This window comes from Budorcas taxicolor, chromosome 7 (genome assembly GCF_023091745.1).
Source record: "Budorcas taxicolor isolate Tak-1 chromosome 7, Takin1.1, whole genome shotgun sequence".
Lineage (NCBI taxonomy): Eukaryota > Metazoa > Chordata > Mammalia > Artiodactyla > Bovidae > Budorcas > Budorcas taxicolor.
Window position 1 is genome coordinate 41,348,304 of NC_068916.1, and position 72,089 is coordinate 41,420,392.

The window sequence follows — 72,089 nt, forward strand, 5'->3', positions numbered from 1 at the left end:
CAGTATAACCAGTCAGCCAGTCTCCAAATGCCCCAAGGTAATTCTGGGCTTTATTCTTGGTTGGTCCTTGACGTTTTTAGATAAGGTCAGATATGCATTAGAAGAGAAACAGGCCCCAAATGGAGCCATTTGTGCTAAGAGCCATGTTAGCAAAGTAAGACTTAATATCCAATTTAATTGCAGTCACAACTTCTTCTAGGAATACAGTATTAACAGCTCATTTTGGAATTTTCTCATCAGCACCGATGAGGTAATCCACCATGTAACCCTCTTCCATCCCCAGGAGATCCTTTACCTAAGCCTGAAGTCACCCACTCTTTCTCTTCTGCCTATGTAGGCCTTCCATTTTGCACAGCTCCTCAGAACTCTTCTCTGCTTGTTAGATGGAATGTTGCCTGGTTCATGAATTATTTGATAAACCCAATTAGGTCTTTCAAATTTGCTCAGCTGACTTTTTGTTATTTATTGGGTTGGCCAAAGATTCATTTTTTTATTCCCATAAAATGGCCCTAGTAGTGCTTTGTTGTCTTTAACTTCATTTGAATTGTTATGTTAGATTGTACTCTGGCAACTATTAGCATGCATTAAAAAAAAAAAAAACATCAAAATTGATGAATTTTTGTGTAGCTATTTTAATATTGAAGACAGAAGAAAAAAACATTTTCAGCATATTATGCTTTATTATTTTAAGAAAGGTAAGAATGCAACTGAAATGAAAGAAAAGATCTGTGCAGTGTATGAAGAAGGTGCTATGACTGATTGAATGTGTCAAAAGTGATTTGTGAAGTTTTGTGCTGGAGGTTTCTGGCTAGACAATGCTCCCTGATCAGTTAGATAAGTTGAAGTTGATAGCAATCAAACCGAGACATTAACTGAGAACATTTAACGCTGTACCATGAGGGAGATAGCCGACATACTCAAAATACACAGATGTATAGAACAGACTTTTGGACTCTGTGGGAGAGGGAGAGGGTGGGATGATCTGGGAGAATGGCATTGAAGCATGTATACTATCATGTAAGAAATGTATCCCCAGTCTAGGTTCGATACAGGATACAGGATGCTTGGGGCTGGTGCACTGGGATGACCCAGAGAGATGATATGGGGAGAGAGGATGGGGGGGGGGGTTGTTCAGGATTGGGAACTCATGTACACCCATGGCGGATTCATGTCAATGTATGGCAAAACCCATACAATATTGTAAAGTAAAATAATAAATAAATAAATAAATAAATAAAAATAAATAAATAAAAATTTATATGTATAGAAAAAATATATACAAATCAAGCATTGACTATCATTTGTATCAGCTTGATTATGTTAATCACTTTGATGTTTGGGTTCCATATAAATTAAGTGAAAAAATCTCATTGACCATATTTCTACACACAATTCTCCAATGAAATGTAAGGAAATTGTTTCATTTTAAAAACAAATTGTGACAGGCAATAAAAAGTGGATACTGTACAATAATGTGCAATGGGAGACACTGTGGGAAAAGCAAAATAAATTGCCACCAACCACACCACAGGCCAGTCTTCATACAAAGAAGGTGATGTTATATACGTGGTGAAACTGGAAAGGAGTCCTCTATTATGAGCTCCTTCTGAAAAACCAAACAATTAATTCTGACAAGTACTGCTCCCAGTTAGATCAACTGAAAGCAACACTCAACAAAAAAGTGTCCAAAATCAGTAAACAGAAAATGAATAATCTTCCATCAGGATACTGTAAGTCCACATTTTTTTGTTTGTTTGTTTTGTTTTGTTTTGATGACTAGGCAAAAACTGTTACAGCTTGGCCAAGAAATTCTGATTCATCTGCTGTATTCACCAAACGTTGCATCTTCAGATGTGCATTTAGTCTTTACAAAATTCTCTTAATGGAAAAAAATTCAATTCCTCAAAAGAATGTAAATAATACCTGGAATAGGTATCTTTTCTTTGCTCAAAAAGGCAAAAAGTTTTGGAAAGATGAAATTATGACGTTGTCTTTAAAATGGCAGAAGGTAGTGGAACAAAATGGTAAATACATTGTTCAATAAAGTTATTGGTGAAAATGAGAAGAAAAATGTGTCTTTCATTTGTACTTAAAGAAAATGAAGGAACTTTTTAGCCAATGAAATAATATGTGCAACCTCAGCTGATCGTGCACTTTTCTTGCACTGCCATTTCTAATATTCTACACAGCTCACTCTTGCCCAAACGTCATTGTGGAAGAGTGTTCCACTGCTTGTCAGGCATTGAACTCAAATCCTTGAATCGTTTTCCCTGAAATAAAGGGCATCAAACTTGTAACTAATTTATTTTTGTCATTTGATTCTCTTTAAGGAATGCCCTTTATATTAAGGTAGCTTGAAAAAGTCATCTCCTTAATTTTCCAGCACATTTTGCTTCACATTTATTTTTCCACGTGTTGAAAAATTGAGGTTAAAATTTTGTCAACATGTGACATAGGACAGAATAGGATAAACTGGCTTCTCTAGTGGGTGAATGGTTTCTGTTCCAATCATTTCCTGTTGACTGCAACTCTTTTTTCAGGTACTCCTTTTTTATTCTCTTATTAATGGTGCTTCTTTTTTAAACAGCTCTTATGTTTTTGTCTACCTATTTTTTATTTTCTATCTCTATTTTGATTCTTGTCCAATCAACTCTTCTTTTAGACCACAGCCAGGACTCCCTCTGCTATTAATGTCACAATTACCATGCATACTTTAAAAAATAACTTTCAGTAAAATCATGACTCATAAATATAAGTGAACTCATGTTAAAGGTTTTTTTTTTCTTTTTCTTTTACTCATAGGATCTGAGGTGTTCAGGCAGATGCTATAAAGAGCTTAATGGAAATTGAAGCCAGTAAAACTTTACTAAGTTAAGAAATGTTGACTTGAAGTGAGAAAACAGCAAAACTGTTCTGTCCACTGGGTAGAAGGCAGTCAATTAAATGTCTACTAGACACGGCATGACATGCATATCTATTAATTGCCTACAACTTACAAAAAGTACAAATAGCTCAAATTCAATGAAAGGGGGCTAGAATCTGATAGCCAGACATGTGTGCCAGAGATAATAGTTTTCTTCAGAAACACAACTTTTTTTTCTATATTGCGAAAAACAATTAGGGTTTTCCAAGTGACAGAGTGCTGGAGAATCCACCTGTCAATGTAAGAGATGTGGGTTTGATCCCTGGGTCACGAAGATCCTCTGGAGTAGAAAATGGCAACCCACTCCAGTATTCTTGCTTGGAAAATTTCATGAACAGAGAAGCCTGGTAGTCTACAGTCCATGGGGACACAAAGAGTTGAACACACTGAGCAACTGAACACAAAAGCAATTAGCACTTTTGGGGTCTTTGATATGTGGCTGCCACTATAAAGGTTTTACCTGCATTTACTCATCAAATCCTCATTCAAGATGGTGAAATGGGTAGTGTCACATCTATATTACAAGAGAGAAAGTTAGAGCTCCTCGATCTTAATATCCAGTTCCTGGGAGAGGAAGAATGCAGTAGTTTAGCCACTGTGCTATATCACTTGTATGAAATCCTGAGTGGACTATTGGGGTTCAGGAAATGTTACTCCAAACCATGGTACTTTAGCATGTTGAATAGTTTAAACAGAAGGAGTTTGAGAGAATGATATAAGCTAAAAGACTCTGACCTTTCCCTCACTCATGTCCCCTGAAATACGTCATAAAGTTCCCATGTGAGAGGTGCCCCCCCCCCAAACCTGGAGTAATGAGACATTCTTATCTCTAAAGACAAAGGGATACTAAGAAGAATTCTAGCAAACAGGCTAGGCTGTTTCCCAGAGTTTACTACACTTACCTCATACTCCTTAAATTATCACATTCGTCCATGGCAGTCCACTCTTCATCAAACCTAGCATAAAAATATTCAGAGCCAAGTCTTTTTTTGGGGGGGAGTCTCATTTCCTTGTGAAGTTCCATGTCACATAAAACTTATATTAAATAAATTCATGTGTTTTTCTTTTGTTAATTTATCCTTTAATTTTCAGACCTAGCCACTTTAATTTATCCTTGTCACTTTAATTTTCAGACCTAAGAGGACCCAGGAAAACTTTTCCCTGTTCTACAAGTTGGAGTCCTCATATTAATAAGTCCTACAGACACTGCAATTTAAAGTACAGTACTTTTCCACCTGAGAAACTAATCGCTTTTATTTTGCTTTTTTTTAACCACAATAAAGTTTCTTTTTCTGTTAAAATAAAAATTCAACTGAAAAATTTAAAAGAAACTTATTGACTTTATTCAAGGATATTCATGAATAAAGCAGCTTCCTATCTAGCAGATAGAAAGGAGCTTTGAAGAGCCATGCAAGGCAAGATATTTTATAGCCATGTGGCGAGTTAGTACTCCACAATGAGTCTCACCTATTAGACCTATCCACAATTTTCATCTTCACGGTAGATGTTGCAAAGGGAACCAAAACTACATCATTCATCTACTGATTCATCATCAATTAAATATGGTGAGCACCTATTATGTGCTAGCTAATTTTTCAGGAACTAGAGTTATAGCAGCAGATATGACTACAAAGATTCTTACAATTGAATAAAATTGAACACACAGACACATAGATATACAATATAAATAGTGAAAGTGAAAGGTGCTCAGTCATGTCCAACTCTGTTCCATGGCCTATATGGTCCATGGAATTCTTCAGGCCAGAAAACTGGAGTGGGTAGCCTTTCCCTTCTCCAGGGGATCTTCCAAACCCAGGGATCAAACTCAGGTCTCTCGCATTGCAGGCGGATTCTTTACAATATAAAAAGTAAAATAATTAAAGATATGACAACTGCTAGGTGGAAGAACAGGTGTTATATCTGAGTCAAGTGTCTGTGTGTGGGTTACAAACTCTGGATTTTAATTTGAACATTTTGAGTTGAAGTCCCTTTTGGAGACTCCCTTTCCAAAAAAAGAGTCTGAAATTCTATGTAGAGCCTATATCAGGTATTTATTTTGAAATTTCTGAAAATAATTATGGTCAAAACCATGAAGAAGACAGATATATTTCAGGAAATGATAAATGTTGAAGTGATCAATTGAGGCAAAGGACTTTATGAGTGGCAAAAAGAGAGAGAGAGAGAGAGAGAAGAGATGATTGAAAAGGAGGGATAGAACTAGCTGAGGTGAATGAGGAAAATTGCCAAAAGGGAGGAGCACATATCAGTGAGATCAGAGAGTCATTAAAGGAAACTGCAAATGTCCCATGTGATGTGACAATCCCAGGGATGTTAGAAATCTCTTTGAAAGCAGTTTTAGGGAAGCATTAGGATTTCTAGTGAGCTGAACATTTAGTACAGGACAAGATAAAACTTAATCCTCATTTTTATGGTGCTTGTCTAAGAAAGGAAGACTACAAAAATAGTCCAGAGTTAGAGATGGGGAAGGAATGACCTCTGCCCTCAATAGACATTTTTCTTGAAAAAAGTTAGTTGAGAGTGTTAAAGATAAGTCCTCTGAAAGCATGATTAGAAAAGGAAAGATATCAAGTCAACAGCAAGTGTGGATTTTTTAAAAAGTTTTGATACACTTGACCTAATTTGCATTTAAAGTCAAATAAAAAATTTAAAAATTAAATCACAAGAAACTGCTAGAAGTTATTATCCCTAATAAAAACAAAATTCTTCCTCATCAGAGAGAAAATTGGTGCATGCAAACTCTACAAATATCGGATCTTGTTGTTTCATCATCTCCAGAGCCTGGCAGCCATTCCTCATGAAATATTTTTGAATAAATGAATGACGTAATAGCTCAATAAGGGAATGTTGTGTAACTGACACTAGAGTATGTAATTACTGATGCAATGGATGTGACAAAAAAGAAATCATTCAAGATGAAGAAGTGTGTGTGTGCTCAGTCGTGTCAACTCTTTGAGACTCCATGGACTGTAGCCTGGCAGGCTCCTCTGTCCATGGAATTTTCCAGGCAAAAATACTGGAATGGGTTGCTTTTCCTCCTCCAGGGGATCATCTGAAATCAGGGATGGAACCTGCAACTCCTGCATTGGCAGGCAGGTTCTTTACCAGTTAGTTACCTGGGATGCAATAGATGTAAGAGACAAGAAATCACTCAAGATGAAGAAGGAAGAAAGACAATTTTCAAAGAAGACAGGGGACAAAGCAGAGAGCACACATGGGGAAAGCAGTCTTCTGTTAAATGAGGAACAATTATTGCTCTGCAGTTACAGATAGAGGGAGCAAAGGAGCACTTAGTTACAAGTAATAACAGAAGTTATCTAGGAGATAACTTACTTGTCCCAATATTTTATTAAGTGCTTGACTTATATTATTTTATCAAAAATCATAAGAAATTGGTGCAGCACTCATAGCTGATAGTAAACAGTAACTTTACCTGTTAGAATCTACTCCGACCCGATGGTGAATGCTTGTTTGTTCTTTGTTCTCATCCACTGCAACATTTACTGTAGCAGAACAATGACAACCACAAAAGCCACAAATAACCTTTCACCTCCTGTATACCTTGAACTACCCTATTAAACTTTAATTTCAAGAAAGTGTTGAGAATAGGAAAAAGCACTTATCATTATGTGTACACTGTCAAGCTCTTCGTATACCACTTGTTTCTGTTTATTACACTGTTATCACAGACCATGTGATCATTGCTATGACAAGCAAGACACAGGGACGATTGTGCATTCACTCTCAGAATCAGGATTATCCTCTATTCTAATTGAAAAATTCCTTGGGATACACCTGGGAAAATTAGGTCCCTATTAACAGTTGATTAATTTCAATTGTATTCTAAATAATTGACCTGGGAACTAAAGTAACTAGAAACTGCCAATCAAAAATAATAAGAATGATGATATCCATTTAATTAGTAAACTTTAAAAAAAAATCTACTTAGTTAAGAGGATAACCATAGGGTGAAGAATATTTCATTTCTTCTTGGAAGCAGCAGAATATTTAGGGAATGCATACACACTGGAAAAAAGCCAGAACAGAGATTCATTTATGAGTCTTCTTTATTGTATTTTATAACCTTGAAGAGAGCCAAAGCCAATTGTTTCTAAACTTTACTTTCTCCATCTGTGGAAAGTTGACATCTATCAAGCAGGATGGCTCTTTCAAAGCAGGATTAAGAGACGGAAAATAATTACCTGAACATCAAAGAAGATCTTGACAATGTGGTGGTTGTGGCAGATTCTACATGATTCCCTGTGATGTTCCTTCTCTATGCCCTCACCTTCATGTGTTCCTTTCCCCCACAGTGCAGGTGGGAACTAACACTTCCTTCAAATCAGCAGAATATGGCAAATATAGTGGGATGTCAGTCCTTTGATTAAGTGATGTTGTATAATAAATGTGAAGTTTTTTGCAGGTGTCATTAAGCTTTCAAGTTTATTGATTTTGGATTAATTTTAAAAAGATTATCTTGAGTGGCTCTGAATAAATCACACAATGGTCCAAAAGTGAGAGACTGAATTTTCAATGAGATCCAAGTGTTTAACTTCTGCTGGCCTCAAAGAAGAAAGCTGCCATTAGTTCCACAACCCAAAGTGAAAGAATTCTGCCAACAACTGCATGAGCTTGGAAGTGGAATCCTCCCCAGTCAAGCCTCTAGATGAAAACACAAACCAGCTAACACCTTGCTTTCAGTCTTGTGAATCCCAGTGTAAAGGACTCAGATATGCTATATACAGGTTGATGACCCACTAAAACTGAGATAATAAATTTGTGTTTAGTTTTAACTTACTAACTCTGTGGTAATGTGTTGCACAAAGATGGAGAACTAATATGACCACTTTGCCAGAACCAATTACTTTTGGACAAAGGACACAGTCACCCTGAAGTGATGTTACAAGAAGGGAGCCAAAGTAATAAATACTCTTAGCTTCTTAAGCTCTTCTCTTTTTTCCATGAATTGTGATGTCCCATTGAACAAACTCAATCGGAATCCAGAAGACAAAGTCTTTGCTCTATCCATAGCGGGTGAAGCATGAAACTAAAAGAGATTCAAAACAGTCTAGCTTTTTTGACTATCAGCCTCCACTCTTTTCCTTTGCCTGGATAAAAAGCACAAGCCCCCGACAAAAATTTCAAAGCACACACAGCATCATCAGCTGTTTCTGTGGACAGAATGAATTGTCTGGTCATATTCCCCCCTGAGGTCTCAAACATTAGCTAACACTTGTAGAAAACAAAAACAAAAACAAAAGCTACTATATAGAAAGCATAAACAAGCTGCTCTACTCCATTTCTTTAGCTGGTGGTGAGGCCAAAGTTACAACTTAGGCTTTTATCTCCTAACTCCCTTTCACGGTCCCTATAGGCTCAGCCAGCACCTCAGTGGTGATGTGGCTCTATGCCTTCATAAATGCAGGATCTATGTTTTTATGCCCTTGCCTTGTTTTATTGCTGATGTTTGTCACTGTCCAGAGTCAGTGATCATGGGTTTTTTAGAGATGCTCCAGCTGCCTTATGCTCCTTTTGCTGTTGCTGCTGCTAAGTTGCTTCAGTCGTGTCCGACGCTGTGTGGCTCCATAGACAGTAGCCCACCAGGCTCCCCTGTCCCCGAGATTCTCCAGGCAAGGACACTGAAGTGGGTTGCTGTTTCCTTCTCCAATGCATGAAAGTGAAAAGTGAAAGTGAAGTCACTCAGTCGTGTCCAACTCTTTGCGACCCCAGGGACTGTAGCCTACCAGGCTCCTCTGTCCATGGGATTTTCCAGGCAAGAGTAAAGGAGTGGGGTGCCATTTCCTTCTCCAATGCTCCTTTTAATTGAGTCTAATTACTCCACCCAGTTCAGTGATCTGCTTTCTTGCTTTTGGGGCAATGGCATGAAGAGCTAAATAACCAGAATAAATTCTCAGCTTTCACTTGAACAGAAACTTAGGAGTTTTCTTGAATGAAATCATTTCTCTAAGGACACCAGGTCCTCTATACCCTCTAAGCCCAATAATATGGTTCCAAGCCCAAAAATGCTTCCAAGAAATAATTAAGTGTAACAGTGAGTAGAGTCACCTACAATTCCTCCTTGTATCTGTACAATTTAGCTAAGGGAAGGTCAACACCATGCATTGGCTATTGTTTTAAAGAGTGTTGCACATTAGGCAGATGGGACCCAAACTTTGCAGTGTGCTTTCTCAAAGCTGGTGCCGTAATTAACCTTCAGGAGAACATTACATTTCTCTATCAAGCCAACCCCTTCTAGGTATGACTGGTGCAACCCAAGAATTTGAGCCTGTTGTTACATTTTCTTGACAATAAAATGTGCCCATTGATGGGAGGCAATGTTAAAAATACAATTCTTTTGGGTAGAACACCATGCGAACTTCCTCAAGTTCTGTATCTCAGTCGTATCTGACTCTTCATAATCCCATACGCTGTAGCCTCGTAGGCTCTTCTTTTCACGGAATTCTCCAAGCAAGAATACTGGAGTAGGTAGGTATTCCCTTCTCCAGAGGATCTTCCTGACCCAGGGATCAAACCTATGTCTCCTGCATTGTAGGCAGATTCTTTACCATCTGACCTACCAGGGAAGGCCAGATCACCATGTAGGGCTACAGAAAATCAAGCAGGCAGAAATCACCCTAGCAAGTGATGACAAATATGCATGTGGATTTTGCAACTATACTTGAAAAGATAAATCACTACACTATATGATGGAGTCCAGAGCAGTCTACTCTTCATAGGCTATGTTCGTCAGGGAATGTTGCTAATCAGCAGCTCTGTAATGACTTCCAATGTTACCAGATGGGACGTGCAGCAGTTGTAGCATAAAGGGTAAAGATGAAACTGTAGACCAAGCGTAGGTGGTGGATCATATGGTTAAGCACATGACTGTCCCCTTCACTGACACCTTGGCCACTTTGTACCTGGGCCCATGGAGCAAACAGTGCATTGGCTGTGGGTCAAACAGACTGTATGACATCCACAACAATTATATAGATTTGTTACTATTATAATTCCCCATATACATAAAACAAAATAGAAGAATATGTTTTTTAAGTCGCTTCCGATGTCTAGAAAGGAGCAGAATTTGATGTTTAAACCCAAAACCTTTAAAAGATACTTTGTCAATTTCCTTTTTATTCTGGAAATGTATATGAGAAGTTATAACTGAAGGAGATTCTCAGATTCCCTAGGAATGGAAGAATATAAAGATTCAAGGCCAGGAAGAGTATCATGGAGACAGGCTTATATACTTATTAGACACTGCAGACTGTGCATCCAAAGACTTCTGACTATAGTTAGCTAATCTTGACATGGTGGGAATTAAATCTTTTGGCCACCTAAGGAGTCCTTATATGATCTTTCAAGCTAACAATAATCTGGATAAGCAAAGGCCTGACTTGAGCCAGCTAAAGGAAAAACACAATCTTCCACTCATTTTTGGATTGTCATCAGTTCCTAGATAAAAAGTATTAGACTAGCAGTGAAACAAGGTGCACTTGATAAATTCTTATTCCTTAGTTCCCCAATGTTTTACTGAAATTCCTGCTCATGAATATATCCAAGGAGACTTCTAAGGTAGTATATGTTACCTGATGAAACACAGGCAATAGGCTGTTTATGAGCATTAGGTAGCAAACAACTTGAATCTGGCATACAAAAGACAATATGTTATGGTCCACTTGTTATTTTCCCAGCTCAGAGGAAATAACTCAAACACACAGACTTAGAAACGAGTGAAATGTTCACATAAACATGTGAACACAGGTGTTCCTCGCCCATGCCATGCCATGCTAAGTCACTTCAGTCGTGTCTGACTCTGTGTGGCCCTATGGACTCCAGGCCACCAGGCTCCTCTGTCCTTGGGATTCTCTCAGGCAAAAAGTACTGGAGTGGCTTGCCATGCCCTTCTCCAGGGGATCTTCCTGACCCAGGGATCGAATCTGTGTCTCTTAAGTCTCCATCATTAGCAGGCAGTTTCTTTACCACTAGAGGTCCTGGCCCATAGAAAAGCTTATTATTGTCACAAAGCTAAGCAATACTGCCATCCAGAGGAAGCAGAAAAGATTAGAGCTTTTTCCCATAGTTCAAAATGTATGTGTGTTGAGGTAAGGAAAAGGGAATGGGAAGATAAATGTAATATCATTCATTCATTCATTCTTTATCTCCAACAGAGATCAGTTTTTAAAAGTTACAGTGTACTATCAAGAATATAAGTAAATTGTTGTCCCTGTTACAGCACCAGTCTCATATTTAGGAGCCTTACTGGAATAAATAAATAAATCTTGAAACACTGACTTAATCAAGGAAATAGTGCATCTCTCAGGAAGCAGTAGTATAAACTCTTAGACATATATGCAGTACCCAGAAAAGCCAAGAAAATCTTCAGAAATATAGGCAAGAAAGGAGACTCACAGCTTGCATGTGAGAAACTCACCCAAGAGACAGAATTTGCTCAGTTGTCTGATTGCTTCTCTTCAAGGAACTAGAATATGCAGTAAGTTCAAACATCTTTAGATTTCCAAGAGGCATCTTTTCTAAAACTTCTGAATTGGCTTAAGCTCTATTCTCCCATATACTATCATCATTTGATGACTCTTTCTCACATAGTATGTGTTTTTCCAGAGATATTTATACCAATATCTAGATTTATTGTAGTCAAAGTACTGTAAACCTAATGTCCTAAGACCAAAAGGAGTTTTACAGAATTACTCAATACATGTCAGAGTCTAGGGAGATGAAGTAATTTTTTGGAAAGATGATATTGCAACAAAAGTTATGCTATTTGAATAATTAACTACATTTATATGTTCATAAATACACTTCTTAAAGGTAATTTAGTATTTTAACTTTGCAAGAATTTTTATTTTTTTATGGAAGTATGATTTATTTATAATGCTATGTAATTTTCTGTTATACAACAAAGTGAGCCCGCCATGTTATTTAATTGCTAAGTCGTGTCTGACTCTTTGCGACCCCGTGGACTGTAGCCTGCCATGCTCCTCTGTCCATGGGATTTCCCAGGCAAGAATATTGAAGTGGGTTGCCAGTTCATTCTCCAGAACCAGCTATATGTATACATATATCCACTCCCTCTTGAACCTCCTTCCCACGTGCCCATCCCACTCCTCTAGGTCATCACAGAGCACCAAGCTGAGCTCCCTGCGCTATACAGCAGGTTCCCTTCGCTATCCATTTAACATATGGTAATGTATATATGTCAGTGCTACTCTCCCAATTCATCCCACCCTCCCCTTTCTCCACCGTGCCTACAAGTTCTCTGTGTCTGCATCTCTATTCCTGCCCTGGAAATAGGTTGATCTGTACCATTTTTCTAAATTATATATATATATATATGCTGCTGCTGCTGCTAAGTCGCTTCAATCGTGTCCGACTCTGTGCGACCCCATAGATGGCAGCCCACCAGGCTCCCCCATATATATATATATATATATATATATATATATATATATATATACACATTAATATATGATATTTGCTTTTTCTGTTTCTGACTTACTTCACGCTGTATGTCAGACTCTAGGGCTTGAATGGTATAACTGGGATGAAGAAAGAGACTTTATTGTTCAGTTGCTAAGTCATGTCCGACTCTTTTGCAACCCCAGGGACTGGGGAACCCTCATCTGTTCCTGGAATTTTCCAGGCAAAAATACTGGAGTAGTTTGCCATTCCCTTCTCCAGGGAATCGTCTTGATCCAGGGATCAAACCCAGGTCTCTTGCATTGACAGATGGGTTCTTTACCTCTGAGCCACCATGGAAGGAAGAGAAGCTAGAGGTAAAATAAGTAAAATATCCACTTTTTTATGCTAAGGTAAGAGTTTAACTAATAAATTGTTTATTTGAACAATTTTAACTTTACTGGTGAAAGATATTTGGTTGCATTGACAAAGTTCTAAAATAGTTAAAAAAGTAAAAGATTAGAATTAGATAACCTTGGAAGATGTGGTATAAATTGTATATACCTTTTCCTTAAAGTATATTTTTTCCTACCAAAGATTGTATTTCATTTTAAAATACTCTTAGAAAATTCAGTATCTTATAAGATAGTTTAAAAATAAAACAAATATCTTGAAAGATAAATGCATATCTGAGTCTATTTACTTAAAAGGTAAAAGAAGACACCAATGAATAAATTCACTTACCTTTTTACAAAGGAGATAAAAGTCAGATATTTTAAAATGTCATGACAAGGGAATTCTGTGGTTATGCTAAACTTAGGAAACTAGTATTCTGGATAAGTTGAAATGTGTGATGAGGTGTATACATATATTGTGAAATCAAGTCTTATTGATTTGACTGTTTAATAGTTTTATATTTAGTGGGGAATGCCCAACCAGATTACAGGCAGTCTATCGTCCTTTACCTGTTTGATATGGTTACAATCAGTTAGTTAAAACACAGTATTCAGATTTTGTATGTCCTAGTCAACTAGCATTTAAATTAAAAAAATGTTTTATTTATAAGACTGATCTTATAAATTTATATATAAATGGCACCCCACTCCAGTACTCTCGCCTGGAAAATCCCATGGACGGAGAGCCTGGTGGGCTGCAGTTCATGTGGTCGCTGAGGGTTGGACACGACTGAGCGACTTCACTTTCACTTTTCACTTTCATGCACTGGAGAAGGAAATGGCAACCCACTCCAGTGTTCTTGCCTGGAAAATCCCAGGGATAGGGGAGCCTGGTGGGCTGCCCTCCGTGGGGTCGCACAGAGTCGGACACGACTGAAGTGACTTAGCAGCTTAGCAGCAGTTTATATATATATATATATATATATATATATATATATATATATATATAATGCAAACTCAACTCAACAGGAGAACTAAAGTTGAATTAAAGCAATCTTAATTACATTGGCAAAAAATCTCTTTTGACATAACTTAAGTGGCGCTAGTGATAAAGAACCTGCCTGCCAATGAAGGTGATGTAAGAGACTTGGGTTTTATCCCTGGGTCAGGAAGATCCCCTGGAAGAGGAAATGGAAGCCCACTCCAGTATTCTTGCCTGGAGAATCCCATGGACAGAGAAGCCTGGCAGGCTACAGTCCAAAGGGTCTCACAGAGTCAGACACAACTGAAGCAACTTAGCACACATGCAATCATGAGGAAGATAAGGGTCATCATCACATTAAATAAAGAAAATGAGTATACTAAGACAGGAGTTTCCAACCCCCAGGCTGTGGACCAGTATTGTCTAGCGTAGCAGCAGGTGAGCAGTGGGCCAGTGAAGGATACTTCATCTGCAGCTTTCCATCACTCCCCATGGCTCACATTACTGCCTGAACCATCCCCTTCACTCCCTCCTCGTCCCCATCCATGGAAAAATTGTCTTCACAAAACCAGTTCTTGGTGCCAAAAAGGTTGGAGGACCACTGTACTGGGACATGGGATTTTAAGGGCTACCTTAGAATCTGGAGTACTGAACTCAATCAGAAACTCTGTAGCCCATAACATGTTTCTGTTTGCTGTTTTTTATTACTGACCTTCAGTCCCAATGTGGTCCCCAAAGTTGACCTTGTTACTTTAAGATATTTATTTATATGATGACATAAAATTTGGTTAACTTTAACTGATTTCATTTTCATTATTTTAATTTTGGAGAATTCATATAAAGATTCAGATTTAGATGATTGACAGTATTTTGTGGGAATTCAAAGCTTAAAGCTTTGAACCAGAGGTTATGTCAATTGCATCCACAGACAGATGGTCAAACTGACAACAGAAGTGTATGTAATCATTCTCCTACTGAGTTGTAGAGCAATTTAGTCCCATTTGTTTCATTATTCTGGCAGTCATTTTAATACTCCTTGGAGAAGTGGTTGGAATATCCTCTATGTAGAAGCTGACCAGTTCAAAAGAGAGCCAAAGACCATAGTAGTTTAGATTTCTCACAGAAAAACATTATCTTCATTTGCTACATATATTCACTGATTTTTTAAAATACTTTGCCTCTTCTTAGAACTTCCATTGAGTGACACTCATTTGTATGAACAAAGATGGATCATGAGGTATACGAGGAGATTCCTTTTCATGAAAAATATGAAGAGAACAAATGAAATGATGAAACAGAAGAAATATAAACAGATCAGGAAGAAGAATTACCCTTACAGGAATTGCTTTCAAGAATATAAAAGAAGATATAAACTGCAACAAATATAAGATCTACAGAAATATTCCTTGACAAAGCTAAAATAATTCTTTCTGCTTAAAAATATGATAAACAGTTTTAGATAATCAATAGAAATGTTAGATGACCAAAATGAGGAAATGGTGAAATAAAAACACAAAAGAATAAAAATAAGACATAAAAGAGAAAAAACAGAAAATTAGTATAGCAGACCCAACACTGAGTAATAGCGCTTCTACAGCTAGAGAACAGAGGAAATGGAAGAAAGATTATCAATGGACTAAATCAAGAACGTTTCTTAAGTTGTGATTTCTGAAAGTCATGTAAGTTCACATTAAAATATTTCCTGAGACTTCTTAGGTCAGTGGATGACAATATTGTGCTATTTGGTATGCTCAAGATAAATAATAGAGTCACAAGCTTTTACAGAGGTAAAAAAAGTACCAGAAAGTAGAATAGTTTTCAACTTCTTAATAATGAACTGAAGTAGAATTGAGAATTTCCTGAATGTAATATTATAGCTAACCATATCCTTCATGTAAAAAGCTAAAACAAAGATTAGCCTCTCAAAAATTTGAATGCTCCAGAAAACTGTTTAAAGCACAATATTTCTCTAAAAACAAAGAGCGAACAATGAAGGAAAAAGATATGGGTCACAAAAGACTGCAGATGCAATACAACATGTGAAGATGGGCATTTGAGGTGACAGTTGTCAGTATTGTACCAGAAGGAGAAGGTGATCAGTTCAGAATCTCCAACCAGACACAGACGTCTCTAGGTTGCTCTGCAAGAAGCCTGGGAAACCATGAACTCTGACTGAGACTTGAACCCATGAGGCCAAAGCCCAAAGCCCACGGTCTTCCAACTGAGCTCACACATCTGGTTTCAGGACTTAAGGTTTGTGTTGTCTCATCATGGAAAGAATTCAGTGAGAGACAAAAGTGATAGGTAGGAAGTGGATTTGTTTAGAGATAAACACTCCACAGACAGACTGAGCCATCTCAGAAGGTGAGAGCAGCCTCAAAATATGGTTTTGTTTGTTTTTATGAGCTGGGTAATTTTATAGGCTAATGAGTGGGACTCCAACTATTTTAGGGAAGGGCCAGAAGTTTACAGGAATTGAGCAACTAACCATTTTTGATCTTTGATGATCGGCCTCAGAATTGTCATGGTGTGTATGGATGAGTGTGTATTGATGGTGTGTATGGATTTAGCTTGCTGATGTGTTACAATGAGTGTAAACTGAGACTCAAGGTCTAGTGGAAGTCATCTCTTCTACCATCTTGGACCTATTAGGTTCTAATCAGTTTATGTTGTGTCAATGTAGGATGTTCATCCTACAGCTAAAGAGAAGTGCTACACGTGAACCTGCATGGGGAGAGTGAATTAAGATCATGTATTCTGAGACAAAGCATGGAGAGCAAGTTTAGAATTAAACATATGCAGAGTCTTTTGGGCAGAGAGTCTCCTGGGCAGAAGAATTTTCAGCACTGGGACTCATTAAATTGCTTCTGTATCTATCAGGCAACTACCATATTTCCTGTGTGCTTCACAGCTCCTAATAAAGCTTATGTTTTGTACCAAGAGACGAAATGAAGGAAAGATATCTTTTACTTTCTTGAAAGCAAAAGACTAACAAATGGAACATTTTAAGTGATTTATTTGGTTAATGTTGCTCAAAAAACTCTTTGTATGATGATTTCATTTTCACGAAATTATTTGGATGATTGATGCACTGTTACCAGACTGATATCATGTTAACAAATTCCTTTAACCTCCTATTTTCCACAAACTCTATAAGAGAACCAGGAATATATTTGCACAAAAAAGTTACTGCATAACAGGTAGATCATTAGTTCAAATTTACCCAGTGAACTTTTGGAGCTAAAGTATTAATACATATGTGCTGACACTCCCTTTTCAAAAACAGAAAAGATTAAAACCAACAAGTCATATGCTTTACCACAGTCTATGAACACAGACTGCTATGTCATTCCCCATAAACTGCTCTATGGAAGAGTTTCAGGTTTCATTTGAACCCTAATCCTACTGTGGTAAGAAAGTAGAGAAATGAGACAATACTGTGCTGTATCTTCTTATAGGCAGATGCTTGTGTCTTGCTTGACTAGGATAGTAAAACATTTCTTGGAAAAAAGAGGAAAATTAAATGACTCATTATCTTTTATAAAATTATGGGTTAATTTTGTATTTTTAGCTAGAAGTATGTTATAAGGACATTTCCTATAAAAAAAGAAGGGAAAAAATAAAATTAAAAAACTTTAGTTTTGCTCATTTTCTGTTTCAGAGTGAGAAAAAAAAAAAAATCTAGTTATACCAAAGCACAACAGACTTCCCCTGTGACTTCTGCCTCTGAACCTTCCAATTTACACACTAATGGTTCATGGGGCTTTGAAATGCCCCAGAGCATAACGATCCCTATTGTTCTAGATCCTCTCAGCACTGTCATCCAGGCTTCTCTCCAGAGAGACTGCCCTTGCCTTGTCATCTCCATAAAAACCCCCTCTTCAGGGCAATTGAGGTCCTTTGGTGTTAATTAGGAAAGGACCAAGTTTAAGAGAGATTCTCCATTTTCCTCTCTCACGTGGATTACCCCTTTGTTTATGACATTGGAGGGAGTCACCCACAGCCCACCAGCTTCAGGCTGGACCTTCTCCGGGCACAAAAGGAAGAGGACAAAGGACAGACAGAAATTACAGAGCAGAGTGTTTTGCTGGAATTAGACTATCTGTCTCTTTTACGTTTGTACTCAGACAACATTAGTTTCTTTGACTCTACACTTGGCAACATGCCACTAAAGTAATGAGTAAGAGTTTTCATATCTTATTTCCTCTGACCTTCTTTCATTTCTTAGTTTGTTCATTGAATTGCTAAGTAGTAATTTTTTTTTTTTTTTTTTTTTTTGTCTTCCAGAGAATGTATATATACAAAGGGCTAAAGAAGAATCAGCTCTATTCTTAGGGGCTTCGCTGGTGGCTCAGAGGTTAAATGATGCTAGGGCACATTGGAGATGAACACATGCCACATATTAGCAAATTCAAAGTTAAATGGACCACAAAACTATACAAAATCAAATGCTTAAAATATATTAGAGTTATCTAATAGATATCCCACAGAAAATAAATTTTGAATAAAATAACAGGCACTTATATATAAGGGCATACAAAATAAAATAGATAAAATATATTCATATCCTTGACCCAAAAAGTAAAGAAGATTATGAACTGCAGTAAGTTATTCAAATAAAATGTCCTGAAGGGGAAAAAAAAAAAACAAAAAAACAAAAAAACAAAAAAACACCAGTCTGAACTAAATGAAGTAAATATATATGTAGAGATATAGAGAGAAAATAGAAAGACATGGCAAGCGAGAAGAAATTAGAGGGGGGGAAAAAAAAGACCAAGAAGCAGATAATAACATAGTAGAAAACCATTCCATCATCCAATTTAAGCCCAAAACAAGATGATTTAATCAGCTGTAGTAGGATAGGCGTATATAGAAAAGTCAAAAGTTGAGGTGCTAAAGATTTAAAACTGAATATGAATGAATGTCCACTCAAAATTTTATTTGTTATGATAGCAGGCAGTAGGAACCCACTTTTGCACTGCCACTGAGCTAATTGTGTTCTAAGAATGGCAGTGAAATATGGCATTTTTAAATATTGTATGTATAAAGATAAGTATGACACACAGTTTAGTCCAAAGAATTAGGTAGAGAGTTTACGGGCATAAAGTGACTTTGTTCTAAGTTGAATCAATTTGGTATTATTTATTATACATCTCTTATGTAAGTGTTCAATAGCAATGCAAGAAAGAGAATAATAAATTAATCCTAAGACGTCCATAAGATATAATCGTAATCAAAAGGTAGGAATAATGCAAGGTTTGGTGAAATAAATGCCTATATACATGAACAGAGGGTATCTTAAGAAGAAAATAAGTATGTGGGAATGTATACATATATACAAACTATCAGAAGAGAAAGATAAAAAAATGCTTCAAATAAAGAATGATAGAAACTTCATAGAGGAAGGCTGAATCTTGCCAAAAGAGTGAAAAATTTTCCCAGCAGTAATAAACCAAGACAAGGAAATTGTAACTTTTTCCAGTATTGAAAATCTAGTTTTAAAAATAATCTTTTCTCCAGATCCATTAGGAATTCAGTAACTATTACAATAGCTAATTACAATGTGAATCATTGTGGTTCTCCTGAGTGAAGTGAAGTGAAAGTCACTCAGTTGTGTCTGACTCTTTGAGACCAGATGGATATAGTCCATGGACTTCTCCAGGCCAGAATACTGGAGTGGGTAGTTTTTCTTTTCTCCAAGGGATCTTCCCAATCCAGGGATTGAATCCAGGTCTCCCACATTGCAGGTAGATTCCTTACCAGCTGAGCCACAAAGGAAGCCTTCTTTTACTGAATACAAGTCAAATATCCAGGTACTGGAATGGTAGGATGAACCTGGATGTAATCTTCTACATCTTTCATAAATGGATCTGGAGGAGAAAGTGGGAGTAATTCAAAAGAGCTACATTCACAAGGTGCTATATTAACCTGTGTAAAGTATGGGATATGGATATGACTAAGTAATGTATTGTTTCTAAGCTCTATTGATCAAGAGGACAACTGAATTAATCATCTGTGGTGGCATCTAAGAGGTGGATAAATCACATCTGGCCCAGGTATTTAAAAACCGTAGAGACAAGAGACCCCAAATGTTCTATCAAGTCTGAGATTTTGGGGAGTAATTTGGGAGAAGTTGAACTTTATCAGGATTAATGAATGCCAATAGCTATCAACCACTTCCAATCAGCTTCAGAAACATTCAGGAAATTTATTCACAGAAAAGGAAAAAAAGTAAATTTAATCTTAGAATGACACCCCAACTTTCTCTCCAGGGCAAGGTATTGTACAAATGAGCAATTTTTTCTTTATGTGTATTATAGTACAGCTACCTCAGAATCTAAAGGAAGAATATACAAACTCTCAAAACTTTATAATATTTTCATCTTTAATTTTTATAGGAAAATTTCCTCAGGATATTTTATTTTCTCTATTATTTTATTCTCTTTAAAATTATTCTATTTTTAATTCTCTCTAAAACTTATTTTCTTAATGATATTCATGTTTTGTGTTTTGCTTTAAGTAGTTTTCCTATAGCCAGTATATAACATTTCTATGTAATTTCTCTCTGTTTATTTTTAAACTTTTAAGCTATGGTCACACATTTTCACTAAAAGTTTCAAATTTTATTAGCATGATAGGCATATAGAACAGTTAGAGGCTGTACATGATTATTATTTTTTTTTTTCCAGTTTTGCTGAATTGCAGTAGAGATGGATGTAACCAATGAAAGCGCCCAGGGAAATTTCATCCTTTCGGGATTTTCTGATCGGCCCCATCTGGAGAGAATCCTCTTTGTGGTTATCTTGATCGCATATCTCCTGACCCTTGTGGGCAACATCACCATCATTCTGGTGTCTCAGCTGGATCCTCACCTCCACACTCCCATGTACTTCTTCCTCACCCATCTCTCCTTCCTGGACCTTAGTTTCACCACCAGCTCCATCCCTCAGCTTCTGTATAACCTAAATGGATATGACAAGACCATCAGCTACACAGGCTGTGCCATCCAGCTCTTCCTATTCCTGGGTCTGGGTGGTGTGGAATGTCTACTCCTGGCAGTCATGGCATATGACCGGTTTGTTGCAGTTTGCAAGCCCCTGCACTACATGGTGATCATGAATCCACAGTTATGCTTGGGTTTAGTGTCCCTTGCTTGGGGCTGTGGGGTGGTCAACTCTTTGATCATGTCTCCAATGACCCTGTGGTTACCCCGCTGTGGGTACCAGAAGGTAGACCACTTCCTGTGTGAGATGCCTGCCCTAATTCACATGGCCTGTGTCAATACAGCTGCCGTTGAAGGCATTGCCTTTATTCTTGCAGTAGGTATTGTGCTGTCACCCTTAGTGTTTATCCTGATCTCCTATGGCTACATTGTGAGGGCTGTACTAAGTATTCAGTCATCTTCTGGGAGACACAAAGCCTTCAACACCTGTGGCTCCCATCTCACAGTGGTCTCACTTTTCTATGGAAATATTATTTACATGTACATGCAACCAGGAGCCAGCTCCTCCAAGGACCAAGGCAAATTCCTCACCCTCTTCTACAACATTGTCACCCCACTCCTGAATCCTCTGATCTATACCCTCAGAAACAAAGAGGTGAAGGGGGCATTGAGAAGACTGACTTTGGTAAATTTCAGTTTAAGAAAGAAATTATAATAAAAGACAATGTTAGGAATTCCCTTTTAAATGTTTTGTTCTTAAACAAAAAATTAATGGAATCTAATTATCCACTTTTTAGAAATCTTGATAATATGCTATCAGGAACAAGGAACAAAAATTTGCATCTTACTTTCATTGTCCTACAACAAAACCCCAAACAACAATAACAACAAAAATAAAAGCTCTTTAAGCAAAGTTTGTCTATAATTCCTTTTTATCTGTTCATTAATTCAATGCCAATTATTGAATGACTTTTCTGCTTCAAGCACTATATTCTAGGTGCTGGAATTAAATTTCTAATCAATATTGACTAGGTCCTTGTGTTTGTAAAATTTCCCTACTGTGTGTGCCAGTAATAATAAATGACAATAAACATATAAAAAACACTCATTTAATGTTGTGAAAAAAATAAAGAATTATATGTTGGAAAGTAACCATTTAGCTGTTTAAATGAGATATTCCCTGGAGGTATTTGGTGAGATATTTCAGCTGCATTTGATCATGAAAAGGGAGACCTGCAGCAATCATGCCAGGAGAAGGAATGTCAAGTTCAAACTTCCTAAGGTAAGAGTAAGCTTGGCATGCATTCAAATCAGAATAATGAGCATTATATGTGGATTCTATCATTGACAATAAGTGTATATACTACAATCAGATAGTTAAGAAAAGGCCAGAGCATGAAAATTTTACAGGCAATGTCAAAGAGTAGGGAATTTTAGTGTAAGCACAGGAAACTGTTTAGAAAGTAAACAATCTGACTTACAGTGTTACACATCCACTTTATCTGCTCTGCAGAGAATGAATGTTTTGGAACAAAGGTGAATCAAGAATCTACTGCAATAAATCAGGAAACATTAGGTAATGTTTCACAGTAAGCATTAACAGTGAAAAGAGAAAAATTGTAAATTGACTGTGTGTTTTATAAGATCAAACCAAGGGTTTTCTGATGTAATTTATGGAGTGAAAAGAGATAAGAATCAAGAATAATTTCTTGGCTTCTAAATTGAGCAATTAGTGCTTAAAGGAAGTGACTGGTTTGTGCCTGCAAAGTCCCTTCAGTCATGTCCAGCTCTTTGCAACCCTATGGGCTGCAGCTCACCCAGGCATCTCTGTCTATGGGATTCTCCAGGCAAGAGTATTAGAGTGATTTCCCAGGGTCCTCCTTTGAACCTGTGTGTGACTGGAGTAAAATCAACCATCTCATCCTGTCATCCCCTACTCCTCCTCCCTTCTATCTTTCTCAGCATCAGAGTCTTGTCCAATGAATCAGCTCATCACATCAAGTGGCCAAAGTTTTGGAGCTTCAGTCATAGCATCAGTCCTTCTGATGAATATTCAGGGTTGATTTCTTTTAGGATTGACTGGTTTGATCTCATTGATATCCAAGAGACTCTCAAGAGTCTTCTCTGGCACTACAGTTTGAAAGCATCTATCCTTTGGTGCTCAGCTTTCTTTATGGTCCAAATAACACATTTGTACATGACTACTGAAAAACCATAGCTTTGACTATACAGACATTTATCAGCAAAGTGATATCTCTGTTTTTGTCATAGCTTTTCTTCCAAGGAGCAAGCATCTTTTAATTTCATGGCTGCAGTCACCATCTGCAGTGATTTTGGAGTGCAAGAAAATAAAGTCTCTCACTGTTTCATTGTTTCCCCATCATTTGAAGTGATGGGACCAAATGCCATGATCTTAGCATTTCAAATGTTAGGTTTTAAGCCAGCTTTTCCACTCTCCTCTTTCACTTTCATCAAGATGTTCATTAGTTCCTCTTCACTTTCTGCCATTAGGGTGGTATCATCTTTATAACTGAGGTTGTTGAATTTTCTCCTGACAATTTTGATTTCAGCTTGTGATTCATGCAAGATTTCTTATGATGTACTCTGAATATAAGTTAAATAAGCAAAGTGACCCCCCAAAAGATGTCCTTTTCATTATACAGGACTGGAATGCAAAAGTAGGATGTCAAGAAACACCTGGAGTAACAGGAAAATTTGGGCTTGAAGTACAAAATGAAGCAGGGCAAAGGCTAATAGAGCTCTGCCAAGTGAACACACAGCTCATAGAAAACACCTTCTTCCCACAACACAAGAGAAGACTCTACACGCGGACATCACCAGATGGTCAACACTGAAATCAGACTGGTTACATTCTTTGCAGCCTAAGAAGGAGAAGCTCTATACAGTCAGCAAAAACAAGACTGGTAGCTGACTGTGGCTCAGATCATGAACTCCTTACTGCCAAATTCAGACTGAAATTGAAGAAAGTGGAGAAAACATCTAGACCATTCAGGTGTGGCCTTAATCAAATCCCTAGGGCTATACAGTGGAAGTGAGAAATAGATTTAAGGGCATAGATCTGAAAGACAGAGTGCCTGATGAACTATGGATGGAGGTTTGTGACATTGTATAGGAGACAGGAATCAAGACCATCCCCAAGAAAAAGAAATGCAAAAAAGCAAAATGGCTGTCTGAGGAGGCCTTACAAATAGCTATGAAAAGAAGGGAAGCTAAAAGCAAAGGAGAAAAGGAAAGATATATCCATTTGAATGCAGAATTCCAAAGAATAGCAAGGAGAGATAAGAAAACCTTCCTCAGTAATCAATGCAAAGAAATAGAGGAAAAGAACAGAATGGGGAAGACTAGAGATCTCTTCAAGAAAATTAGAGATACCAAGGGAACATTTCATGCAAAAATAGGCTCGATAAAGGACAGAAATGGTTGGGACCTAACAGAAGCAGAAGATATTAAGAAGACATAGTAAGAATACACAGAAGAATGGTACAAAAAAGATCTTCACGATCCTGATAATCACGATGTTGTGATTACTCATCTAGAGCCAGACATCCTGGAATGTGAAGTCAGGTGGGCCTTAGGAAGCAGTACTATGAACAAAACTAGTGAAGGTGATGAAATTCCAGTTGAGCTATTTCAAATCATAAAAGATGATATTGTGAAAATGCTGCACTCAAAATGCCAGCAAATTTGGAAAACTCAGCAGTGGCCACAGGACTGGAAAAGGTCAGTTTTAATTCCAATCCCAAAGAAAGGCAATGCCAAAGAATGCTCAAACTACTGCACAATTGCACTCATCTCACATGCTAGTAAAGTAATGCTTAAAATTCTCCAAGCCAGGCTTCAGCAATACATGAACCGTGAACTTCTAGATGTTCAAGCTGGTTTTAGAAAAGGCAGAGGAACCAGAGATCAAATTGCCAACATCCGATGGATCATGGAAAAAGCAAGAGGGTTCCAGAAAAACATCTATTTCTGCTTTATTGACTATGCCAAAGCCTTTGACTGTGTGGATCACAAGAAACTGTGGAAAATTCTGGGAGGGTTGTCTCTTGCTTTGCTCATTTCCCCCTGAATTGCTTGGCAACTCTGCATGTTTAATGAGTCTATGTAAACTTTTGAATTGTTTGATCTAGCTTTGTGAAAAATGTCATGGATATTTTGACTGGGATTGCATTAAATTTATCGATTGATTTGGTTGTTATGAACATTTTATAAATATTAATTCTTTCAATCCAAGTACTTGATGTACTTCTCACCATCTTTTGAATTCATCTTCAGTTTTCTTTATCAATGTTTTATAGTTTTCAGTTTATAAATCTTTTATCTCCTTGGTCAGGTTTATTCTTAAATATTTTATTATATGATGTGATTTTATTTCTTAAAATTTTTATTGGTGTAGAGTTGATTTACAATGTTGTGTTGATTTCTGTTGTAATGCAAGGTGAATTAGTTATATATTGACATATATCCACCTTTCTTTATGTTCTTTCCCCATGTAGGTCATTAACGTGTATTAAGGAGACTCCCTGTGCTATACAGTTGTGTCCTTATTAGTTGTCTATGTTATATATATATAGTAATGTGTATATTTCAATCACCTTTCTGGAATTTCATTATTAGTATGTAGAAATATGACAGATTTCTGTGTATTAACTTTGTATCCTGCAATTTTACCAAATTCATTCTGGTGGTAGTTTTTTGATGGTGTCTTTAAGATTTTCTTTGTTAAGTATCATGTCATCTGTAAAGATTGAGAGCCTCACTTGTTCCTTTCCAATTTTGATTCCTTTTTATTTATTTTTCTTGTCTGGTGCTGTGGCTAGTACTTCCAAAACTCTGTTTAAAAATAGTGGTGAGAATGGGTATCCTTATATTGCCCCAGTTTTTAGTAGGAAGGCTCTCACCTTTTCACTATTGAGTATTGTGTTGGCTGTAGAGTTGTCATAATTGTCTTTTATTATTCTTGAAGTCCTTTGCTAAAATACATGTTGATAATGTTTTGCATCTAAATTTAATAGGGATATTGGTTTATAGGTTTCTGTTTTTCTTGTAGTTTCCTTATATGACTTTGGCATAAGTGTTATTCTGGTCTCATAAGAGTTTAGAAGTGTTTCATCCTCTTCAGTTTTTTTAGAAGAGTTTTAGAAGAATTGGTGTTAATAATTGTGGTGGTTTAGTCTCTAAGTTAAGTCCAACCCCTTCCAACCCCATGGACTGTAGCCCACCAGGCTCCTCTGTCCATGTGATTCTCCAGGCAAGAATACTAGAGTGGGTTTCCATTTCCTTCTCCAGGGGATCTTCCCTACCCAGGGATCAAACCTGGGTCCCCTGCACTGTAGTCAGATGATTTACTGACTGAGATTGAGGAAAGAATTAGTTATAAATTAATGTTTAGCAGAATTGGCAAGTGAAGAAAAGAGTTTCTTGGGGTTTTCTGTGTTGGGAGATTTTTGGTTACTAGTTCATTCTCAATATTAATTACTGATCTGTTGAGATTTTCTGCTTTTTTCTAATTCAGTCTTTGTAGCTGATGTGTTTCTGGGAATTTATCCCTATTTTCTAGGTTATCTAATTTGTTCACTTACAGTTGCTCATTGTAGTCTTTTATGATTGTTTACATTTCTTTTGTATCTAGTGTAAGGTCTTATCTTTCTTTTGCATCTAATTTTATCTGAATACTTTCTCTTTTTTTCTTAGTCTAACTGAAGGTTTGTCAATTTTGTCTATCTTTTCTAAAGCCAGTTCTTAGTTTCATTTATCCATTCTATTGTTTTTCTAGTCCCTAATTCACTTTTTATTTTTTATTGTTATTTCCATTCTTCTGTTATCATTTTGCTTAATGTGTTCTTTTTCTAGTCCTTAGAAGTGAAAAGTTAGGTTGCGTATTTGAGATACTCCTGATTTCTTGCTAAGTCACTTCAGTCATGTCCAACTCTGTGCAACCCCATAGACAGCAGCCCAGTTGGCTCTCCCGTCCCTGGGATTCTCCAGGCAAGAATACTGGAGTGGGTTGCCATTTATGTGATGCATTTATTACTCTAAAATATCTCTTCAGAGATGTTTTTGCTGCATTCCATAAGTTCTGATACGTTATGATTACATTTTATTTATTTGAGAATTTTAAAATTCCCTTTTGATTTCTTTTTTGACCCATTGTTTATCAGAAGTGTGTTTAGTTTTTACATATTTGTAAATTTTCCAGTTTTCCTTTTGTTGTTCAAGTTTCCTACCACTGTGGTCAGAAAAGATGGTATGAATCCAACCTTCTCAAATTTGTTAAGATTTGTTTTGTGTCCATTCATATGATTTATCCTGGAGAATATTCTGTGTGCACTTGAGAAGAATGTGTATTCTGATTCTGTTAGATGGACTATTCTATATATGTCTGTTAAGTCCACTTGCTGTAATGTATCCAGTTACAACATTCCTTTGCTGATTTTCTGTGGATAAGATATCCATTGTTGATAGTAGATTATTGAAGTCACATTATTATTATTATACACTTGTCTATTTTTATCTTTAGATCTGATGGTATTTGCTTAATATATTTAGGTTACTTAGGTGCTTTCATGTTGAGTGAATATATATTTACTATTGTAATATCTTCTTGAAATAGTGACCTCTTTTTATTGAAGTACAGTGTTGTGTAATAATAAAAATAGTTTTTTTCCAATTTTTTCATTGTAGGTTATTATGAGTTATTGAATAAAGTTTTTTATGGTGCATAGCATAGCATTGCTTTTTATAAAAATTATACATGACTATTTTGTGTATAGTCCTGTGTATCTGTTAATCCCATACCTCTAATTTGTCCCTCTTCTGTCTTTGGTAACCATAAGATTGTTTTCATTGTCTGTAAGTCCGGTTTTCTTTACATAAATCTATTTTTATTTGTTTTTTAGATTCCACATACAAATGTTATCCTATAATATTTGTCTTTATCTGAATTACTTCATTCAGTATGATAATCTCTATATCCATCGATATTGCTGCAAATGATAATATTCCATTATTTTTTATGGCCAAGTAGTATTCCATCATGTGTATATGTGTGTGTATACACACATATATAAATACATACCATATATACATATATGTAAATACATATACATATATAGTATATATTTATATATGTGTGTGTATACACATATATTGTATACACACACATAGCATGGGGCTTACCCCAGGTGGCAGTAGTGGTAAAGAATCCACCTGCCAATGCAGGAGACATAAGAGATGTGGGTTCAGTCCCTAGGTTGGGAAGATCCCATGGGGGAAAGCAAGGAAACCCACTCTAGAATTCTTACCTGGAGAATCTCATGAACAGAGGAGCCTGACAGGCTACAGTCCATAGGGTCACAAAGAGTCAGATATGACTGAAATAGCTTAACATGCACATACATATCTTGGAAGAGATATGGAAGAATAACTTTTTGATTGAAGGATGTGAAATAATTTATCTGGCAACGTATACAAACATTAATTTTGGAGGAAATGACTGATAACTATTACCACAATAATGTTAATTTTTAATAAATATCAGCATTAAAAATGTGAGAACCCATATCAAGGAAGGATAATATAGTTGTAGCATGAGCAATTGGAAATTAATTTTGTACATATTTTATAAAGAACTACTAAAATTAACAACAAAATGCCTAATTCATTCTTCTTTTTTTTTTTTTTAAATAGGCAAAGTGTTTAAGTGCAACTTGTGAAAGAATGAAGTAAAAATGGACAGTAAATATGTGAGGAATCATACAACTTTGCTGGTAATCAAAAATAGGCAAAATAAATAGCAACAAGACCATACAGATACACTCATCATATTCAAAGAAATATATTATTTTCAAAATTGTGCATCTTCAAGGTTGTGAAATTAAAGGAATTCATTCTTGAATGAGTTGAACTACTAAAATTATTTAGAAACACTTTGGCATTATCTATTGTAGTGGGTTGAAAGATGGTCCTCCAAAATTCATGTTCTTTTGGGACATGTGAATGTGACCTTTGGAAATAGAGCTTGGCATTTGTACTTAGTTTGCGATCTCAAGATTAAATCATCGTGGATTTAAGGTGGGTTCAAAATCAAATGAGTAATGTTTGTATAAGAGAAAAGAGCACATTAAAATATACAAAGGAAAGAAGACCGAGTGAATAAAAAGAAAGATCAGAGTTATGCTACACAAGCCAAGGAATGTGAGAAACAATTAGAAGTCAAAGAGTCTAAGAAAGATTGACACTTGAGCATTCACAGGTAGCCTAGACCAGTCAAAAACTTGAAATAGAATGTCTGAACTACAGACTTGTGAGAAAGTAAATTTCTATTGTTTCAGTCATTCAAAGTTTGTTTTGATTTTTTATGGTGACCCTAGTAATCAAATACATATTATTAATTTTAAAATGTGCATAACTTCTCCCTGGCAAATATACTCACAGACATATTTTTTAATATAATTTTATTTATTTTAATTGGAGGTTAATTACTTTACAATATTGTATTGGTTTTGCCATACATCAACATGAATCCATCACAGGTATAAACATGTTCCCCATCCTGAACCCCCCTCCCTCCTCCCTCCCTTTACCATCCCTCTGGGTCGTCTCAAAACCATAATGAAGTACCATTTCACTCCAGTCAGAATGGCTGTGAATCCAAAAGTCTACAAGCAATAAATGCCAGAGAGGGTGTGGAGAAAAGGGAACCTTCTTACACTGTTGGTGGGAATGCAAACAAGTACAGCCACTATGGAGAATAATGTAGAGATTCCTTAAAAAGCTGGAAACAGAAATGCCTTTTGACCCAGCAATCCCACTTTTGAGCATACACACCAAGGAAATCAGAATTGAAAGAGACACATGTACCCCAATGTTCATCACAGCACTGTTTATAATATCCAGGACATGGAAGCAACCTAGACGTCCATCAGCAGATGAATAGATAAGAAAGCTGTGGTACATATACACAATGGAGTATTACTCAGCCATTAAGAAGAATATATTTGAATCAGTTCTAATGAGGTTAATGAAACTGAAGCTGATTATACAGAGTGAAATAAGCCAGAAAGAAAAACACCAATACAGTATACTAACACATATATAAGGAATTTAGAAAGATGGTAACGATAACCCTGTATGTGAGACAGCAAAAGAGACACAGATGTATAGAACAGACATATTATTTTAAATCTTGTTTATTTTTACTAAGATATATGTATACAAGTATTGATAGTGTAGTTGTTTATAATAGTGAAGAACAGAAATGCTCCAATGTCTAATACATTTGAATGTTAAATAATTTATGCATATTGATGCTATAAAAGTTTATAAAGGTCAAAATAAATTAAAATTAAAACTTTGGGAAAAATCTGACAAGCAAAATGTTAAGTAAAGAAAAAAAGACAGAATATACTATTTTTTTCAATGTATATTTGGTTAAAGAAATTAAAAATTAGGTCATATTCAAGTCTTTAATCCATTTTTGGTTGATTTATATGTATGGTATAACATAGTTGTCTAGTTCTCTTTTTTAGTGTGTGGCTTTTTAAGACTGCAGGACTATACCACTGCAGGTCTTATATAGACACTGCTGCTGCTGCTACTAAGTTGCTTCAGTCATGTCCGACTCTGTGCGACCCCATAGACAGGGCCCCACTGTCTCTGGAATTCTCCAGGCAAGAACATTGGAGTGGGTTGCCATTTCCTTCTCCAATGCATGAAAGTGAAAAGCGAAAGTGAAGTAGCTCAGTCGTGCCTGACTCTGTGCGACCCCATGGACTGCAGCCTACCAGGCTCCTCTGTCCATGGGATTTTCCAGGCAAGAGTATTGGACTGGGGTGCCATTGCCTTCACACAAGGGTTAAATATTTTTAATCTAGCTGATGTATTCCAACTTACATTTAAAAGGCAACAACCACTGAAAAAATAAGTGAAAGTACAAAATAAATGATGTGGAGTAATAATATTTCTTAATAATAAAATTACTCAGTGAAAGCTTTATAAATTCAAATATGTAATTTATGGCCACAGCATAGAACTTAAGAGAAATAATGGATGGGCAATTTTTAATAAATTGTTAAAGGTCATGTATTCAAATATGTCAATAAGTCAAATATGTAAAAATATATAAAGATCAGAAATAATAAATGGTTTAGTATGAAAAAATCCAAAATAAAAATGTTTACATAACACACACACAAGGAAAGTTTACAAATCAACTAAAACTAAATGAATAAATATATCTCTCAATTATAATAAGGTCTCTATCATTTCCTAACTTAATAAAATGAAAAATATAAAATCAAATATACTAAATTTATGATTTGGATTGTAAAAACTATACATATACATATATACATTTATTTGTTATGTTATAAATGTACATAACTCATCAATTTGATAAGAACAGAAACATTAAAAAATAATTATTCCCTTGGATTCATTATTTTCACCTGTGAAAATTTATCAAGAAAAAAATATTTTATGCAAAGTGGGACCCTTAATAAAAATAAATCTATAAATTGAAAAGAAATGCTATGACAAATTTTAAAAATAATTAAGTGTACTGGTATTATTAGTTAAGACAAATTACTATAGGTAATTAGTTAAATATTATCCAAGCTAAACTATTGTGGTTATAACAATTAGTAAAACAAAGACACACCAGTTCCTTGATAAAATGGTGAGAATAAGAAGAAACTCTTGTGTTTGTGAGCCACACTTGAATCATATGTTCAAAATTAAATATGTTATAGTAAGAATTGAAAAAAGAAAGTTCTGACCAATGTATTATAAATATTGACTTAAATATTGTTACAACTCAGTGGTTTAGGGAAAATTACTTTAAAATGTAGTAATCAATATAGTGAAAATGAGTATACTACCCAAAGCAATCACAGATTCAATGCAATCCCTACCAAGCTACCAGTGGTATTTTTCACAGAACTAGACAAATAATTTCACAATTTGTATGGAAATACAAAAAACCTCGAATAGCCAAAGAAATCTTGAGAAAGAAGAATGGAACTGGAGGAATCAACCTGCCTGACTTCAGGCTCTACTACAAAGCCACAGTCATCAAGACAGTATGGTACTGGCACAAAGATAGAAATATAGATCAATGGAACAAAATAGAAAGCCCAGAGATAAATCCACACACATATGGACACCTTATCTTTGACAAAGGAGGCAAGAATATACAATGGAGTAAAGACAACCTCTTTAACAAGTGATGCTGGGAAAACTGGTCAACCACTTGTAAAAGAATGAAACTAGATCACTTTTTAACACCACACACAAAAATAAACTCAAAATGGATTAAATATCTAAATGTAAGACCAGAAACTATAAAACTCTTAGAGGAGAACATAGGCAAAACACTCTCCAACATATATCACAGCAGGATCCTCTAAGATCCACCTCCCAGAATTCTGGAAATAAAAGCAAAAATAAACAAATGGGATCTAATTAAAATTAAAAGCTTCTGCACAACAAAGGAAAATATAAACAAGGTGAAAAGACAGCCTTCTGAATGGGAGAAAATAATAGCAAATGAAACAACTGACAAACAACTAATCTCAAAAATATATAAGCAACTTATGCAGCTCAATTCCAGAAAAATAAACGACCCAATCAAAAAATGGGCCAAAGAACTAAATAGACATTTCTCCAAAGAAGACATATGGATGGCTAACAAACACATGAAAAGATGCTCAACATCACTCATTATTAGAGAAATGCAAATTAAGACCACAATGAGGTACCACTTCACACCAGTCACAATGGCTGCGATCCAAAAGTATGCAAGCAATAAATGCTAGAGAGGGTGTGGAGAAAAGGGAACCCTCTTACACTGTTGGTGGGAATGTAAACTAGTACAGCCACTATGGAGAACAGTGTGGAGATTCCTTAAAAAATTGCACAAAGAACTGCCTTATGACTCAGCAATCCCACTGCTGGGCATACACACTGAGGAAACCAGAATTGAAAGAGACACATGTACTCCAGTGTTCTTCGCAGCACTGTTTATAATAGCCAGGACATGGAAACAACCTAGATGTCCATCAGCAGATGAATGGATAAGAAAGCTGTGGTACGTATACACAATGGAGTATTACTCAGTCATGAAAAAGAATACATTTGAATCAGTTCTAATGAGATGGATGAAACTGGAGCCGATTATACAGAGTGAAGTAAGCCAGAAAGAAAAACACAAATACAGTATACTAACACATATATATGGAATTTAGAAAGATGGTAATGATGACCCTGTATGCGAGCCAGCAAAAGAGACACAGATGTGTAGAGTGGACTTTTGGACTCTGAGGGAGAGGGAGAGGGTGGGATGATTTGGGAGAATGGCATTGAAACATGTATACTATCATGTAAGAAATGAATCGCCAGTCTATGTTTGATGCAGGATACAGGATGCTTGGGGCTGGTGCATGGGGATGATCCAGAGAGATGATATGGGGTGGGAAGAGGGAGGGGGGGTTCATGTTTGGGAACTCATGTACACCAGTTGTGGATTCATGTCAATGTATGGCAAAACCAATACAGTATTGTAAAGTAAAATAAAGGAAAAATAAAAAATTATAAAATAAAACAAAATAAAAGGTAGTAGAGAATCAATATTACTTAGGATTCACATTTTTTTCTATTGTCTAATTTTTTTAAAATACAGTTATTTTTTATATTGATTACTGATTGGCAAATTGCTGACACTGCATTTTTGTTAAAAAATTGGTGAGGATCTTATGAAGCATAGAAGGAAGGCACGCTATGTTTCATTAGCAGTCCACTAAAGATAAGGTGAAGTGGTTTGACCATGAGATGTCTACAGAAAAGTACCATTTGTTGACTATATATTTCTCATCTCTGTTACTGTAAAATCCTTCTGTAACTAAGGTCAATTTTTTCTTCTCCTATTCTCAGTAGATATCAACTTATTTGGTTATTTTTCTTCTCAATACTTTCCTGAGGGCTCCAGACATCTCTTTGTTTCTCAGGCTGTAGATGAGGGGATTGAGCATAGGAGTGAGGATGGTGTAGAAGATAGAGACCACTTTGTCCTGATCAGCAGTGTGATAGGATTTGGGGAGAAAATATTTGATGATGGCAGTTCCATAGAAGAGAATCACCACAATCATATGGGAAGAACAAGTTGACAAAGCCTTCCTCATCCCCATGTTTAATTCTAATCTTAAAACAGTGGAGAGAATCTGCCCATATGAGGCCATGATGGCAGATATTGGAAAGAGGAGAAATATAACACCACTGATAAAAAGACCATTTTCATAAAGAGAAGTGTCAGCACAAACAAGTTTCAGGAGAGCTGGGATCTCACAAAAGAAATGATGGATTTCTCTGGAGCCACAAAAAGGAAGATTCAGAACATAGACAACATGGATGAAGGCATTGATAAGTGCACCCAGCCAAGTGCCAGCCACCATGAAAATGCAAACTGTAGGGCGCATGAGAATGGAGTAGTGAAGGGGATGGCATATAGCCACATAGCGATCGTAAGCCATGACTGCCAGGAGAAGGCACTCTGCTCCCACCAGAGTCATGAAGAGGAAGAGCTGGATTCCACAGTTAGTATAGGAAATGTTGTTTCGTCCAGACAAAAAGTCAATGGCTATCTTGGGAACAAAAGTAGAGATATACAAGAGGTCCATCAAGGAAAGTTGACTGAGAAGAAAGTACATAGGAGTATGGAGATTAGAGTTCAACCAAATTAGTATCACCATCATAATGTTGACAATAAGGGCCACAAGAAAAACTAGAAAGATGAAAGTAAAAAGTAGCTTGGGGACAAAGATGCAGTGAAATAGCCCCAGGAGAACAAAGTCATTTCCAGTGGTCCTGTTGTTCCATATCTCCATTCTGTCCATCCCAGTTCATTTCCTTGGGTAGAGTTTACAAATATCTTTAGGTTTACATTTATTTTACAATGTATCACTTTCATTTTCTTTCTTAGAAATATCAATGATATATTTTATGTATAAAAGTTTTGATGACATTTAATTCTATGTCTTTACCACAGAATGTTGTCACTATCACAACTTTAGTGCAAAAGTTCTTAAGACATTTTTATAAGTACTTCTGAAGAAGTACTCTACACTTGCAGTATTTTAAGAAAAATGTAAACTTTTTGAAATTTTCTAAGTACAATTTAATTAAAAGAATAAAAAGTATTTATCTGTATAAATCTGCCTATTTATCTATAAAAAATTCATCACATATTTAAAGTCATTCCATGGTCTTGCATAGTTCTAATTTCCAAGTACTAAAGATAAAATAAAGATTTCAATCTTAAATTAATAAGTAATCTTCTACACACCTACACAAAATGTGTTGAGTGTTTACATACGTCACGTTTTGATCATTATAACAACTTTCAAAGATAACTTTCTTTGATTTCAAAATATGAATTTGACTCTCAAAGAGATCAACTAATTTATACAGATATAGAGTAAGGGAACTAGAACTACTATAATTAGATCTAAATTTTTGCAAATGTTCTGATCTAGTCTTAGCATGTTACCAGATTTCTCTAAAAGAGAAATCTGTAAGGTGTTCTGTTTTTAAATAAACAATGTGTAAGATTGCTTTTACTTTACTTTTTTTTTTTTAATTTGACAATCTAAGACCATCCAGAAAGTACAGAAAGAAGTTCAGTGTTGAACGGGCTGCTTTCTGAGTCAGATTCCAAATACTGATACCACATAGTCACAAGACTCTTGATATTATGCAAAAGAAATACAGTAGCAAGCAACCAGACAACTGTTATTGATATAACCATTTGGGTTGGTAATTTTCATCTGTGTGGATAGTTCAGCAAAACTTAGGGAGTAAAAAAACATACAGTAATTAATATAATGAAGAAATAATCTAGTCTTTAGAGGAAAAAGTGAAGAAAAACTCCATTGATAGGTTCAAATACAATGTGAGAAGTAATTTTCTTATGCACAGACATTACATTTTTCAAGATGCCCCTCAATTTGTGACATGATAAAGCAGAATATCAAACAATTAGACTTGCTCCTTGAAGAATGTAGTTAGTTATTTGTTGTCACGATCTATAGTGACTTGCTTTTATGGCTTGAAATCTGACCATCAGATATGTTGTTCTACATAAGAAATTTCACTAAAATTGGCATTGACTCCTGAATGAGAATTTCTTTAAATAAGCCATCTCAATTAAGAAAAAAAGAAAAAGATTACCTTTACTCAGGCTTTATTTGGCATCTGTTTTTATCCCAGGTCTTTATGAAAAGTGTCTGTGAAGCTTCATACACTTTGCTCAAAGGAAAAGGGAAAGTGAATAAAAATGCTTCAGTGAGAAAATTTAAAAAACAAAAACAAAAACTCACACACATGCGTTTTAATCCCTGAGGGTAAATTAATTGTATTGTATCTAAATATAAATGCATCATTTAGTATAAAACTGTATATATTTCAGAGTCAGTAGTGAATATTACTCACTGGCAGGTGCACATGGAGTCTAGGTAGGATAAGGGAACTATAAAATATTAAGTAAATTATTAAAAGGCTGTGCTATATCTTTAGCCATCTCTTAATTTGATGTTCATCATCCAGCAAATACTGCTATTATAGGGTCATTAAGACTTTAGACACTCAGAATTTTGAAATTTTGAGTTACTTCAAACAAGGTACTTCTCTTATTTACCACCAAATAATTTGGTTTATGATAGTCTTGAAGTCCAAGACTGCGTGAAGTGAGTATTTGGTTCTGTTTGCCCATCCAAAGTGAAAATTAACATGTAAGAAAGTAGACATAATCATAGACTGTTCTTTTAGTATTAATATAAAATGTTATTTTACCTAATATTGTCCAAATGATTTCCACAAATGATATTTTATATAATAGCCCATAAATTGGTGAAAAATTATATTTTCAATAGGTTTATATACTAATAATGTTTTTAGAAACACATTTACAGATTTGACTGACAATTTAACTGCCTATATCTTTTTTTTTTTTAACATAACTAAAGCGTTTCTCCTGCTTTGGCAGGCATGTTTTTTGTCACTAGTACCAATAGGGAAGTTCAACTTATACAAGCCCGCCAGGTTCCTCTGTCCTTGAGATTCTCCAGGCAGGAATATTGGAGTGGGTTGCCATGCCCTCCTTCAGGGAGTCCTCCAGACCCAGAGATTGAACTTGCGTCTCCTGTGTCTTCTGAATTACAAGCAGATTCTTTACTCACTGAGCCATCGGGAAAGCCCCAAAACTTACACATAATAAGTGCACAAATCTGGTACTAAAAAGTATTGTTTATATTAAATTAAAACTTTGAATAAATTATTCCTTAATTTTACTTTTAGCTATTTTGCAAAACAAGGCTGATGATGTTGGGAAAGTTAAATACTTACCTAGGTAGAATGCTGTCTTGCATCACCAAGCTTTTCAATTAATTTTTTTGCTATCAAATAAATCCAACTTTTTTTCAGAAATATTAGCTATAAATTTTATTTGTTCACTCAAAATATCACCAGAAATTTATTAACATGAACAAAAGAATTGCACACAAAAATATCCAGTGATTCATCTCTTAATGTCAGGTTCACACATTACCAATAAACTAAGAAGGTTAAACAGTCATCAGATATCTCTCTGCCATAAAGAGTGTGACAAATTATAATTTATCTGTACAATCTTCAGGGAAAATATCCCTTGTTTGCCTATCTCCTCCCTTAGGTAACATAGTAATTCTTTTGGCCTTCAAATGCCCCAATTAAATGTCTGTTTTCTTATGAACAAAAATATCAATCAATTTCATAATCATTTTTATCAGCACTAAATTCCCCCACCTCAACAACTCAAAAATTGCCAAGTCAATATCCCAGTTCAGAATTTAATAGCTGTGACTGTAGAATACTGTCTTTTAATATCTATGCCATGCTGCATGTGGGTTATTAGTTCCCTGACCAGGGCTCCAACCTGAACCCTCTGCATTGGAAGGAAGGATTGTTGACTGCCAGGCCATCAGGGAAGTCCCAGAGAGCAAGTGGATTCTTTCCAGCCTTCACCATTGTTTAGTGACCTCAGATATGTTATTTGACCTTTCATTCTTCATGTATAAAGTGGGATAATAAGAGGATGCAGATCCATGTATATGATTTTGTGATAATGGTATACAATTAATGATAATCAGTTACAATAATGGTAACTGATTATTTCAAATTTCTTAAGACAGTGACAGCTGCACAGTGATAATAAAAGTTCCACCATATGGAAATGAATTTGAAGTTTAGCTATAATTAGGACTATGAATTGATCTGTTTAGTTTTATTTTACCTTCTCTTGTATCAAATACACAAATTAGAAATATATAACAGCCAACATGTATTTTTTTTTTCAATTGGAGTATAACTACTTTATAACGTTGTATTAGTTTCTGCTCTACAATGAAGTGAATCAGCTGTATGTGTGATTCTATTTCCTGAATATCATATCACTCATGTACATCAAGTCCTTTAGGTTTTTTCAGCTAGGAATAATGCATCCACCATTGTGGATTTTGTGCACTTGTAATATTATTGTACATATTTTATTAAAGTATCCCTGAGCACTGTAATTCAAATATTATTCTCGCTTTTCTCTATATAGAGAAACAGATAATTGTTTCTCAGAAGTTGAGCTTGATTTCAGAAAGATACATCCAGGTGAATTTGAGTTATGGGAAGATATTAAGTCACACTGTGAGGTTGGTTAGGTCACACAGTGAGATGTTTGATGTAGTATTGATTTTAAGGTGGACCAAAGGGCTTTTTCTAGGGCATTTGTGTACTATATTAAACATACTAGCATTTACTGATTCACTTGTATGTGTCAACCTGAGTTATAAGTACTTTGCATATATACTCAATCCTCAGACCTGCTAATGTTCATATAAGTAAGACACTGTAAACAATGCTGCTTCAGTGCCTATGATCGTCACCACCATATTTTCCATCTACACAACTTCAATATCACTAAACTAAAAGTTTTGATTGAAAATTATTTTAATCTATTTAGAAAAAATTAAAATATAGTGTGAATATCTAAATTCATCAGAAATCAACATTTGAGAGGGACTTCAGCATGCCTCAAAAACATTACAACATATAATGAGAAAGTCCATCTCTCCTTTCACAACTAAACTTATTTGTGCAAAAGTCACCAAAACAGAAAAAAAGAAAAAAATAATATTAGCACTATAATTACTAAAAGGAAGGGAGAGTGTATAAACAATTTTGGAATTAATTTGTATAGTTTCTGTGAATTTAAGCCTTTCTATAAATTTCCTTTGGGCTATAAAATAGCATATGCACAAAATGTGTGTGTGCTCAATTGCTCAGTCATGTATGGCTCTTTGTGGCCCCATGGACTGTAACTCACCACACTCCTCTGTCCATGGAATTTTCCAGGCACAGAATACTGAAGTGGGTTGCCACTTTCTACTTTAGGGGATCTTCCTGACCCAGGAATCAACCCCTCCTCTATTACTTCTTTTTCATCTCCTCCACTGACAAGTGGATTCTTTATTACTAGCACTTTATCACTTCCAGGAAGCTCTAAGAACAATAATACTCTAGAATTTTTTAAAGATAACTCAAGTTTTTATCTAGTTTTGAGGAAGCTCTAGGCACAATAACACTTTACAATTTTTAAAAGATAGCTCAGGTTTATATCTAGTTTTCATTATCAATGAAATAATTGGAATATAAGGGTTATCATTAAGATCACCATCCTTTTAAAGAAACATAAAATCCAAAAAATTAAAATATTTCTAATATAAGTGACAATCTTTTATATTAAGCTATTATTAGGTAGGCATTAACTAGACCCATATTTCTCAGAATTCCATTCCATGTATGGTTCATGGCTAGCATTTACCAATGAGAGGAATTCAAATGTATTTGAAAAAAAAAGAAGGGAATAAAAGGAGTTACCATCTGAGGAAGGCAGATGCATTCATAGACATGGATTTTAAATTAGCCTCCTGGTGAGCTTCTGCAAAATATACTATGTGGTTGTTAGAGACTGAATAGGAGTATCGCATATGTTCTGAAGTTTGTAACTTCCTCTAAGTGAATTCCTGTGTGTGTGTGTAAGTCACTTCAGTTGTATCTGACTCTTTGTGACCCTATGGATTGTAGCTCACCATGCTTCTCTGTCCATGGGATTCTCCAAGCAAGAATACTGGCATGGATTACCATGCCCTCCTTCAGGGGATCTTCCCCACCCAGTGACTGAACCTGCATTTTTTCTGTCTCCTGCATTGGCAGGCAGGTTCTTTACCATTAGTGCCACCTGGGAAGCCCAAGTGAGTTTCTAAGACCACTCCCAAATTGCCTTCACTCTTTCAGCACTTCTAAAGTATAAACATGCATCTAATTTCCTCTGATAAAATCAATTGTACCTGGAAAACGATGAGTGAATACTATTTATAAAATAATGCAAATGATTTGTACACATCATTTTTTTGCAAGCAAATTACTAAGGATATAGAACTTCAAAATTAGGAGTCTGAAGTCAATCTCCTGATTAGACTATAGATTGGGTACAATAATTACCAATGGAAGATGGAACAAGTATTTCAGACTATATACTATGACCAAAATAAAAATTATGCAAATTGTCACTGGTTATTAGTAAAAATCACTTTCAAGAAAGGCAAGAAAATTTACTCTTTAAAAAAAATTGATGTATAGTTGATTTACAATGCTGAAATGCTAGTTTCTGATGTACAAGAAAGAGATTCAGATACTTTCATTGATAATTTTTTGTATACTTTGGTAACCATAAGCTTATTGTATATGTCTCTGAATCTGTTTCTGTTTTATAAATAAGTTCATTTTATCATATTTTAGATTCCACATGTAAGTGGTACCTCATGGTATTTGTCTTTCTCTGTATGAGTTCACTTAGTATGATAACGTTTAGTCATTATTTATTAAATTTAATAAAATATTTACAAAACATTTATTCATAATTTAATAATCATTAACATTAATTTATTAATCTTTATTCATGTTTATTCGAGGCTTATTCATACTGATACAAATGCATTATTTCATCTTTCAATGATTAAGTAGTATTCCATTGTATACACGTAACACATCTTTATCCATTCATCTGTTGATACATATTAAGGTTGATTTTATGTCTCAGCTATTATAAACAGTGTTGCTATGAACATTGGGCACAAGTATTTTTCTAAATAGTGTCTTCATCTTTTTCTTTCATATCTATGCTCAGGAGTGAGATTGCAACTCTATTTTCAGTTTTATAAGCAATTTTCATACTGTTCTCCATAGTGGTTGCACCAATTTACAATATAAACTTACTGTTAAAGAATTCATTCACACTAGACATACAGAACCCATTATTTGTAGACTGGAGTATATTTTTTCTGGTGCCTTAAATAAATTGCAAGAAGAAAACAACAAGCTCAGTCCTTTAAATTCTCCTCTGAAAGCAGTCATAGAATCAGATGACTGTCTGAAATAATCCTTTATTTTTTCATTAAGGTGAAAAAACAGAATACATACCTTGTGATTAAAATGACCTAAAATATTAAAGCAAGTAGAACTTGCTGCCTCATTAAGACTTACTTAATGTTTAGAAAACTGACTGGGAAGAAAAATTGAAGTTGAAACATCTAGATGGGTTACATCTAGTTTAAACATGTAGATGTTACAAACATTTTGAACAGCCAAATTCTGCCGATCTTTCCTTGCAAGCAAAAGTCCTCATTCTCCAGTTCACCTTGTTTTGCAGTAAGCTAGATATTGTGTAATGAGTTCACACTTGACAATCGTCCTGTAGGAATATTTATTTTCAAGATACAATTCTTATTTTACTCATTTGCAGAACTGAGCAGATTAATAATGAGACATTCACAAATAACACGTGGGTAGATACCTTAAGGATTATCCTTAAATACCATAATATTCAAAATATATGTTCTATAAATCATATTAGTTTCTGCAAATTGATCTGAGGTCATTTCCAATGGGTATTGTGATTTAGGGAATGGAATATCCTAAATATAGGACAGCAAATGAGACACAGATGTAAAGAACAGACTTTTGGACTCAGTGGGAGGAGGCAAGAGTGGGATGACTTGGAAGAATAGCATGGAAATCTGTACATTATCATATGTGAAAGTTGTGGTACATGTATACAATAGAATATTATTCAGCCATAAAAAAGGAATGAAATTGGTTCATTTGTAGTATTTTGGATGAACCTAGAGCCCATCATACTGAGTGAAGCAAGTCAGAAAGAAAAAAACAAATATCATATTTTAATGCATATATGTGGAATCTAGAAATATGGTAGTGATGGATCTATTTTCAGGGTAGAAATAGAGACACAGAAATAGAGAATCGACTTGTGGTTACAGTGGGGGAGGAAGAGTGTGGGACAAGTTAAGACAGTAAAATCATCTCCATGTGTAAAATAGCTAGTGGGAAGCTGCCCTATAACACAGGGAGCTGAGCTTAGTGCTTTGGGACAACATAAGGGGGTGGGATTTTGGAGGGAATGAGGCTCAAGAACTGGACATGGAAGAACAGACTGGTTAAAAATAGGGAAAAGAGTACATCAAAAGTGTATATTTTCATGCTGCTTATTTAACTTACATGCAGAGTACCTCATGCAAAATGTTGGGCTGGATGAAGCACAAGCTGGAATCAAGATTGTCAGGAGAAATATCAATAACCTCAGATATACATATGACACCACCCTCATGGCAGAAAGTGAAGAACTGAAGAGCTTCTTGATGAAAGTGAAAGAGGAGAGTAAAAAAGTTGGCTTAAAGGTCAGCATTCAGAAAACTAAGATCATGGTATCCAGTCACATCACTTCATGGCAAATAGATGGGGAAACAATGGAAACAGTGAGAGACTTTTTTTTCCTTGGGCTCCAGAATCACTGAAGGTGGTGATTGCAGCCATGAAATTAAAAAGATGCTTGCTCTTTGGAAGAAAACCTATGACCAACCTAGACAGCATATTAAAAAGCAGAGACATTACTTTGCCAACAAAGATCTGTCTAGTCAAAGATATGGTTTTTCCAGTAGTCATATATGGATGTGAGAATTGGACTACAAAGGAAACTGAGTGCCAAAGAATTGATGTTTTTGAACTGTGGTGTTGGAAAAGACTCTTGAGAGTCACTTGGTCTGCAAAGAGATCCAAGCAGTCAATCCTAAGAAAATCAGTCCTGAGTATTCATTGAAAAGACTGATGCTGAAGCTGAAAACTCCAATACTTTGGCCACCTGATGTGAATAACTGACTCATTGGAAAAGCCACTTATGTTGGGAAAGATTGAAGGCAGTAGGCAAGACAAGGGGGCGACAGAGGATGAGATGGTTGGATGGCATCACTGACCTGATGGACATGAGTTTGAGCAAGCTCTGGGAGTTGGTGATGGACAGGGAATCCCGGCGTGCTGTAGTCCATGGGGTCACAAAGAGTTGGACATGACTGAGTGACTAAACTTAACTGGACTGAGGTTCAAGTGGGAGGTGATATATGTATACTGAGAGCTGATTTATGTTGTATAGCATAATCTCATACAACATTATAAAGCAATTATCCTCCAATTAAAAAGAAAGAAAGAGGAATGATAATAAAAAAAGACAAAAATATGAAGTAAAAGAAAAAAAATCCCCAAACAACAAAGCAAAATAAAAATAGAAAAATTTAAGATATGCATGTTAAAAATAAATATATAAAATACAAATAAAGATAAAATAACAACACCAACAACTGAAAAGAATGAAACATACAAAGAAAGAATTATAGCAATAGGAATATTTTCCTGGTGCCTTTTCTGTCAATGTCCCTGCTCCTACAATGAGCCAGAGCTCATCCTGGCCTCCTCAGAAGCCCTCCATACCTCTAGGTTGGTCTTCGACCTTGTGTGGGCTCTGTGGGGCAGCCCAGACACTGATCTTACCCAGCTTCTGTATGTAATTGCCCCTAAAGTCTACTGCTGTTAAGGCCAGACCAGTCTCAACTGTGGGAACACTGTTCGTTCAGATATTCCATAGATGCAGGATTTACCAAGTTGATCTCAGGGATTTAATCTTTGACTTGTGCAGCTGTAGGGAAAAAATTATGTTTCTCTTCCTAGTCATCCCACACCTGGGACTCATCTTTGGTTTTGGCCCCATCTCTCAGTGTGTGTTCCACTTACAGGTGTCTATTCCTTACCCAGGCAGGAGGGAAGGAAAGCAATGACTGACTGGGGCACACTTACTCCCTCAGATCCAGTGGGATATTGCAGCCACAAGTGAAATGTAGGAGAGTTGCCTGCAGCAGTGGGGACTGGGAGGCAGTTGCAACAGACTGTGGTTTGCTTGCCTTGATGGGAGTCTTTCCCAGTTCCCTCAGTAGCAGATGCTGGTCTGTGGATGGTGGTAATGGCCCCATTCTTTGCATGTCCCTCAACAACGGTGCCTGTTTCCTAGGCAGCCCACAATTCCTCTATTTCATTCCTGCTCGTGCAGCCCCTCACTCCCATCCCCTTTCTTTATCCACAGAGCCCAAAGTGTCCCTTTCCCTGAAACAACTATCTTAACCCCACATATTAGCACTCAGCCCCTTTCAGTGTTGGCAGATATCCATCTCAGGTAAGAATGCCCAGAGCTAATTCCCCAAGAGACTTTGGATGTGTATCACTCAGGACCCCAGAGCTTAAGTGGACATAGGAGGCCTTGGCTTGAGGGGTGGGTGAGCCTACTCAGGGGAAAGGAGTTATAATGGCAGCCCCATCCCTTGTGTGCCACTCAACAGTGATGCCTTGCTTCTAAGGTGTCCCAGGCTTCATTTCACAAACTTTCCCTGTTGTGGAGTTCATTAGCCCTGTCCCTTCAGGCTGTCTTTTCACAGCCAACACCTGTCTCCTCCCTGGGTCCATTCTCCAAACCCCACTTTCCAGCATCCAGCCCCGCTTTTCAACAGGCAAGTCATGATTCATGTTAGGATACCCAGAACTGCCATGCAGACCATGTGTGCAGTTCTTACTTTCCTTTACCTCCCACAGGCCACCCATTGCATTCTCTTTTAATCCTCTGAAGTTCTCTTTCTATCACAGCTGATTTCCTTACCTTGTGGGAGCTTTTCTCAGTGAGTGTGGGAACCTCCCTTCACCTTATCTTCCTACTAGGTTTGCTGAGGTACTTCCCCAGTGGCTCAGCAGTAAAAGAATCTATCTGCAATGCAGAAGACATAGGAGATGTGGGTTCAATTCCTGGTTTGAGAAGATCCTCTGGAGGAGGAAATGGCAACCCATTCCAGTATTCTTACTGGGTGAAACCTATGGACTGTAGAGTCTGGAGGTCTACAGTTCATAGGGTCACAAAATTTGGACATGACAGAGCACACACCCACACAGAGTTGCTGGTCCCTTTTCTGATTCATCTTTTCTTTTTTGCTTCTATCTTTTGGCCTACCCCTTTCTGAGGAGATTTTTCTTGTCCTTTTAGGTTTCAAAGTCTTCTGCTAATGTTGAGCAAGTGCTCTGTGGGAATTGTCCCATTTGTCAATGTGCTCTTGTTGTCTTTGTGAGGAGCATGGAATTCTATGCCTTCTTATTCTACCATTTTGACTATTTCTCTTTCCCCCTTGTTAACCATAAGTTTGTTTTCTATATCTATGACTATATTGCTGATTTGTAAATACAGTGATTTGTACCATATTTTTAGATTCCACATATAAGTTATATTTGTCTTTCTCTGACTTATTTCAGTATAACAATCTCTGGGGTTTCACAGGTTAGAGCTAATGGTAAAGAACATGCCTGCTAATGCAGGAGACATAAGAGATGAGGGTTCAATCCCTGGGTTGGGAAGGAACCCAGGGATTCTCTGGAGGAAGGCATGGCAATCGACTCCAGTTTTCTTTCCTAAAGAATACCATGGACAGAAGAGCCTGGCATAGTTACATCTATGAGGTCCTAAAGAGTTGGACACGACTCTTTGAAGGAACTTATCACACACACTCATGACAATCTCAAGGTCCATCCATGTCTCTGCAAGTGGCAAAAGTTGATTCTTTTTATGGCTAATATTCCATTGTATATATGTACCACATCTTTATCCCTTCCTTTATCGATGGACATTTAGGTTGCTTCCACACTCTAGCTATTGTAAAAAGTGCCGCAGTGAATAATTTTTGTTACAGTTTTCTCCAGATATATGCACAGATGCGGGATTGCTGTGTTATATGGCAGATTGATTTTTACATTTTCAAAGAACTTCCATATGAATCTCCTTAATGGTTGAAGCTCCATTAAGGAGACATAAGAGATGTTGGTTTAATCCCTGGGTCGGGAAGATTCCCTGGAGGAAGGCATGGCAACCCGCTCCAGTTTTCATTCCTAAAGAACCCCATGGAGAATGAAGAGATGGAGCCAAAGCAAAAACAACATCCAGTTGTGGATGTGACTGGTGATGGAAACAAGGTCTGATGCTGTAAAGAGCAATATAGCCTAGGAACCTGGAATGTTAGGTCCATGAACCAAGCCAAATTGGAAATGATCAAACAGGAGATGGCAAGAGTGAACATCGGCATTTTAGGAGTCAGCGAAACTAAAATGGACTGGAATGGGTAAATTTAACTGAGATGAATATTATATCTACTACTGTGGGCAGGAATCCCTTAGAAGAAATGGAATAACCAGCATAGTCAACAAAAAGAGTCCAAAATACAATCTCAAAAATGACATGATGACCTCTGTTTGTTTCCAAGACAAACTATTCAATACCACGGTAATCCAAGTCTATGCCACAACCAGTAATACTGAAAAAGCTGAAGTTGAATGGTTCTATGAAGACCTACAAGACCTTCCAGAATTAACACCCAAAAAAGGTGTCCTTTTCATTATAGGGGACTGGAATGCAAAAGTAGGAAGTCAAGAAACACCTGGGGTAACAGGGAAATTTGGCCTTGGAATGTGGAATGAAGCAGGGCAAAGACTAATAGAGTTTTGCCAAGAGAACACACTGGTCATAGCAAACACCCTCTTCCAACAACACAAGACAAGACTTTACACATGGACATGACCAGATGGTCAACACCAAAATCAGGTTGATTTTATTCTTTAAAGCCAATGATGGAGAAACTCTATACAGTCAACAAAAACAAGACCAGGAGCTGACGGTGGCTCAGATCATGAACGTCTTATTGCCAAATTCAGACTTAAATTGAAGAAAGTAGGGAAAACCAATAAACCATTCAGGTATGACCTAAATCAAATCCCTAACGATGATACAGTGGAACTGAGAAATAGATTTAAGGGACTAGATCTGTTAGACAGAGTGCCTGATGAACTATGAACAGAGGCTCATGACACTGTATAGGAGACAGGGAGCAAGACCATCCCCAAGGAAAAGAAATGCAAAAAAGCAAAATGGCTGTCTGAGGAGGCCTTAAAAATAGCTGTGAAAAGAAGAGAAGTAAAAAGCGAAGAAGAAAAGGAAAGATATATCCATTTGAATGCAGAATTCCAAAGAATAGAAAGGAGAAATAAGAAAGCCTTCCTCAGTGAGCAGAGCAAAGAAATAGAGGAAAACAATAGAATGGGGAAGACTAAAGATCTCTTCAAGAAAATTAGAGATAACAAGGGAACATTTCATGCAAAGATGGGTTCAATAAAGGACACAAATGGTATGGACCTAACAGAAGCAAAGATATTAAGAAGAGGTGGCAAGAATGCACAGAAGAACTGTCCAAAAAAGATTTTCATGACCCAGGTAATCATGATGGTATGATCACTCACCTAGAGCCAGACATCCTAGAATGTGAAGTCAAGTGGGCCTCAGGAAGCATCACTATAAACAAAACTAGTGGAAGTGATGGAATTCCAGTTGAGCTATTTCAAATCCTAAAAGATGATGCTGTGAAAGTGCTGCACTCAATATGCCAGCAAATTTGGAAAACTCAGCAGTGGCCACAGGAGTGAAAAAGGTCAGTTTTCATTCCAATCCCTAAGAAAGGCAATACCAAAGAATGATCAAACTAGAAAAGACAGAGGAACCAGAGATCAAATGGTCATCATCTGCTGGATCATGGAAAAAAGCAAGAGAGTTCCAGAAAAACATCTATTTCTGCTTTGTTGACTATGTCCAAGACTTTGACTGTGTGGATCACAATAAGCTGTGGAAAATTCTGAAAGAGATGGGAATACCAGACCACCTGACCTGCCTCTTGAGAAATCTGTATGCAGGTCAGGAAGCAACAGTTAGAACTGGACATGGAACAACACACTGGTTCCAAATAGAAAAAGGAGTACATCAAGGCTGTATATTGTCACTCTGCTTATTTAAGTTATATGCAGAGTATATCATGAGAAATGCTGGGCTGGATGAAGCACAAGCCAGAATCAAGATTGCTGGGAAAAATATCGATAACCTCAGATATGCAGATAACACCACCTTTATGGAAGAAAGTGAAGAAGAACTAAAGGGCCTCTTGATGAAAGTGAATGAGGAGAGTGAAAAAGTTGGCTTAAAACTCAACATTCAGAAAACTAAGATCATGGCATCCAGTCCCATCACTTCAATGGAAATAGACAGGGAAACAGTGAAAACAGTGGCTGAATTTATTTTTGGGGTCTCCAAAATCACTGCAGATGGTGATTGCAGCCATGAAATTAAAAGATGCTTGCTCCTTGAAAGAAAACTTATGACCAGCCTAGACAGCATATTAAAAACCAGAGACATACTTTGCCAACAAAGATCTCTCTAGTCAAGGCTGTGGTTTTTCCAGTAGTCATGTATGGATGTGAGAGTTGGACTATAAAGAAAGCTGAGCGCCATAGAATTGATGCTTTTGAACTTTGATGTTGGAGAAGACTCTTGAGAGAGACACTTGGACTTCAAGGAGATCCAACTAGTCCATCATAAAGGAAATCAGTCCTGAATGTTCACTGGAAGGACTGATGTTGAAACTGAAACTCCAATACTTTGGTCACCTGATGTGAAGAGCTGACTCATTTGAAAAGACCCTGATGCTGGGAAAGATGGAAGGCAGGTGGAGAAGGGAATGACAAGTGAGATGGTTGGATTACATCACCGACTCAATGGACATGAGTTTGAGTAAGCTCCCATTGGTGATGGACAAGGAGGCCTGGTGTGATGCAATCCATGGGGTGGCAGAGTCTGACACGACTGAGCACTGAACTGAATGGCTGAACCAATTTACATTCCCACTCCTGGTGGCTCAGATGCCTGCAATGCAGGAGACCTGAGTTCAATCCCTGGGTCAGGAAGATAACCTTAAGGAGGAAATAGCAACCCACTCCAGTACTCTTGCCTGGAAAATTCCATGGACTGTGGCCTATCAAGCTCCAAAGTCCATGGGGCTGCAAAGAGTTGTACATGACTGTGGCTTCACTCACTCTCAACAGAGTAGGAGGACTCCCATTTCTCCACACTTTCAATAACATTTTTAAAATTAATTATTTTAATTGGAGAATTATTGCTTAACAATATTCTTATTGTTTTTGCCTTACATCAACATGGATTGGCCACAGGTATACATGTGTATGCCCCATCCTGAAACCCCTCTCACCTCCCTCATTACCCTATCCCTCTGGGATGTCCAGAACAGTGGCCCTGGGCGCCCTGCTTCATGCTCGAACTTGCACTAGTTTTCTGTTTTACATAAGGTAATGTACAGGTTCCAATGCTATTCTTTCAAATAATCCCACTCTTGCCTTCTCCCACTGAGTCCAAAAGGCTGTTTTTTACATCTGTGTCTCCTTTGTTGCCCTGAATGTAGGATTATCAGTACTGTCTTTCTAAATTCCATATATATGCATCAATATACAGCATTTGTCTTTCACTTTCTGACTTACATCAGTCTGTATAACAGGTTTTAGGTTCATCTGCCTCATTAGAACTGACTCAAATATATTCCTTTTATAGCTTAGTAATATTCCACTGTGTGTATGTATCACAATTTCCTTATCCTTTCATCTGCTAATAGACATCTTGGTTGCTTTCATTTCCTAGTTATTGTAAATAGTGCTGCAATGAACGTTGGGATATATGTGTCTCATTCAACTCTGGTTTCTTCCGTGTATATGCCCAGAAGTGGGATTGCTGGATAGTATGGTAGTATGGCAGGGAACTAGAATGCAAAAGTGGGAAATCAAAAGATACCTGGAGTAACAGGCTAATTTGGCCTTGGAGTACAAAATGAAGCAGGACAAAGGCTAACAGAGATTTGCCAAGAGAAGACTCTACACATGGACATCACCAGATGGTCAATACTGAAATCAGATTGATCATATTCTTTGCAGCCAAAGATGGAGAAGCTCTATACAGTCAGGAAAATAAGACCGGGAACTGACTGTAGCTCAGATCCTGAACTCCTTATTGCCAAATTCAGACTTAAATTGAAGAAAGTAGGGAAAACCACTAGACCATTCATAATGAGCTAAATCAAATACCTTACAATTATAGAGTAGAAGTGAGAAATAGATTCAAGGGAGTGGATCTGATAGAAAGAGTGCCTGAAGAACTATGGACAGAAGTTTGGAACATTGTACAGGAGGCAGTGATAAAGACCATCCCAAGAAAAGGAAATGCAAAAAGGCAAAATGATTATATGAGGAGGCCTTATAAATAGCTTAGAAAAGAACAGAAGTGAAAGGCAAAGGAGAAAAAGAAAGATATACTCATTTGAAAGCAGAGTTCCAAAGAATAGGAAGGAGAGATAAGAAAGTCTTCCTCGGTGATCGATGCAAAGAAATGGAGGAAAACAACTGAATGGGAAAGACTAGTGATATTTTCAAGAAAATTAGAAATACCAAGGGATGATTTCATGCAAAGATGGGCATAATAAAGGACAGAAATGGAATGGACCTAACAGAAGCAGAAGGTATCAAGAAGAGGGGGCAAGAATACACAGAAGAACTATACAAAAAAGGTCTTCATGACCCAGATAACCATGATGGTGTGATCACTCACCTAGAGCCATACATCCTGGAATGTGAAGTCAAGTGGGCCTTAGGAATCATGAATAAAGCTAGTGGAGGTGATGGAATTCCAGTTGAGCTATTTTAAATCCAAAAAGTGATGCTTGTACATCTGTAAGCTATTGGTTCACATACTACTGAAGCCTAGCTTGGAAACTTTTGACTATTACTTTGCTATCATGTGAAATGAGTACAATTATATGGTAGCTTGAACATTTTTTTGTGTTGTCCTTCTTGAGCATTTGGAATGAAAACTGACCTTTTTCAATCTTGTGGCCACTACTGAGTTTTCCAAATTTGCTGATACATTGAGCACAGCACTTAAACAGCATCATCTTTTAGGATTTGAAATATCTCAGCTGGAAATTCATCACCTCTACTAGCTTTGTTGGTAGTAATGCTTACTAAGGCCCACTTGACTTCACACTCCAAGACATCTGATTCTAGGTGAATGATCACACAATTGTGATTATCTGAGTCATGAAGATCTTTTTTGTACAGTTCTTCTGTGTATTCTTGTCACCTTTTCTTTTCTGCTTCTCTTAAATTCCTGCCATTTCTGTCCTTTATTGTGCCCATCTTTTCATGAAATGTTACTTTGATATCTCTAATTTTATTGAAGAGATCTCTTGTATTTCCCATTCTATTGTTTTCCTTGATTTCTTCTCATTGTTCGCTTAGGAAGGCTTTCTTATCGCTCCTTGCTCTTCTTTGGAACTCTGCATTCAGATGGTATATCATTTCTTTTTTCGCTATTTGTAAGGCCTCCTCAGACAATCATTTTGCCTTTTTGCATTTCTTTTTCTTGGGGATGGTTTTGATTACCGCCAACTGTACAGTGTTACAACCTCTTTCCATAGTTCTTCAGGCGTTCTATCAGGTCTAATACCTTGAATCTCTTTGTAACTTTCCCTGTATAATTATAAGGGATTTGATTTAGATCATTATGAATGGTCTAGTGATTTTTCCCTACTTTCTTTAATTTAAGTCCGAATTTGGCAATAAGGGGTTCATGATCTGAGCCATAGTCAGTTCCCTGTGACTGACTGTAGAGAGCTTCTTCATCTTTGTCGGCAAAGAATACAATCAATCTGATTTCAGTATTGACCATCTGATGATATCCATATGTACAGTTATCTCTTTTGCTCTTGAAAGTGGGTGTTTGCTATAACCAGTGAGTTTTCTTGGCAAAACCCTGTTAGCCTTTGCCATGTTTCATTTTGTACTCCAAGGCCAAACTTTCCCGTTACTCCAAGTGTCTCTTGACTTCCTACTTTTGCATTCCAGACCCCTATGATGAGGACATCTTTTTTTGGTGTTGGTTCTAGAAGTTCTTGTAGGTCTTAACAGAACCATTCAACTTTAGCTTCTTCATTATTAGTGGTTGGGACATAGACTTGGATTACTGTGATATGGAATGGTTTGCCTTGAAAATGAACCGAGCTCATTCTGTCCTTTTTGAAATGCCACCCAAGTACAGCCTACTCCTTGCTATGGTGTCCAGTGCTTAGGACACCTGTTAGCCTTTGCAGGTGTATTTTTGGTATATGCATTATGGAAAGCAGTATGGGGTTTCTTCAAAAAACTAAAATTAGAACTACTGTAGTATCAAGAAGTTCCAATCCTTCATATATATTTGAAGAAAACAGAAACATTAATTCAAAAAGATACAAAAGATAGGTGCATACAATTCTTTGATTGTATTCTTTGCAGACAAAGATGAAGAAGCCTCTACAGTCATTCACAGGGAACTGACTATGGCTCAGATCAAGAACTCCTTTAGCAACACCTGTAAGACTTAGCAACACATAGTTACTCAGTCGTGTTTGATTCTTTGTGACCCCATGGACTGTAACCCATCAGGCTCCTCTGTCCTTGGGGAGTCTCCAGGGAAGAATACTAGAGTGGGTTGCCATGCCCCCTTCCAGGGGATTTTCACAACCCAGGAATAGAACTGGGGTCTCTTGCATTGCAAACGACTCTTTATGAGCTGAGCTATCAGGGAATCCAATTCCATTACATATACATGCCATATTTTCTTTATGTCTTTGTCTGCAGATTGGCACTTAGGTTACTTCTGTATCTTGGTTGCTTTAAGTAATATATATATATAATTCTGCTCTGAACATTTGGGTGCACCTATCTTTTGTATCTTTTTGAATTAGTGTTTCTGTTTTCTTCAAATACATATGAAAGATTGGAACTTCTTGATACTACAGTAGTTCTAAGTTTAGTTTTTTGAAGAAACCCCGTACTGCTTTCCATAATGCATATACCAATCTAGATGAGCACCAACAGTGCACAAGGGTTCCTTTTTCTCTACTTTTTTGCCAATATTTGTTATTTGTTGTCTTTTTTATGATAGCCATTCTGATAAATGTGAGGTGACATTTCATTATGGCTTGGATTTCTCTGATAAATAGCAATGTTGTATATTTTTTCAAGTGCCTGTTGGAAATCTGTAGGTCTTTGGGAAATAACCTATGAAGATATTATGTCCATAAAGCCTGTTCTTTTGTTTTTGTTTTTTGCTCTTGAGTTATATGAGCTGCTTATTTATTTTAGATAGCAACCCCTGGTGGGTCATATAATTCATAAATATTTTCTCCCATTTCTTAGGTTTTCTTTTCAGTCTGCCAATAGTTTCCTTTGCTGTTTGAAAGCTTTTAAGTTTAATTTAATCCTACTTATTTATTTATTTATTTATTTTTATTTTTACTTTACGTTACTTTACAATACTGTATTGGTTTTGCCATACATTGACATGAATCCACCACGGGTGTACATGCGATCCCAAACATGAACCCCCCTCCCACCTCACTCTGCACAACATCCCTCTGGGTCATCCCCGTGCACCAGCCCCAAGCATGCTGTATCCTGCATTGGACATAGACTGGTGATTTGACTCTTAAATGATAGTATACATGTTTCAATGCCATTCTCCCAAATCATCCCACCCTCTTCCTCTCCCTCTGAGTCCAAAAGTCCGCTATACACATCTGTGTCTTTTTTGCTGTCTTGCATACAGGGTCATCACTGCCATCTTTCTAAATTCCATATATATGTGTTAGTATACTGTATTGGTGTTTTTCTTTCTGGCTTACTTCACTCTGTATAATCAGCTCAAGTTTTATCCATCTCATCAGAACTGATTCAAATATATTCTTTTTAACAGCTGAGTAATACTCCATTGTGTATATGTACCACCACTTTCTTATCCATTCATCTGCTGATGGACATCTAAGTTGTTTCCATGTCCTGGCTATTATAAACAGTGCTGCGATGAACACTGGGGTACATGTGTCTCTTTCAATTCTGGTTTCCTCAGTGTGTATGCCCACCAGTGGGATTGCTGGGTCATAAGGCAGTTCTATGTGCAATTTTTTAAGGAATCTCCACACTGTTTTCCATAGTGGTTGTACTAGTTTGCATTCCCACCAACAGTGTAAGAGGGTTCCCTTTTCTCCACACCCTCTCCAGCATTTATTGCTTGCAGATTTTTGGATCGCAGACATTCTGACTGGTTTGAAGTGGTACCTCATTGTGGTCTTAATTTGCATTTCTCTAATAATGAGTGATGTTGAGCATCTTTTCATGTGTTTGTTAGCCATCCATATGTCTTCTTTGGAGAAATGTCTATTTAGTTCTTTGGCCCATTTTTTGATTGGGTCGTTTATTTTTCTGGAATTGAGCTGCATAAGTTGCTTATATATTTTTGAGATTAGTTGTTTGTCAGTTGCTTCATTTGCTATTATTTTCTCCCATTCAGAAGGCTGTCTTTTCACCTTGTTTATATTTTCCTTTGTTGTGCAGAAGCTTTTAATTTTAATTAGATCCCATTTGTTTATTTTTGCTTTTATTTCCAGAATTCTGGGAGGTGAATCATAGATGGAGAAATACTTATTTATTTTTGTTTCTGTTTCAGTTCAGTTCAGTCGCTCAGTGGTGTCCGACTCTTTGCGACCCCATGAATCGCAGCACGCCAGGCCTCCCTGTCCATCACTATCTCCCGGAGTTCACTCAAACTCAAGTCCATCGACTCAGTGATGCCATCCAGCCATCTCATCCTCTGTCGTCCCCTTTTCCTCCTGCCTCCAATCCCTCCCAGCATCAGAGTCTCTTCCAATGAGTCAACTCTTCTCATGAGGTGGCCAAAGTACTGGAGTTTCAGCTTTAGCAACATTCCTTCCAAAGAACACCCAGGACTGATCTCCTTAGAATGGACTGGTTGAATCTCCTTGCAGTCCAAGGGACTCTCAAGATTCTTCTCCAACACCAAAGTCCCAAAGCATCAATTCTTCGGCACTCAGCTTTCTTCACAGTCCAACTCTCATATCCGTTTACTTTTCCATAAAGGACAGATTCAAAAAATATTGCTGCAATATATGTCAAATAGTGTTCTGCCTATATTTCCTTCTAACAGTTGTATGGTTTCCAGTCTTATATTTAAGTCTCTAATCCATTTGAGTTTATCTTTTATATGGAATTTGTATCATTCTTAAACATGACACTATTCAAATATTCACTAACATTGAAAGAATAAATCACTCTATTTCAATTAGGAGCTTAGCTGTTGGTTCAGTGGTAAAAGATCTGCCTGCCAATGCAGGAGACTCGGGTTTGATCCCTATATCGGGAACATACCCTGGAGAAGGAAATGGCTACCTATTCTAGTATTCTTGCCTGGGAAATCCCATGGAGAGAGCAGCTTGGTGGGCTACAGTTCATGGGGTTGCAAAAGAGTTGGACATGACTCAGCGACTTTACAGCCAACAGCACATTGATTCAATGGAACTTTGTATGTTAAATAAACTTTTAAAAGATGGTAGCTCCTCAAAAGTTATGCATGAATTTCCCAAATATAATTTTGAGAAAATAAAAAAGAAGTATTTGATCTATGATTGTTTTTGATCAGTAAGTTAAAATATCCAAAGTTAGCAGAAGAGTTATCTTTTAGATGGAATAACAGAGTTTTTGGTGATATTCAATGCTAACTAATCGGAAATCCCTGGGAACACATTTGTATTTGAAGATGTTGAGTTTATTTCTTGTTACAATGAGAGAGAACATCCACCATGGGGGAAATGTAAGATATATGAATAGGGTGTCAGAAATAACTTATGCTTTCTGGGTTTGTGTTAGGTGATTTTGGAAGGGTTTAAGAAGATGTGCTTTGCTTCTGATTGTCTGCTGTCAGGAAGACAATTTGTGTTTCAGTATATTAAAAAAAAAACAAAAAACAAAACTATAGTATCTTAATAAAGGTTATTTATATTGAAGGAACATTGCACCAATGCTAACACAGTAATTGGTTTTAAAAAAAATCATAGCTATTCATGTTAAGTAGGAAAGTGACATAGTTGGTAACTTTCGTGCCTTGGACAATGTTCATGTTGTGCCTGTGATCAGACAGAATCTTGGTGTGGTCTTTTTTTGTTGTCGTTGCTTTGGTCTATCATAGTCACAGAACTGCTGTTCTTGATGTTGAAGTTAATAGTTTCCTATTGCTATTATAAAAAAATTATTACACTCTTAATGATTTAAACAACACATAATATTATCTGTTATCTTATTCTTCAGGATGTCAGAAGTCTGAAATTATTTTCAGGGCTAAAATTAAGGAGGTGACAGGCAACATTTCTCGTGAAAACTCTGGGAGGGAATAGTTTTCTTGTCTTTCCACCATTTGGATGCCTATTGCATTGCTTGGATGATGACCCACTTTCCCAATCTCCAAAGCTAGCAACATTGGACCTGAGTCCTTCTCACACTGCCATTTCTCTGATTCTCACTTTTGCCTCACTTTTCTAGTTATAAAGATTCTTGTGATTTCTTCATGCCTACCTAGATAATCTAGGATAATCTCTTTATTTTAAAGTCAGCTGATTATTGCTTTTAATTTCATTTGTAACCTTAACTTTGCTTTGCCAGGTAACTTAACATACTATCAACTTGCGGAGATTAGAGTGTGGACATACTTAGACAGCTGTGTTTATGCTAACTACATGGATGTCCACAAAATTCTTTATTTTAATAGAACACCGAGGTCTGCTTTTAGCAACACCAAACCTAACTAGTAATACTTGGCCAGTTCTGAACTTCAGGGTGTGAATTTCTTAGATGAAGACTATTGTATTTATTTACCTACACCATTTGTATAGCATTTAATGCTTGGATTTTAAAAGGGGATAGTTTATCTTACTGTGCTACTATATGTTTTTTACCTTATTATATACATTTATATACTTCAATACAATTTAAAATGTATTACAACTCAGTAATTTAAGAAGTATAAGATTGCAATGATTTCAGTGAATTATAGGGTGTTTCCAGTTTATGTAACAGAAGAGTATTCTTTAGTCAAAATTATTTAATTATATTCATGTTAATAAACTTTTTGGCACAATGCAAAATACTCAGTAATTCCTCAAAAAAATTAAGTTTTTGAAACTTGATATTGATATCATTATTAATCAGTATTGTTATTATTTTTTCTTATTTAAATTATCTAGAATTACCAGCATTTGATTTATGCATGTACAGATATGTGTGTATATATATATATATTTTTTTTTCTCTTCTTTTACTCCATTAATTATGTTTATAGGTAAATACCTTTTTAAATATAAATTTATATACAATTTTCTCTACTGGTTTGGAGAATCCTAGCAAAATCAATTAATGTGTTAAATCATCTCTTTTACTTCCCAATCACTTCATACATAGAGTGGTTCAATCATAAGTTATTGAATTCTAATGTTTTGGTAATTAGTTAATCATTGTAATAATCTTCTAGATATAAGAAACTATTTTTTGTTGTTGTTTTTAGTGGTACTTTCTTTTTTTCAGATTTTATTTTATTTTTACTTTACAATATTGTATTGAAAAAAAAAGAAAGTATTTGTTGACAAGTGAAAAATTCTCTTTTTATTCTTTTTTAAAGTAAGTTCTCTCAGTATCAGAGGGCAAGATTGTCTGCTAGACTAGAGTGAAAGGAAAGAAGTCAGCCAACACTTTTTTATATATTAGTGCATCATATTCATTTTATATATTAAACTCTACAAATAACATTGAGAGAGACATTATTACCCCCCCTTTTATAGATGATTAAATTTAATCTCAGAAAAATGATATAACTTAAATCATATAGGGAGAGAGGTTCAAGAACAGAGGAATTCAAAGAATGCCTTTGGGGACAAGATGTTTCTATAACACTATGCCCTCTATGTAATTACTAGTATTTCTTGGCCAATGGGTTATTAGTGGAGTATAGGCTAATGGGATCAGAGACATTCTTGGGTATGAGATAAGTATTTTATGCATGTTATCTTAATACCATTGTTAAGGGAATCTCACTTTCAAAATAGTCATAGCCTGATTTTAGTATTATGTGAGCGAACCATGACATTTTATCTAGAAATCAGATATTCTGAGACTGAAAATAATCTGCATAGAGGCAATAAATGGAGATAGCACTTGGTCATCTGTATCTGCTAAATGTGTTCCCACTGTCATTTCCAGAGCCTGGAACTCAGGACTCCCTAAGGTTTTGCTTAGGGAGACCTAAGCTCCTGCATTTATATTAAAATGAAATAAACTGGCAAGATTTAAGCAGTGATCCAGGGGCCAGAGCTATGAAGACTAGGCGTCAGCTACATAGTGGCTGTTCTGTGGTAGGTGAGTACCAAGACTTTGAATGTATAAATCTTGGGGTAGTATTCTCTAGTGTGCTTGAGTATTTTATCTTTATTATTTTAAGATAGTATAATAATTCATAACAGTTTGAAAAGAGAGAAATTAAAGTATCTAAAATTAATTCAGCAGCATCATAATTATTCCCTTTTACTTTCTGAGAAAAATTTCAAATGTGAGTTTGCCTCTTTCAATTAACATGATCTGTAAGACCATTCTGTTACATTGTAATGCACACTGCAATTTAATATTTCCATTATATATATTTTCATTACACATTTTAAAGCAACTTCAAAATCATTAGTATACATGGTGTTTTTCATTTTCATTTGAGATATTTTAAAGAATGAAATCTAGAAAAAACATGTTATTAGCGGCTCCAAAGGATAAGGGTAGTTCTACAATTCTCATTCAATATTGTCAAACTCCTATGGAGATTTTAAATTTTATCCTACACATGTTTCATTATATTCCAATTGGTAATGCATATTATCAAAGGAAACTTAAATCCAACTTTTAATTTATAAAAAATATTATTTTTAATATGTGAATTTCTTTATAATGAAATTGCATTTTGTATGTGAATATTCCATGAATTTATCAAATTGCAATTTTGCACAGTATATGGAACTCTTCAGACTTGGAATTTGGTCAAGCTCCAACCCTATATCCTATTTGTTAGTATTCTTTCAGAAAAGTGATAGCTTTTTAGTACATAAAAACAGTAGTGACTACTTTTTATAAGAACTCACTCAACTTCTGTTAATCAAATTAAGCATTCTTTTACACTATTTTATTTTACTCTTATATGCTAAGTCACTTCAGTCGTGTCCAACTCTGTGCAACCCCATAGGCGGCAGCCCACCAGGCTCCACCATCCTTGGGATTCTCCAGGCAAGAACACTGGAGTGGGTTGCCATTTCCTTCTCCAATGCATGAAAGTGAAAACTGAAAGTGAAAACTGAAAGTAAAGTCACTTAGTTGTGTCCGACTCTTAGTGACCCCATGGACTGCAGCCAACCAGGCTCCTCCATCCATGGGATTTTCCAAGCAAGAGTACTGGTGTGAGGTGCCATTGCAAAAACCTTATAATGTAATTATGTATTTTATTTTCAAAACAAAAATTTGAGACCCATTGAGTGTAAGGAATGTGCCTAACATCATGGAATTTACAGCTGCTAGAATACAAAATAGAAAGGTCTCTGTTTGAGGCATGGGACTACACACTTACCTCAATTCCTGCTGCTTGATTTGTGGATGACCTGCAATCCTCTGAGGGAGTTGTTTATTAATCTTTATGAAAGGACAAAAGTTTCTGTGTTCTCTTGGTTTAACATCTATCTTATATTTAAGCAAATATTTTTATAAATCTGCTCCATTTCTCTGCAATGAGATTTATTTGCCAGCAAAACTGATATTAGGAATTGCATCAATCCAGAGTGAATATGACCAATAGTTTTCATAATTTAACTAATTTATTATTTATTAATATATCAAAGTCTCTCAGTCGTGTCCAACTGGTTGACCCCATGAAATTCTCTAGGCCACAGTACTAGAGTGGGCAGCCTTTCCCTTCTGCAGGGGATCTTCCCAACCCAGGAATCGAACCCAGGTTTCCCTCATTGCAGGTGGATTCTCTATCAGCTGAGCCACAAGGGAATCCCAAATTCAGGGGTGCTCACAAGGGTATGGAATACAGGCAAGGCCTGATCCAGAGCTCCCATATTTATTTTCATAGATTGATATGCCTCCAAATAAGGCTTCCCTGATAGCCAGTTGATAAAGAATCTGCCTGCAATGCAGGAGACCCCAGTTCTACTCCTGTATAGGGAAGATACCCTGGAGAAAGGATAGGCTACCCACTCCAGTATTCTTGGGATTCTTTGATCCAAGAATTGAACCGCGGTCTCCTGCATTACAAGCGGGTTCTTTATCCAACTGATCTATCAAGGAAGAATCCTTTGGGGTTCAGCTGGTAAAAAATCCACCTGTGGTACAGGTAGACCAGGGTTCGATCCCTGGATTAGGAAGATCCCCTGGAGACAGTATTCTGGCCTGGAGAATTCCGAGGAATGAATAGTCCACGGGGTCCCAAAGAGTCTGACTTTTGCTTTTTTACTTAAATATAAGAAAAATAACCATGTAATCCAGCACATAAGTTTGAGAGTCTATTATTTTATTTTGTTGTTTACTCAAAGTATCTATCTTCTCACTATCAAGATGACAACTGGAACAACAACAACAGCAAAAATAAGGGATGTAATTTAGCATGGAAACTTAATTTCCAGAATGTGGATTCTGAACATATGTTGCTTTCTTTGCTACATGGTTTCTCCCCTTGATTTTCCATAGAAAAAATAATTTAGTCAAACTCTTTTAAGTGTGGAATTCTAAAATATTAATGTCTACTTCATTTAGCTATTGTGACATTTTATGAGAATGCATATCAAGATGTTAGCATAGTATTTGAAATAATTTCTATAATTATTATCCATATATGTCTGAGTTGTCACAACTGTAGCATGCTGATGTGGAATCAGAGTCTCTTCAGCTTTAAAATATATGGGCAAATTGAAGAGAAATGCTATACAAGAGTCAGAACAATTTATTTGACCAAAAGCATGTAACATAGAGCATCACAGATAGCCAAGCAGGGCAAAACTTTGCTAATTCTAGGGAAACCACATTAAAGTGGAGACAGAAATGAAACAATGGATAGAAAAGGATTTTTAGATTTTATACAACCAGAAAAACAACAACAGGTGATTTTATACTGCTTTCAATGTGCAGAACAATAACATAGATGTCTAGATATTGACTCTGAAATCTATCTTATTCTTTGAACTTTGTCAAACTACATGAAATAACATATAATAATATTTCACCTTTTTACCCTAGTGCTTTAAAATTTTTAAGAAGGAAATATATTATTTCATGTCTGATAAGTTCCATGACACATTAAAACTCTTACAGTAAAAGCATAAGATGGAGAAGGAAATGACAACCCACTCTGGTATTCTTGCTTGGAAAATCCCATGGACAGAGGAGCCTGGTGGGCTACAGTCCATGAGTTCACAGAGTTGGACACAACTTAGTGACTGCTCATGAAAATACATAAGAAAATGTTTCACAATTAGTAATAATTGAAGAACTTATAGTCTTAGAATGACTAAACTTACTATGATCATATATCTTTGTTCTGTATTCAAAGAGTTCATAAATAGTGGATGGAATATAGAGTCCAACCCATAAAGATATTGTAAATACTATATCACCTAAATTGTTTCTAATTTAAAAAATGAGTTGAAATATATTATATGACAATTCTCAATTTCTGATTTTACTTACAAGTTATTCTGGTGAAAAACATCTATTTATGGCTGATATTAATAGCAGCAATGTATTACTAAGGCTAATTTTTGCAGAGTTATTTTATTGTGCCATACAGTTTATAATGCACTTATATATACTTGTTCTCCTAATTATCAAATAATCCTAAAAGAAATAGATAACATTTTTCATATCAGTTTTCACATAATGAAACTATTTTAACAGTGTCTATTTAAACTACTAAAATTCATTCAACTACTCATCAGTGACATAGATGTTCAAACTCAAAAAGCCTACTTCTGAATTCATTACTTCTAGATCATAAAATTAAAGAGAAACATTCTATTGGATTAGAAAGACAAAGGCTGCTATCAGTTCTCTAATTTTTAATGTGTATCATTAGTGAGCAACATGGCTTTCTGAATTTTAGATTTCCTTTTGCTTAAATGTGAAACATGTAGGTATTTTACATGAGTTTTTATTTGGAAATATAACACTGAATTAAATGTGTGAGGTTATCATAATGAATTGTTTAAAAGCTATTAGTTTAAAATCATTTATTCTTCAGTTGTAAATCCATGCAAGACTTTCAAAATCATATTTAAAGTAACTCATCATATGAAAAATATGTCAAAAAAAAAAAAAGAAAAATATGTCTAGAAGCTTGTCTTAAGCATGAAGATTAGTTGATTAGTTGATAATTTTCAATTTGAATAGAGAGCAGAAAGTGAATCCCAGCAGAGCAAATGAAGATAGTGCTGGAAGACAGTCTAGCAACCTATGAATTTCCTGAATCAGAAGTCAGGAAACTAACTCAATAAGGGTGTCGGTTACCTGAGGTCAAAAAGAGTTGAATTTGACTGAAGTGACTAAGCATGCAGCACCTACTTAAATCTCAAAAATATTTCCTAAGTGAATTTTGACATGATTTTGGATTTTTTTCATGTTATTTAAGTATTCTGTAATTCAGTCTCTATCCCTTTCAGTTCAGTTCATTTCAGTTCAGTCGCTCAGTCGTGTCCGACTCTTTGCGACCCCATGAATCGCAGCACGCCAGGCCTCCCTGTCCATCACCAACTCCCGGACTTCACTCAGACTTACGTCCAACGAGTGAGTGATGCCATCCAGCCATCTCATCCTCTGTCATCCCCTTCTCCTCCTGCCCCCAATCCCTCCCAGCATCAGAGTCTTTTCCAATGAGTCAAGTCTTCGCATGAGGTGGCCAAAGTACTGGAGTTTCAGCTTTAGCACAGTCCTTCCAAAGAAATCCCAGGGCTGATCTCCCTTCAGAATGGACTGGTTGAATCTCCTTGCAGTCCAAGGGACTCTCAAGAGTCTTCTCCAACACCACAGTTCAAAAGCATCAATTCTTCTGCACTCAGCCTTCTTCACAGTCCAACTCTATCCCTTATTTGCACTGAATCTGGCTTGGATTAACTGGAGGAATTTTATATTGAGCTACATGTTATTCAGCAACTCCCTAAAGGTAGAGCCTTATTGATTCACACCAAGTAATAAAAAATGAACTCTAAAAAATACATTTTGTAAGGATAATATATTTGATAAGCATAGATAAAACTGAAAAATAATACCAAACTTATTCTGAACATATATTCAAACAGTTTGCATATGGATAATGAATAGTTTTATACTAATAACATTCACACTGTTATGGGCTGAGACAATCTACAAATGTAATCTAGACCATTAATGTTAAATAAATAATATATAATAGCTCACATATACAACATGATGTAACAAACATTGTTAATATGTTTATATAGGCTGAGGAAGATATTTACTATATCAGGAACAAATCAGAACAGTGTACATAAAATACAGATAAGAAATTATTTAAATCTATAAGGAAAATTCAGACAACTCAATATTAATCATGGAAAAGAGATATTCACAGAAAATTTGAAAAGTAATCTGATAGATTAATGAACAGTTCTGGCTCATTCATTACTAAGGAATTTGTAAACTAAAACAAACTTTTTTTTTTTTGCTTTTCTATTATTGGCCATAATTATTGCACATGACAATATCTAACAGTACCACATATAGAGGGATTTAAACAAAAATCAACAGTTAATAGGAGTGAAAAAGTTAGAGATTCAATTACTCAGATACTCCATACTGACAAAATATACAAAAATAATAGAAATGTAATTGATATTATTATGTATGCATATATAATTTATTTGTATAAAAAATAATGTGTAATTACAAAGATACGGAGGATAGGATGCCAAGCCAAACATCTGGTGCAGTGAAAGAATTTAAGTCATAATTTTTCCTCCAAGTCTCATTTTTTTTTCTGTGCCATTGATCAAGTTTCAAAAGGAAATGCTCAAGCTTCCTTTTAAGCAAGTATCATTTTCTTTTTTTGGGGGGGGGGGAAATACTGCTACATTTATTTTCCTCTTTAAGCAAGTATCATTTTCTAATTATTCATTGTCTTCTAGGAATAACTGAAGCCATGGAAAATACAAACGACACCACGGGAGTAAACTTCATTCTTTTAGGGCTCCTTAACTACACACAAACCCATCTATTCTTCTTTTCTGTGGTGCTCATGACCTTCCTCACCTCCCTGATGAGCAATATCTTCATGATCATGCTCATTCACGTGGATTCCCGGCTGTGCACACAGATGTACTTCCTGCTTAGCCAGCTCTCCCTCTTGGACGTGATGCTGGTCCTCACTGTTGTTCCCAAAATGGTAGGCAACTACCTGATGCACATCAGGTCTATCTCTCCTGCTGGCTGTGGTGCCCAGATCTTCCTGTTTGTCACTCTGGAAGGGGGCGAGTGCTTTCTCTTAGCGGCCATGGCCTATGACCTCTATGCGGCTATATGTCATCCCCTGAGATACCCAATCCTCATGAATCAGAAGCTCTGCTTGCGCATGACAGCCGGCTCCTGGCTTTTGGGAGGGGTGGATGGGCTGATGCAGGCTGGTGTCACCCTGAGCTTCCCTTACTGCCACTCTCGAGAAATCAATCACTTCTTTTGTGAGGCACCGTCGCTTGTTCGCCTTGCCTGTACAGACACCGTGATTTTCGAATTTTTCATGTACGTCTGCTACGTCCTGATGCTTTTGATCCCAGTGTCTTTCATTTTGGCTTCCTACGGTCTCATCCTGATCACTGTGCTCCGCATGCATTCTGCTGAAGCCAGGAAGAAAGCTTTTGCTACTTGTTGCTCCCACCTGGCTGTTGTGGGGTTTTTCTTTGGCACCATCATATTTATCTACATGCGGCCCAAATCCTACCGTTCAGTGGCTCATGAATAGTCTCTGCCTTTTACACCATGTTCACACCTGTGTTGAACCCACTTATATACAGTGTGAGGAATAAAGAAGTCAAGGGGGCTTTTAGAAAGTGGCTGGAGAAATATTTTCAGTGATTTCTACAGTGAGCATTATTGGCATAATGGCATCACTCAGATTTAGGTTTCATTTTGTGTCAATTTATTTGGTGTCAATATATTTTGCTTTCATGTTCCCAGTTTGCATTAATTTAAAAAACATTATATAATTCATATTTGGTAAATTAATTAAAATGACATGTGTTCTGTGTTCGTACTTTGTCATGATACTTTTTTCTGAACTTTGAACCTCAGTGATAAGAATAAATGGCTGAGGCATTCCATCATAAGATATGCTGGACACCAGCCATGTAATTTGTATTTTGGGGTGTGTTCTTTTGTGTGTATATAATGAAAATCATTAATTATGGTAAAGATGAATTATTTTTAAGGTAACTAATTGTTTAAAAAAAAATAATTTATACCTTACTTCATATAATTTTGATAAAATAAATTTCAAATGAATAATCAATATTAATATAAAATATACATGTATATGTATGTATATATGAAAGTTGCAGGAAATATTCATTAAAATGTTTTCAAGGGAATTATTTCTCATGATTATATGATTTTAATTAGATAAACATATTGGAATCCATACATTTAGATATTGTCAAAATATGCAGTCATCATGGAGAAACCAGTCTTTATCTGAAGACAAAAAAAGCACTATTAAAATATATGTAATTAAATTCATCACATAAACTAACATTGATAATACACATTGGTTGTACACAGTTTAATTGGAGCAAAAAATATCCAAGTTTCTTTCTTCACATGTTAAAGTGAAGAAAAATCTACTTTATATGAACTGATTTACAGATTTAAGAAAATCATATTTGATCACAAGAAAAAACCATAGGACTAAAGATTTTACCTCTTTTGAATAACTGAAGGGAGTGAATCTAATTGTACTGAAGAAGGATGGAAGGGAGGAAGGAAACAAAGAAGGAAGAAATGTGGGAGAGAGGGGAGAAGGTAGGAAAGAAGGAAAGATTTATATCGTACTTATTTTGATTTGAACAGATTATCACTTTAGACATGAAAAGTCAAGGGTCTCTTCCCCAAAATTCTTAAATATGAATTTTACTAACATTTTTATTGAGATATTGTTTATTTACAACCTTATATTAGTTTCAAGTATTCAGCATAAGTGACTCAGTATTTTTACAGACTGTATTCCATTAAAAATTACTGGAAGATAATGGCTATATTTCCTTTGCTATACTGTATATCCTTGTTGTTTATCTATTCTACACGTAGTAGTCTGCATCTCTTAATTCCATACAACTACACTGCCACTCCCACTCTCTCTGTCCTCACTGGTAACCACTGGTTTATTTTTTTTATCTGTTGAGTCTGTTTCTGCTTTGCTATGTACATTCATTTATATTATTTTTAAAATTTCATATATGAGATATCATATAGCATTTATCTTTCTCTGTTCGACTTACTTCACTTAGCATAATGCCCTCCAAATCCATCCATGTTGCTGTGAATGGCAAGATTTCATCATTTTTTATGACCGAGTAATATTTCATTGCACAGATATGCCACTATTTTATCCATTTGTCCGTTGATGGATACTTGGGTTGCTTCCCTGTCTTGACTACTGTAAATAGTACTGCTATGAACATTGGGTTCATTTACTTTTTTTGAATTAGTGTTTTCATTTTTGAGGAGTATATAACCAGGAGTGGAATTGCAGCATTATATGATGGTTCTAGTTTTAGGTTTTTGAGGAACTTCTATGCTGTTTTCCAAAATGGCTATTCCAATTTGCATCCTCACCAGCTGTGTACAAGCATTTACTTTTTTTCACTTTCTTGCCAACATTGGTCATTTGTAGACTATTTTTTTTTTTGAGAGCTGCTCTGACAAGTGTGAGGTGATACCTTATTTCTCTGATTTACATTCTTCTAATAATTAATGATGTTGAGCAACTTTATTGTGCCTGTTAGCTACCTGTATGTCTTTACTGGAAAACTAAATTCCTCTGCACATTTTTTTGATTGGGGTACTTTTTTTTTGATATTGAATTGTATGAACAACTTGAATATTTTAGATATTAAACTTTTGTTGGTTATATCTTTTGAAAATATCTTTTTCCCTTTCTATAAGTTACCCTTTCATTTGGTAGATTTTTGTTCTGCTATGGAAAACCTTTTAAATATAGTTAGGTCTTATTTGTTATTTTTTTGCTAGGGCTTTCCATGTGGTTCAATGGTAAAGAATAAGCTTACAATGCAGGAGACTTGGGTTCAATTTCAGGGTCAGGAAGATCCCCTGGAGAAGGAAATGGCAACATACCCCAGTATTCTTGCCTGGGAAATCACATGGACAGAGGAACTGGATGAGCTACAGTCTATGGAGTTGCAAAAGAGTTGAATATGATTTAGTGACTAAACAGGTAGGAGATAGTTCTAAAAATATTTCTACCATATATTTAAAAGATTATTCTGCTTATGTTTTCTAGGAATATTATATTTTTAGTTCTTCCATTTAGGTGTTTAACCTATTTTCAATTTATTTTTGTATATAGTGTGAGGAAATGTTCTAGTCTTATTGATTTACATGTAACTGTCCAGTTTCCTCAGCACCACTTATTAAAAAGACTGTCTTATATGATATTATACATGTTTCAATGCCATTCTCCCAAATCATCCCACCCTCTCCCTCTCCCACAGAGTCCAAAAGCCTGTTCTATACATCTGTGTAATAAACCTCCAATTAAAATAAATTTATATTTTAAAAAAGACTGTCTTTTCTTCACTTTTAACACCTTCTAAATGATCTACCCAATCTCTTTCATTTAATTATCACACATTAACTCAAAACACCATGTCTATAGGTATTCAAGAGCAAACAAAAGAGAGAGGAAAAAAAGCTCTTCCATAGCTTCAATAATTATGACTTTCTTGTAATAGAATTTCAGATATTTGAAGCTGAAATGCTAAAAGAAAATATTACATTCAATCTTCATTATCTCTATTGAATTTAATAAATTAAATAGGAATAAAACTAGAAAAAGGAGTACATCAAGGCTGTATATTGTCACCCTGCTTATTTAACTTATATGCAGAGTACATCATGAGAAACGCTGGGCTGGAAGGAGCACAAGCTGGAATCAAGATTGCCAGGAGAAATATCAATAACCTCAGATATGCAGATGACACCACCTTATGGCAGAAAGTGAAAAGGAACTAAAAAACCTCTTGATGAAAGTGAAAGAAGAGAGCGAAAAAGTTGGCTTAAAGTTCAACATTCAGAAAACTAAGATCATGGCATCTGGTACCATCACTTCATGGCAGATAGATGGGAAAACAGTGGAAACAGTGTCAGACTTTATTTTTCTGGGCTCCAGAATTACTGCAGAATGTGACTGCAGCCATGAAATTAAAAGACACTTGCTCCTTGGAAGAAAAGTTATGACCAACCTAGATAGCATATTAAAAAGCAGAGACATTACTTTGCCAACAAAGGTCCATCTAGTCAAGGCTATGTTTTTCCCAGGGTCATGTATGGATGTAAGAGTTGGACTGTGAAGAAAGCTGAGTGCAGAAGAATTGATGCTTTTGAACTGTGGTGTTGGAGAAGACTCTTGAGAGTCCCTTGGACTGCAAGGAGATCCAACCAGTCCATCCTAAAGGAGATTAGTCCTGGGTGTTCATTAGAAGGACTGATGCTGAAGCTGAAACTCCAGTGCTTTGGCCACCTCATGCAAAGATTTGACTCATTGGGAAAGACCCTGATGCTGGGAAGGATTGGGTCAGAAGGAGAAGGGGACAGCAGAGGATGAGATGGCTGGATGGCACCACCAACTCGATGGACATGGGTTTGAGCGAACTCCAGGAGTTGGTGATGGACAGGGAGGCCTGGTATACTGTGATTCATGGGGTCGCAGAGAGTCAGACATGACTGAGTGACTGAACTGAACTGAAAACTAGAAAATTCTCTGTCAATGTATATCTTCAAACAGCAGTAGTCAACATAATTCATTCTAAATATATATAACATAGGAATTGAAACTATATTCTTGGACATGGAAAATTATACGATGTCAGCTTCAGTCATTTGAAAATTATTTATGAAGTGGTACATGAGTGATACAAAGATTACAGATTATGGATTTATGAATATGCACCAATAAATGCTTACATATATATATGGGGGTACTCAGGTGCTCAGTCTTATCTGACTCTTTGTTACCTCATGAACTGTAACCTACCAGGCTTCTCTGTCCATAGAATTTTTTTCAGCAAGGATACTGGAATGGGTTACCATTTCCTCCTCTGGGGGATCTTTCTGACCCAGGGACTGAACTCACATCTCCTCTGTCTCCTTCATTAGCAAGCAGGTTCTTTACCACTGCACCATATGGGAAGACCACATATATGTATATACAAATTATATATGTAAATTATTGATATATGCAGTTAATACATAATCTAATATGTGACTATATTATATACATAACTATATATATGATATATGCTCATTTATATAAAATATATAAATTTTAATGTTTTCCATATGTTAATAATATAATACATTTATCTATGGACTTTCCAGGTGGCTCAGTGGTAAAGGATCTGCCAATGGAGGATATACAGGAGACACAGGTGTGTCTTTAGACTATACTACAAAGCTACAGTCATCAAGACAGTACGGTACTGGCACAAAAATAGAAATATAGACAAATGAAATAAGATAGAAAGCCCAGAGATAAACCCAAACACATATTGGCACCTTATCTTTGATAAAGGAGGCAAAAATATACAATGGGGCAAAGACAGTCTCTTCAATAAGTGCTGCTGGGAAAACTGGGCAGCTACGTGTAAAGAATGAAATTAGAACACATTTTAACACCCTATAAAAAGATAAACTCAAAATGAATTAAAGAGCTAAATGTAAGACCAGAAACTATCAAATTCTTACAGGCAAACATAGGCAAAACACTCTATGATATAAATCACAGCAAGAATTTCTATGACCCAGTTCCTAGACTAATGGAAATAAAAGAAGAAATAAGGAAGTGGACCTAGTTAAACTTGAAGGTTTTTGCACAGCAAAGGGAACTATAAGGTGAAAAGGCAACCCTCAGAATTGAAGAAAATAATAGCAAATTAAACAACTGATAAAGGTTAATTTCAAATTTAGAAGCAGCTCATAAAACTGAATTTCAGAAAAACAAATAACCTAATCAAAAAGTGGGAAAAGACCTAAACATACATTTCTGCCTTCTCCACAAAGAAGACATACAAATGACTAATAAACACATGAAAAGATACTCAGTATCTCTCATTATTAGAGAAATGCAAATCAAAACTACAATGAGATATCACCTCACACTGGTCAGAATGGTAAAAGTCTACAAACAATAAATGCTGGAGAGTGTGTGGAGAAAAGGGAAAACTCTTGCACTGTTGGTGAGAGTGTAAATTGATACAGCCACTATGGAAGACAGTATGTAGATTCCTTAAAAACCTAGGAATAAAACCACCCTATGACCCAGCAATCCCACCACTAGTCATATACTCTGATGAAATCAAAGTTGAAAAAGACACATGAATCCCTTTGTTCATTGTAGCACTATTTACAATAGCTAGAACATGGAAGCAACCTAGATGTCCATTGACAGATGAAGGGGAAAGAAATTGTGGTACATATACACAATGGAATATTACTCAGCTGTAAAAAGGAACACATTTGAGCCAGTTTTAACAAGGTGGATGAACCTAAAGCTTATTATACAGAGTGCAGTAAGTCAGAATAAGAAAAACCAATACTGTAAATCATGAACTTCCAGATATTCAGGCTGGTTTTAGAAAAGGCAGAGGAACCTAGATCAAATTGCCATCTGCTGGATCATTGAAAAAGCAAGAGAGTTCCAGAAAAACATGTATTTCTGCTTTATTGACTATGCCAAAGCCTTTGACTGTGTGGATCACAATAAACTGTGGAAAATTCTGAAAGAGACAGGAATACCAGACCCCCTGACCTGCCTCTTGAGAAACCTGTATGCAGGCCAGGAAGCAACAGTTAGAACTAGGCATGGAACAACACACTGGTTCCAAATAGGAAAAGGAGTATGTCAAGGCTGTATATTGTCACCCTGCTTATTTAAGTTATATGCACAGTACATCACGAGAAACGCTGGGCTGGAAGAAGCACAAGCTGAAATCAAGATGGCTGGGAAAAATATCGATAACCTCAGATATGCAGATGACATCACCTTTACGGCATAAAGTGAAGAAGAACTAAAGATCCTCTTGATGAAAGTGAAAGAGGAGAATGTAAAAGTTGGCTTAAAGCTCAACATTAGGAAAACTAAGATCATGGCATCTGGTCCCATCACTTCATGGAAAATAGATGGGGAAACCACAGAAATAGTGGCTGACTTTATTTTGGGGGGCTCCCAAATCACTGCAGATAGTGATTGCAGCCATGAAATTAAAAGATGCTTGCTCCTTGGAAGAAAAGTTATGACCAGCCTAGACAGCATATTAAAAAGCAAAGCTATTACTTTGCCAACAAAGGTCTGTCTAGTCAAGGCTATGGTTTTTCCAGTAGTTGTGTATAGATCTGAGAGCTGGACTATAAAGAAAGCTGAGTGCAGAAGAATTGATGATTTTGAAATGTGGTGTTGGAGAATACTCTCCAAACTATCCATAGGAGAACGAATACCAACAAACTATCATCTAAGCACATTGTAGCTAAATGACAGATAGCTAAGGATAAGAGAAACGTTTTGAAATTTGACAGAGACCAAAACCAAAACAAGCAAAAAATTTATCATTAGGAGAACAAGGATAAACATTTTGGTGTATTTACTATCAGAATCCATTAAAGTAAGAAAGAAGAGAAATATCTTAAATGGTGAAATAAAAATAATCTATCTAGAGTAAGAACTTTCTTAGACAAATAAAAAGGGTGAGAGGAAGGAAATGGAAATAATGTGTCACAAGTAATCTTCACTACAAATGA

The 72,089-nt window shown here is 36.2% G+C and overlaps 3 protein-coding genes across 3 annotated transcripts; 2 read left to right on the forward strand and 1 right to left on the reverse strand.

Annotated features, from left to right (window-relative positions):
• The first annotated feature begins 20,445 nt into the window (after positions 1-20,445).
• On the forward strand, positions 20,446-28,771 carry LOC128050993 (olfactory receptor 2W3-like). The gene is made up of 2 exons (XM_052643501.1): positions 20,446-21,363; positions 28,649-28,771. The coding sequence occupies exons 1-2, from the start codon at positions 20,446-20,448 to the stop codon at positions 28,769-28,771; spliced, it is 1,041 nt and encodes a 346-aa protein (XP_052499461.1).
• A 4,869-nt stretch (positions 28,772-33,640) lies between these two features.
• LOC128050994 (olfactory receptor 2T27-like) lies at positions 33,641-34,579 on the reverse strand. Its single transcript, XM_052643502.1, has one exon. It carries the CDS (start codon positions 34,577-34,579, stop codon positions 33,641-33,643), a length of 939 nt encoding a protein of 312 aa, XP_052499462.1.
• Positions 34,580-64,209: 29,630 nt separating this feature from the next.
• LOC128051290 (olfactory receptor 2T12-like) lies at positions 64,210-65,025 on the forward strand. The gene has a single exon (XM_052643816.1). It carries the CDS (start codon positions 64,210-64,212, stop codon positions 65,023-65,025), a length of 816 nt encoding a protein of 271 aa, XP_052499776.1.
• The last annotated feature ends 7,064 nt before the right edge of the window (positions 65,026-72,089 follow it).

What these genes read in the sequence shown, in the direction of transcription:
- LOC128050994 (XM_052643502.1), bottom strand. Translation starts at nt 34,579, where the DNA reads ATGGAGATATGGAACAACAGGACCACTGGAAATGACTTTGTTCTCCTG.
- LOC128050993 (XM_052643501.1), top strand. Translation starts at nt 20,446, where the DNA reads ATGGATGTAACCAATGAAAGCGCCCAGGGAAATTTCATCCTTTCGGGA. An exon ending in CATTGAGAAGACTGACTTTG is followed by an intron (nt 21,364 to 28,648) that starts GTAAATTTCAGT and finishes TATCTATTGTAG; the next exon opens with TGGGTTGAAAGATGGTCCTC.
- LOC128051290 (XM_052643816.1), top strand. Translation starts at nt 64,210, where the DNA reads ATGGAAAATACAAACGACACCACGGGAGTAAACTTCATTCTTTTAGGG.